Source organism: Mauremys reevesii, unplaced genomic scaffold (assembly GCF_016161935.1).
Source record: "Mauremys reevesii isolate NIE-2019 unplaced genomic scaffold, ASM1616193v1 Contig14, whole genome shotgun sequence".
In the NCBI taxonomy this organism is placed as follows: domain Eukaryota; kingdom Metazoa; phylum Chordata; order Testudines; family Geoemydidae; genus Mauremys; species Mauremys reevesii.
In genome coordinates this window covers 483,692-555,551 of record NW_024100760.1, presented here as the reverse complement: position 1 = coordinate 555,551, position 71,860 = coordinate 483,692, and the positions used below count along the sequence as shown (strand labels likewise).

At 48.8% G+C, this 71,860-nt stretch overlaps 1 protein-coding gene across 1 annotated transcript; it reads right to left on the bottom strand.

Moving 5' to 3' along the window:
* Positions 1-16,203: 16,203 nt before the first annotated feature.
* Positions 16,204-61,091, bottom strand: LOC120393048 (butyrophilin-like protein 1). The gene is made up of 13 exons (XM_039517679.1): positions 60,845-61,091; positions 59,252-59,536; positions 54,213-54,314; positions 53,929-53,985; positions 52,578-52,604; positions 50,139-50,165; positions 49,351-49,377; positions 42,781-42,807; positions 42,025-42,051; positions 40,361-40,387; positions 39,563-39,589; positions 38,028-38,054; positions 16,204-16,235 (listed from the first exon to the last, which is right to left on the bottom strand). Exons 1-13 carry the CDS (start codon positions 61,089-61,091, stop codon positions 16,204-16,206), a joined length of 939 nt encoding a protein of 312 aa, XP_039373613.1.
* Positions 61,092-71,860: the final 10,769 nt, after the last annotated feature.

Sequence of the window (71,860 nt, the reverse complement as noted above, 5' to 3'; positions counted from 1 at the left end):
GATGATGGCACAGTGAGCACAGAGGTCGAGGTCCAGTGGGACCCTGCAGATCACAGCAGTTTCAGAAGCCCCTTAGGCTCATGCAGACAGTGGAAAACCTCAAGTCTTTAGTGTCCCTGATAGTCCTTTGAAAGGCTCCTCTGACAGAGACGCTGAGTCTTTGAATGTCAGGGACAGGGTATAGCAAATCTGTGTTGGTCTCTCTTGTTCCTGGTCCAGCTCTTCAGTGGTGCTGGATGGCTTCAGGGAAAATCTGCAGCTTTGTATGGCCTGTGTCTCATTGAGGAAAGATTTCATAGTCTCAGAGACTGTGAAGTTCATAGATTTTGATATGGGGTGAGGGAGCTTCTTCCTTTGGTCCTTGGCCTCCATTTCTGCTACATCCTTTCACTATCTTGTGCCTGCTGCCTCTTGACACTTTTGTCCTGGTGTCCTACCAACCTTCTAGAGAACTCCTGCCCTGAAACCCTGATATATGAGCCATTGCCCTTTCCCCATCCACAGCTCTGCTTCTTTGACCCCCAACAGCAGTGCTGACTCTCCTCCCCTTTCCCTGATAAAGGATCCTGTCTCTTTCAAATGTATCAGTGTGTTCATGCATGAGAGGGGAGTGTTCCTTATTGCTGGGCTCACGGTTTTCAGGGTGCACAGACTATAGATCAGCCTACAAAGTGCTGCTGCATTTGCCCCCTAGACTGCACAGTGATGGAACACAGCCCTGTAATCACACCCTACACACTATTGTAATATTAATAAAAGACAGGCCTTGTAAGGTATTATTTTAAAAAAATCAGAATTTGATGTCAGTATTGTCCTGTTCAAATATGAGTGAAAACATTTTACGTAAGGTTATATAAGTTTCTCCTATATGATGTTATTAACACAAGTTCCACACCCCACAGCGCTGCCCAAACAAAAGTCAGCAAACAGGTATGTTGGAAACACAGGAACGTGTGCTTGTCTTAATGTTCATTTAAGCACTAAATAGAGTCATCAGGCAGGAAGGGGGCAAAAAGGAAACTCAAAGGCCGGGGGAAAAAATCCAGGGAACATCCTTCCCATAAAATCCTTCTCTGCTACTTCCCAGTTGAAAATGTTTTTCAAGTGGGACTGAAATTGAAATAAAAAGGTGCAAACACCGCAAGACACTCCCCCTGCCCTCATCTGTCTCTGGCATTGCACTTAAGAAGGCAAAGGGAAAGAAACATTGGACTCAGAGAGCTCCTGATCTGAAGAATTTGGTCAGTAACCTTGATGGAAACATGTGGCGAGAAAGTTTCCTTATATGTAATACGGTTTGCTAAATTAGGCACCAGTAAGTGTTTTATCTTTATTTTTCTTGTAACCATTTCCAAATGTTATGCCTCATTACTTGTACTCACCTAAAATCTATTCCTCTGTAATTAATAAACTTGATTTACAGTTTTATCTAATTCAGCGGATTTAAGTGGAAGTGTCTGGGTAACTCTATTTTAAGGTAACAAGCTGACATATTGTTCCCTTACAGGAATAATGGACTTGATATAGTTGTACTGCCAGGAGAGGGCTGGACAGTACAGGACATACATTTCTGGGGGGAAATCTGGGACTGGGGGTGTTAGGATATAGATATTCAGGCCTGTCTGTAAAGGCCTATACTTTAAGAATTTAGGTGCATTCTTATCACTTAACTAGTTATAGAGATATAAAAGAAAGAATCGGTGACAGTCTGAGGCCCTGTTCTTAAGCTAAGGCCCTTGGCTAAGCAGTGGGAGCAGCCATAAACTGGGAAGCTTATGGTCACCTTCTCACATTACAAACCAGTCATGTTGAAATAAGGCAATCTGGAGCTGTTAGAAAGGTGGTCCGATCTAGCATCTCCAGATAAAGGGAAGAGCCTAGAAGATGTAAAAGGAAATTTAGTCTGACAGCATCCTGTCTGGTAAGAACTCACTTATTAATAGAAAAAGCTGGGAAACCCTTATGTCTTTATAGACGTAGTTGTGAAATCCTCATTCCGTATTGTTCTGTCATTATAGTTCCCACTTTGCTATTGTTTATTTGCATGGACTCTGTCTGGTTCTGTGATTGTTTCTGTATGCTGTATAATTAATTTTGCTGGGCAAAAACTAATTCAGGTGGTGGGAGATAATTGGTTAGCTAACCATGTTACAATATGTTAGGATTGGTTAGGTAAATTTCAGTAGAATGATTGGGTTAAGGTATAGCTGAGAATATTACTATATAAATTAGGGGCAAACAGGAAGTAAGTTGGGATTCAAAAATAAGGAAAAAAAGAACTTGAATTTAAGCTTGCTGGAAGTTCACCCCAATAAACACTGAATTGTTTGCGCCTTTGGACTTCGGGTATTGTTGCTCTCTGTTCATGCAAGAACAATCAGGAAGTGGGAGAATGAGGTAATACACTCTCTAACAGGGTGTGTGTTGGGGTCAACTTGCAGTACAAACAAGTCTGGTGAGAGCCAGCAGGTACACACAGACACGCAGGGTGTGGCTTCCATGCTGCAGGGCAGTTATGACACAGCCTCCCCACCACTGGTCTGATTTGTGCCCTGATATGTCACAAGAACCTCCTGGTTTTAGCTCTGTGTCTGAGGAGGGAGCCCAGTACTTCTGCATGATCATCTCCTCCTCCTCCTCCCTCCTGCCAGTGGGCAACTCCTGAGTCTGCAGGACACCACCTGACTGTACAATGTAGCACAAAGATGCTGGCCAGGGTACAATATGGAGTGTATGCACAATCTTGTACAGTTGTGAGCTCTGAGCCAAAGTTCTGCACTCCGTAGTGAATCTCACTGAACCCTCTGGCATGGTGCAGAGGAAAATGAGGGCACCATTTGGCCCCCAGAGTGTAACTAAGTAATATAAATGAAAACTTACCCTTTTTCTTGTCAAGTTCATCTGCCAAATAAAAAGTTATTTCACTTTGTGCATAGTTTTCAGACTGGACACAGATCTGTCATTTCTATTGTGGATTCTTGTGAGAAGTTGAACTCAATGGCTGCATGTTCTATTTTCTCGGTGAACGTTTCAGATTACAACATTGTTGGTGTGTGATTCCTGCAATGTATGTTATGGATGAACTATATTTCCTAGAGAGGACGGACATAGGAAAGGAGCAACTCAGCAACACTGAACCACTAAAACTATGACACTACATACGTCCTGATACACAGATAAGAGTTTGGACTGTCTCTACCATACAATGGATGGCAGCCTTCAGTGTCTCCTGGCTGAATTGCTGGGCAGCCCCTTTATTAAAGTCTACTGGCTCACTTATTGCACGAGGCTCCAAATCCCCACACCCTTCCTTGTTTGTGGAATCTCATTCAGTGGAGCTCCAGTTAGCAGCAAGGGTCTGACTGCACAGCTGTTTGCTGGGTCAATCATTAGGATGTTTCAAAACCAAAATGCTTCCAATTTTTTCTGAGGGTAGTACAATATATGCAATTTTGAAAAATACAATTAATATATTTATGTGGTTTTAATTTGTATTTTACTTACATTGTTTCAATATCCAGGTAAACTTACCTATTTTTTCCATAAATGATTCTAAAGGAGACAAAGAGAGAGAGAATGATTTAAATGTGTACATCTTGTTTACTCAATACTGTATATTCTCTAAATCTAGGTAACTGTATTAATTAAAGGAGCTCCTAAATTAAAAGGTGTAAAACAACTAGGAAAATCTGAACACTTCCTAGTTTTTGTCTTATCAGAGACTGATTATAACTTATAGAGCACAACATGTCACTGGCAGAGCCGAAATAGAAAAGACGGTTACTCACCATTGTAACTGTTGTTCTTCGAGATGTGTTGCTCATATCCATTCCATGTAGGTGTGCGCGCACCGCGTGCATGTTCATCGGAAGACTTTTACCCTAGCAACTCAGTGGGTCGGCTGGGCGCCCCCTGGAGTGGCACCACCATGGCCATGGATATATACCCCAGCCGACCCACCCACTCCTCAGTTCCTTCTTGCCGGCTACTCCGACAGTGGGGAAGGAGGGTGGGTGTGGAATGGATATGAGCAACACATCTCGAAGAACAACAGTTACAACGGTGAGTAACCGTCTTTTCTTCTTCGAGTGATTGCTCATATCCATTCCATGTAGGTGATTCCCAAGCCTTACCTAGGCGGTGGGGTAGGAGTGAGACGTGGCGGAATGCAAAACTGCCGAGCCAAAGGCCGCATCGTCTCTAGACTGCTGCACCAGAGCGTAGTGCGAAGCAAACGTATGGACCGATGACCAGGTCGCTGCACAGCATATCTCCTCGACCGGTACATGTGCCAGAAAGGCTGCTGAAGAAGCCTAAGCCCTGGTAGAATGGGCAGTGAGGTGGCCTGCTGGAACATGGGCCAAGTCGTAGCATGTGCGGATGCATGCTGTCAGCCACGAGGAGATCCCTTGAGTGGAGATGGGGAGGCCTTTCATGCGGTCCTCTATGGCCACAAAGAACTGGGGGGACTCACGAAAGGGTCTTGTGCGGTCAATGTAAAATGCAGGCGCCCTGCGGACATCCAGGGAGTGTAATCGCTGCTCCTGTGGGGATGAATGAGGTTTGGGGTAGGAAACCGGGAGGAAGATGTCCTGACTGTTGTGGAAGGCCGAGACCACCTTAGGGAGAAAAGCGGGATGTGGTCACAATTGAACTTTGTCCTTGTAAAAGACAGTGTAAGGAGGGTCTACAGTGAGAGCTTGGATCTCAGAGACCCTTCGAGCCGAAGTAATGGTCACCAGAAAAACTGTCTTCCATGACAGGTATAGGAGAGAACAGGTTGCCATCGGCTCAAAAGGCGGACCCGTGAGCCTGTTGAGTACTAGGTTCAGGTCCCAGGTAGGGGTGGGGTGACGGATCTGAGGGTAGAGACGCTCCAGCCCCTTACGGAACCTAGCAACCACCGGGTGAGAAAACACTGAGTGTCCACCTTCGCCAGGATGAAAAGCGGATATGGCCGCTAAGTGGACCTTCAGGGAAGATACGGCCAGGCCCTGCTGTTTAAGATGCCATAGGTAGTCCAGGGTGACTGGCACGGGGGCCGCCGTGGGCACAAGGGCCCGTGAGCCGCACCATAGCAAAAAACGCTTCCACTTGGCTAGGTATGCGGAGAAAGTCAAGGAAAGTGTGGGCCCCTTGCTGAATGAGGGAGGGAACCTAGTGACAGAGGATGTGGAGAAAGCTAGTGTACTCAATGCTTTTTTTGCCTCTGTCTTCACAGACAAGGTCAGCTCCCAGACAGCTGCACTCTGCAGCACGGTATGGGGAGGAGGTGACCAGCTCTCTGTGGGGAAAGAAGTAGTTCGGGACTATTTAGAAAAGCTGGACGAGCACAAGTCCATGGGGCCGGATGCGCTGCATCCGAGGGTGCTAAAGGAGTTGGCCGATGAGATTGCAGAGCCATTGGCCATTATCTTTGAAAAATCATGGCGATTGGGGGAGGTCCCGGATGACTGGAAAAAGGCTAATGTAGTGCCCATCTTTAAAAAAGGGAAGAAGGAAGATCCAGGGAACTACAGGCCAGTCAGTCTCACCTCAGTCCCTGGAAAAATCATGGAACAGGTCCTCAAGGAATCAATTCTGAACCACTTAAAGGAGGGGAAAGTGATCAGGAACAGTCAGCATGGATTCACCAAGGGCAAGTCATGCCTGAGTAACCTAATTGCCTTCTATGATGAGATAACCGGCTCTGTGGATAAGGGGAAAGCAGTGGATGTGCTATTTCTGGACTTTAGCAAAGCTTTTGATACAGTCTCCCACAGTATTCTTGCCAGCAAGTTAAAGAAGTCTGGGCTGGATGAATGGATGGTAAGGTGGATAGAAAACTGGCTAGATGGTCGGGCTCAACGGGTAGTGATCAATGGTTCCATCTCTAGTTGGCAGCCGGTATCAAGTGGGGTGCCCCAAGGGTCGGTGCTGGGGCCGGTTTTGTTCAATATCTTCATTAACGATCTGGAGGATGGTGTGGACTGCACCCTTAGCAAGTTTGCAGATGACACTAAACTGGGAGGAGTGGTTGATACGCTGGAGGGTAGGGATAGGATACAGAGGGACCTAGACAAATTAGAGGATTGGGCCAAAAGAAATATGATGAGGTTCAACAAGGACAAGTGCAGAGTCCTGCACTTAGGACGGAAGAATCCCATGCACTGCTACAGACTAGGGACCGAATGGCTGGGCAGCAGTTCTGCAGAAAAGGACCTAAGGGTTATGGTGGACGAAAAGCTGAATATGAGTCAACAGTGTGCCCTTGTTGCCAAGAAGGCTAATGGCATTTTGGGTTTTATAAGTAGGGGCATTTCCAGCAGATCGAGGGATGTGATCATTCCCCTCTACTCAGCACTGGTGAGGCCTCATTTGGAGTACTGTGTCCAGTTTTGAGCCCCACACCACAAGAAGGATGTGGATAAATTGGAGAGAGTCCAGCGGAGGGCAACAAAAATGATTAGGGGGCTGGAGCACATGACGTATGAGGAGAGGATGAGGGAACTGGGATTGTTTAGTCTGCAGAAGAGAAGGATTAGGGGGGATTTGATAACTGCTTTCAACTACCTGAAAGGGGGTTCCAAAGAGGATGGATCTAGACTGTTCTCAGTGGTAGAAGATGACAGAACAAGGAGTAATGGTCTCAAGTTGCAGAGGGGGAGGTTTAGGTTGGATATTAGGAAAAACTTTTTCACTCATAGGGTGGTGAAGAACTGGAATGGGTTACCTAGGGAGGTGGTGGAATCTCCTTCCTTAGAGGTTTTCAAGGTCAGGCTTGACAAAGCCCTGGCTGGGATGATTTAGTTGGGTTGGTCCTGCTTTGTGCAGGGGGTTGGACTAGATGACCTCCTGAGGTCCCTTCCAACCCTGAGATTCTATGATTCTATGCTGAGCAGGATGTGTTGCACAGGTGCGGAGCAGCGTAGCTCTGAGGCATCTAGCCACGCAGGAGCCACGCCATGAGGTGGAGAGCCGGGAGGTCCGGATGGCGGAGACTGCTGTGCTCCTGAGTTATAAGGTCCGGGCAGAGGGGGAGGGTGATTGGCGGGGACACAGAGAGGCTGAGCAGCGTGGTGTACCAGGGTTGCCTGGGCTATGCCGGAGCAATCAGGATCAGATGAGCCCTGTCCTGACGGAGCTTCAACAGAACCTTGTGGACTAATGGGAACAGGGGAAACGCATAGCACAGTTGGTGAGTCCATGGAATGAGAAATGCATCCAAGATCGATCCTGGTGAGTGCCCTTGGAACGAGCAGAACGTTTGGCACTTCCTGTTCGCACGCGTCGCGAAGAGGTCTACCTGGGGAAAGCCCCGCCTGCGGAAAATTGTGTGGATGATGTCCGATCTTATGGACCACTCGTGGCACAGGAAGGATCTGCTCAACCTATCCGCGAGAGTGTTCCAAACTCCCGGGAGAAAGGATGCCACCAGGTCGATCGTATGTGCTATACAGAAGTCCCATAACTCGATGGCTTCTCGGTAAAGGGGGGAAGAGCGGGCCCTGCCCTGTTTGTTGATGTAGTACATGGCCGTTGTGTTGTCTGTGAAGATGGAGACACAACGGCCGGAGAGAGACCTGCGGAACGCCTGGCATGCGAGGCGGACTGCTCTGAGTTCCCGAACATTTATGTGGAGCGAGAGCTCCTCTGATGACCACAGGCCCTGTGTGCGCAGGTGGTCCAGGTGGGCTCCCCAGCCGAGGGAAGACGCGTCTGTCGTCAGAGACAACATGGGCTGGGGCGGGTGAAAGGGCAACCCTGCACACACCACGGAGGGGTTCAGCCACCAATCGAGGGAGTGAAGCACATTGGGCGGTACGGTGACCAAGGTGTCTATTGAGTCTCTGGCCGGACGGTACACCGAGTGGAGCCACATCTGAAAGGGGCGGAGCCGGAGCCTGGCGTACTTGGTGACATACGTACATGTGCCCCAGCAGAACGAGGCCCGTGCGGACCGAGGTCGTGGGGAAGGTCTGAAGGCTGTGGATGACGGTTGTCAATGCCAGGAATCTTGGCTGAGGAAGACAGGCCGTGGCCAGAGAAGAATCCAAGGTTGCTCCTATAAAGTCCAGCCTCTGCGTGGGAACCAGGGTGGATTTGTCCACGTTGAGCAGCAGGCCGAGGGTCGTGAACAGGTCCTGCGCGACTCGCACATGCTTCCTGACTTGTTCCCTGGAGGCCCCTTTCAGGAGCCAGTCGTCCAGGTAGGGAAACACGTGGAGCTCTTGGCGATGGAGGTGGGCGGCTACCACTGCCATGCACTTCGTGAATATTCGAGGTGCTGTAGAGAGGCCGAAGGGAAGGACCGCGAATTGGAAGTGTCGACAGCCCACCACAAAGCGGAGGAATTGTCTGTGCGGAGGGAATATGGCTATATGAAAGTAAGTGTCTTTCATGTCGAGGGCAGCATACCAATCTCCGGGATCCAAGGATGGGATAATGGTCCCTAGGAAGACCATCCGGAACTTTAACTTTAATAGGAATTTGTTGAGGCCACGCAGGTCTAGGATCGGCCTGAGACCTCCTTTTGACTTCGGAATCAGGAAGTAACGGGAGTAAAATCCTCTGCCCCAATCTTTCTTTGGTACCTCCTCCACTGCTCTGATGCTGAGGAGCGGCTGTACCTCTTGCAAGAGGAATTGCTTGTGAGAGGGGTCCCTGAAGAGGGACTGGGAGGGAGGACAGTAAGGCGGGGTGGAAGCAAACTGGAGGTGGTATCCGTGCTTCACGGTGCGCAGGACCCAGACATCTGAGGTCAGGAGGGACCACGCAGGGAAAAATTAAGAAAGGCGCTTGGAGAAAAGGGGGGAAGGATCCCGAACTGAGAAAGGTATGCAGCCCCCGGGTGTGCCTTCAAAAGGACGATTTTGGGTCCGGCTGTGGCTTTGAGGCACCGCGATTTTGGCCTGATTGAGGGCCGGAAGAGCGCCTGCGGCCTCCTCGTCCTCAGCGTCCGTTAAAGTCTTGTCCACGCCTAGAGACAGAGTAGGGACGGTAGTGCTGAGGGCGGTAAGTCCGGCACTGGGTTACAGGTGTATGCATACCGAGGTTGCGCATAGTAACCCGATTGTCCTTTAGGCTCTGAAGCCTAGAGTCAGTCTTCTCCAAAAATAGGTCTCTTCCCTCGAAGGGCAAGTCCTGTATGGTGTACTGGAGTTCAGGCGGAAGGTTGGAAGCCTGTAACCAGGAGATGCGCCTCATGGTAACACCTGCTGCCAAGGTTCGGGCTGCAGAGTCAGCCACATCTGGGGAGGCCTGCAAGGACGTTCTAGCCACCTTCTTTCCTTCCTCCAGGAAGGCTTTGTACTCCAGGCGGGAATCTGGGGGAAGCAACTCCTGGAACTTCGCCATCTCCGTCCAGGTGTTATAGTCATATGGACTCAGCAGAGCATGTTGATTCGCAACGCGGAGTTTCAGGGCACCCGCCGAGTATACTTTGCGGCCCAGTAGGTCCATCCTTCTGGCATCCTTGGACTTTGGCATGGGGGCCGGTTGACCATGGCGCTCTTTGTCATTAACCGACTGGACGACTAGGGAGGCGGGAGGAGGGTGCATGTAAAGGTAGTCATACCCCCTGGACGGCACCATATATTTTCGCTCGACTCCCTTAGCCGTCGGTGGAATTGAAGCCGGCGATTGCCAAAGGTTATCAGCCTTGGCCTGGATCGTCTTAATGAACGTCAGGGCCACTCTCGTGGGTGTGTCTGCCGCCAGGATGCTGCACACAGGGTCTTCGACCTCTGGGACCTCCTCCACCTGCAGGTTGATATTCAGGTCAATCCGTCTAAGGAGGTCCTGATGAGAAGCAAGGTCTACTGGAGGTGGACTTGTGGATGACGCGCCCGCCACTGCCTCGTCAGGTGAAGAGGAGGACGAGACCCCGGGGGCCAGGATGTCCGGCATCTGCTCCTCTAGCTGAGGTTCCTACTCCGGAGGCACCGGGGAGGTGACCGGAGGAGGTAACTGCGTGTCCACGCCCGCTGGTGGAGGGCGACTAATTGTGGCTTCCGGGGCCCAATGGTCTGAAGTGGCGGCCTGTGATGGAGCAAGGGGAGCACCTTGGGCTTGATGGTATGCCCAAGGTGTCCAAAAAGGCCACTGCTGGTTACCCTGCGTTTCAGGATGCGGTTCCTGAAACAGGACCTCTGGTACGTCCGTTTCTGGGTCTTGGGAATAGTAGCTTCCCATGTGCAAGGAAGCCGAGGGATGCCTGGAAGGCCATGGTGGAGCGGATAGGTCTTGAGCCGACGTCCCCACCGATCTGGTACTCTTCCACACCGGGGAACGGTGCCGCGAGAAACTGCGGTGCCGAGAGCAGGACCGGGACCTGCGACCAGCTCGGTGCCGGGAGGTCGACCTGGACCTGGTGTATCGGCGTCGGGAGCGGCTTCTAGAAGAACGGTGCCATGATCGGTGCCGTGACCTCGAGCAGTGCCGGGAGAAGTACGACGGCGACCGGGATCTAGAGCAGTGCCGCGAGTCCGACCGGCGCCGTGCCGAGGAGCGGTGCTGGGACTACGAGCGGCGGGAGGAGCGAGAATGGTGCCGGGACCTGGAACGTCGGTAGGATCGTGACCGGGAGCGGTGCCGGGCGCTGGAGGAAGCAGGACGGATCAACGCTGGCTTCCCCATCGATTGGATAGCCCACACTGGCGGTGCCGGGGGCGGCGGCGGTGCCGCATCTGAGAGTGCTATCAGGTCCTTTGCCACCTCGCAGACCTCCGGCGTAGAAGGCACCATTAACTCAACCACGGCAGGTGCCAGGGAGACAGGAGCCGGACTCAACGGGCCCTGGGGGGCCGGAGTCGACGGCAACGTCTCAGGCGGTAGCACAGTGGCTGTTGGCACCGCGCGGTGCGGTGGAGCCGTGCCCTCATGCCGCACCGCGGGCGGTGCCGGGGCGGCAGGGGTCTTAGGAATCTTCGCTCTAGGAGAGAGCGAGCGCCTCAGGCTTGACTTGGGGACCAACAATGTTCGGTGCCGAGAAGGAGCTGGTGCACCGGTGCGGCCCGGTGCCGAAGACGAACTTTTTGTGTCCGACGAAGGTGCACTGGGTGCCGAGGACGGAGGGGTTAGAGCCGCCTCCATGAGGAGCTGTTTCAGTCTAATGTCCCTCTCCTTCTTTGTGCGAGGCTTGAAAGACTTGCAAATCACGCACTTAGAGGATAAGTGCGACTCCCCGAGGCATTTTAAACAGGAGTCATGCGGCTCTCCTGTAGGCATTGGGCGATGGCAAGCCGAACACGGCTTGAATCCCAGGGAACCGGGCATGAGCGCCGGCCCCGGTGCGGGGAGGGCCAGAGTCTTGAACCCGACTAAACGTACTAAACTCTAATTTAACTACTTAATAAACAACTACTACTAACTTTAAACTGATTTTTGAACTATATACACGAAAGCTATGAGAGTGCTAGGGAGGTGAAGGTCAGCTAAGCTGCACTCCACTATTCCAACGACCGACACGGGCGGTAAGAAGGAACTGAGGAGTGGGTGAGTCGGCTGGGGTATATATCCGCGGCCATGGTGGCGCCACTCCAGGGGGCGCCTAGCCGACCCACTGAGTTGCTAGGGTAAAAGTCTTCCGACGAACATGCATGCGGCACATGCACACCTACATGGAATGGATATGAGCAATCACTCGAAGAAGAACCTAGTTATCCAGGACTGTAGCTGGGTATATATCACTACTCTCAAAGGAGCTCCTAAATGAGAAAGTATAAAACAACCAGGAAACCACTTCCTAGTTTTTGTCTTAGCAGCGAATGAAAATAACTCATAGAGCACAGCATGTCACTGGCAGAGCCAGAAATAGAACCTAGTTTTCCTGATTGTAGCTGGGTAAATCTGCACAAAGCTACTCTCAAATCTTCTTTTTAGTTCATAAACACATTCACTGTAACTATAACCCTGCCCCTTGCATTGAATTTTCACTGACTATTCCAGCAAATATGTTTACATTCTTCTGAGCACTGATATGTAAATGAAGAATGAAGAATATTCATGACAAGTGAGCTTATAATTATAAATATCTGGGTCATCCTGTTTACCATTTTAAAAAAAATTGGAACATTAGTTTTCCCCAGTCTCCTGGAACTTCCCCAGTGCTCCAAAACTTATTGAAAATCAGCACTAACTGTCCAATGAGCTTCTCAATGAGCTCTTTTAAAACTCTTCGATGCAAGTTACCTCGATCTACTGACTGAAATTGTATAACGTTAGTAGCTTCTGTTTAACTTCCTACCAAGAAACTAATGGAATGAAAAATGATGTGACATGTAAACTGTCCTTTCACAGTCTCACCAAAGTTGTGCCTTAGCCCTGTCCTGGGGGACACCTGTGTCATAAACAGTTAGTTAAGGGTTAAGGTCTCTTTTACCTGTACTGGGTTAACAAGCAGTACCTGATGACCACCTGACCAGAGGACCAATCAGGGACAAGATAATTTCAAATCTCTGTGGAGGGAAGTTTTTTTTCTGTGTTCTTTGTTTTGAGAGAGTCTCTCTTGGGAGTTAAGGGAGTCCAGACATCTTAATCGAGTCCTCCCAGGTTTCTGCAGTATTGTTCTTCTACTGAGTCTAGTGAGTATTAGAAAGGCGAACTAGTATTTTTTTACTTTTATTTCTGCATTGGCAATTGTGTGTTTTGCTGAAGTAATCTCTTTATTTCTATTGCTGTACTTTGCTTTTACTGAAAAAGAAAGGGGGAGGGGGAGTTCTCTCCAGGTTTATAATTTAGACTCTGTGTATTGTTCCATCCTGGTATGACAGAGATAGTGTACTTTCTTTTTTTGTTCTTTTTAATAAATTCTTTTCTTTTCTTTGGACTTGGTTAATTCCTTCTCTTGTGGAGATTCAAGGGAAGGGGAGAGGGGAAGAGTGAGTTCCTCCTGAGGTTGATTCACAGAGTTGAATCAGTGTGTATCTCTCCAGAGTGGCTAGGAGAGAGGGAGGGGGGAAGTGGGCTGCTTCCCTGTGTGTAGAGAGTCAGGGAGATTGAATCTGTGTTCCCCAGGGAAAGTTGGGGGAACAGGCAGCGTGTCAGACACTTAGAAAACTGACTGGTGGCAGCGTATCAGATCTAAACTAGGATTTTAGTTTAGGGGAGTCCATGCAGGTCCCCATCTTGTAAACCCAAAAGCTCCAAGTGGGGGAGAAACCTATGAGAGGAATGGAAAAATGATGAGACATGTAAACTGTCCTTTCACAGTCTCACCAAAGTTGTGCCTTAGCCCTGTCCTGGGGGACACCTGCAACAAGTTTGAGGGGAAAACAGAATCCATGGCTCATTCACCCCCTGGACTTTCTTGTGAGTCTATGCGTAATTGACTATCTTTACATGTAATGTATATGTATAGATACATATATGACCATGGCCAGCTGTAGTGGTGGTCTGGGGTCTAATGTGAGAGGTCAATACTTTTCTGCATGAACTGGACTCTTCCCATGAACTCCACTCTCTATAGACCACCAAATTATCATCAGATGGCAACATTTTATGCCAACAATTGGTACTGAATTTGAATATTGAGTATTCACATGTCATGGCTACTCATCTGAAATCGATTTAGAATCTGCCAATCTTCTGGTCTCCTTTGTTCATCAGGTTGAAAGCCACCTTTCAGTTATTAATAGAAACTCACTCTTTTCTTCCTTAGGAATATCTGGAAAATAAATACATAGAGTCAAACTTTCTACAAACTCTCTTTGCATGGGAAAAAAATGTTCAGCTGTGCACTTCCAGGATAGTGCAAGGTTTTTCCAAAAGCAGGTTTCTCCAAGTCTCCTGAGCACTCTCCATCCTGTGCAGTCCCCGAGGATGAGACTAGGGCATGTGAAAAGTGATAGATCCTCCTGAATCAGAGGCTTCCAGTCTTGACAGTTACCACTGTGCCTGGGCACAATGCCATAGACACAGCATGGTGCGAGAATGGACATTTCTGGATTAGAAAACACTGCATCTGCAGACCAGGATTCTATGCAGACAGGAAAAGGTTAACTAACAAGGCCACAAGATTCTGTAGCCCAGTGGTTAGAGCCCTCCTCTAGGAGGGGGAAACCCAGGTTCCAGTCCCTTTGATCCAGTGACTCTGATTACCCAATAATTTTCAAAGTGTGGGATAGAATATATTACATATGAAATTGTGCTAAGCTATCAGCCTCATAGTGTTCAGTGGGTTGTGTTAAACCTACTGTAAACTGTGTGACCTCCATCCCCAATTTTAAAATGGCCATGAGAGACAGCTAAACAGCCCCACCTAAAACAAAGGGAGTATGCGAGCCTACCCAGTAACTGGGATTTTGTGGGTGGAGAGCTCGAAGGGGCATTCACTGTCTTTGGGCCTGTCTACACTACAATCCTAAAACAACCTACGTGAGGTTGACTTACAGCCACTGCAGTAATTACTGTGTAGGCTGATGTCCACATTACTCTCCTTCTGTCAGTGGTGCATGTCCTTACCAGAAGCACTTGCACCTACCGATGATGGGCAGTGTGGGGCACTGAGAGCCAGCGCTATCAGCTCCACCCAGTTCCCCACTGGTAGCCCTGCTGCCCCCCGGGGCTTTTCACCTATGCACTCACAGCTGAGTATGTGTGAGGGAAAGTTGGCTGGGGTTTCTCATCTCCAGTGGGTAGATCTGCGCCCAGTGTCTGGTCAGTTGCCGTGCTCCTTGTGGGGAGTGGGGAGCTGGGACCCCAGGGAGAAGCAGGATTTCCAGGAGGAAGTGGGGAGCCTGTGGGGCAGCACAAGCTGGGAGCCGGAGTGGCAACCAAGCTTGGAGTGGAGACCCGGCAGCAGCCCACTTGATGAGTTAGGAGCCAGTTTTCTTCTCCATCAGAGTCATTAAATTGACAAGACAGCCAGCATCTGTGGTAAGGAATACAGTGTCCACACAGACACTGCCTCACCCTAACTACACTGACATAAGCTGTTTGCCTCTTGTGCAGGTGGAGTTATTAGTTGGTATAGTAGGGCACTTACATGGGCAGGAGGAAGGCTGTAGTGTAGACACTGACATAGTTAGCTCAACATAAGCTGCCTTATGTCGACCTAACTCTGTAATGTAGACCAAGTCTCAGTGAGACAGAGGCTTGTCTACATTACCGACCTTATAGCAGCACAGGTGTGCTGCTACAGCCATGAAGCTGTAAGGTCTCCCATGTAAGCCACTCTTTGGCGGCAGGAGAGAGCTCTTTTCCCAGCAAAATAAAACCACCACGAATGAGCATAGCACTGTCCACACTGGTGCTTTTTTGTTGGTAAAACTTTTGTTGGTCAGGGGTGGGAAAAAAATATCACTGACCAACAAAATTGTAGTGTAGACATAGCCAGAGACAACACAAGCAGAGGCAGAGTCACAGAAAGCAAGACAAAAGCAGAGAGAGAAAGCCAAGGAAAACAGCCTGGAAGCACAGTAATGTGGCCCTGAAATAAAGCTTTTTTTCCATACAGAGTGCTGGGTGGACAGGCAGGCTGGCAACAGAGAACAAAGGGAACTGTCTCCTCTTTTTGTTTCTTACTGCATTTGGAGAAGCAAGACTTTGTGCATTCCTTGTAAATGAACAAGATATCACCAAGGAAAATATCAGACTCCATTGTCAATTTCTATTCCCATCTGGAACATCCCCAGAGCCCAAAGCTTTGGTGGACCACTCAGGTTAAAATGGAAAGTAATCATAACAAAAAATAAAGTCCAACAAGGTTTGTGTTTGTCTTAGTAGCAAAAATAACCCACGTAAAAAATCATCTACTTTCATGAACTCTAGATTCTGATTACGGTATGGAGTGTGGCTTCTCCATTGTCTGACCCTTTGCAAAGATTGAGAAATACACCTTCTAACTCTTCTTGCAGTCAAATTATGCATCAGTTATTCCATTGTAAATTTAGAAACAATCCTGGTGTATCTGGGCACCATGTGAAAAAAGGGGTGGGTGGTGAAATGAAATAGTATAGGGCTTATACATCACAGTGTATAATGTTTAAAAATATCAGTGTAGACTTACCCTTTCTCTTGCTCACTTCCTCTGCAAAAAGAAGGAAACATTTCAGTGTGTGAATATTTTTGTCTATACAGGGTTTAGCTAAGGTTTTCTATGGAAGTAGGAGTTAGATATGGAATGAGCTAGTTAGAAAATCAAAGGAAGGGAGTATTGAAAGCAATCTGCTATGAGCTATCAAGTACAGATAAAATACTGGGCTATCTCATTATAAACATGATCTAGGTCTTCTTTCTCTGCATGGAGCTTTTTCCTGAAAAGAAAGGAGCATAAAGATCCCGATAAAGGGAAAATCCTGATGTATTTGTATCTTTGTATTTGCTATGTCACTTCCACAGTTAAAGTTAACAGGGATGAGGCGAGATACTACACTACTTACACTCCTCCACTGGGACCAGTGAGCAACAACAAGACAACAGGCAGAAAACAGGAGAGGAGAAAAAACTTTCTTGCTCATCTGGTTGCATCCTGATTGGCCTTGGGCCCCATGAAGTCTGTCCTAGGGTGTGAAGAACCTTTTCACTGATCATTTGTCTATGGAGAGAGCATAACCTCAGATAAGGGTGGATGCTGGGGCATGGAACAGGGGATGGGCTCTTCACTTGCTGCTAATGCCCTCCTCATCCTACTCTAACAAGTTTTATTTGGCTCTTCAACCGCCCCATGAGAGCATTAAGGGGCAGCCTTGATGCGCTTTCAGAGATCTGGCCCTGAGGGGGCTGGATAAGTTGGTGAGTCTTTCAGGCCAGTGTGGGATTCTGGGGGACTTTTACAGGGAACTTGGTCTAATTGAAAAACCTTCTTTAGGGGCTGGGGAGTCTTAACTTGATTTCACACAGGGTGGGAGGCGCTACAATTCACACCCATAATCCTCTCCAGTGAGGCCTGGGAGAAGCAAGTGGTGGGGAGCAACCAGCCAGAGCAGAGAAATGGTTTTACATTCCCTGGAACAATGTGCCTGAGGGTTTAAGTATTCACATGAGGGAGCACTGGCAGTCGCCTGCAGCCTTCACTCTATCTTGATAGAGTTTTTGGATGGGAATTGCATCATGTGAATGGTTCATTCCTGCTATTTCAAGGAACAGCTAATATCAGACAGCTGTCAGAGGTAGATGGAGGGGCAGAGTTTAGGAAACATTTTTTTTTCTTTCCTACAAAAAAATTGACAACACTCAGGCTGCTGGTGAGCTGACATCGTTACTCATCATGCTATCCAGTATTGCTTCATTGTGTCACTGTGCTCCCTGTCTCTCTGTATCCCTCTCTTGTCTCTTGGTAATCATTTTTATCAGCTACAAAATGTACTAAATAATGAAATGTGTAATAAATATGAAATGCCAAATCTTATGTTTTGGCTAATTTTAAGCAAGTGCAAGTGTAACACACACACCTTCTGGATGTGATGTTCTGTGCCATCTAGTGGCACGACGACCAGTTAGAGAGAGAGACTTAAATGTGTTTTCTCTACAGACTAAGCTAACAGGCAGATAGCTTTTAGCTCATGCAATAGATGATCATGCTCTAAGCTCCAAAGGTTGCCAATTCAATCCTGCCCACCTGCGACCAGGGTCTGTTGGTGTTACATTTACTCTTCAAAAATTGGACAGAAAGGTCCAAGTCTGTGAAACACCCCAGGCATGTTTGGATTTTCTAGGAAAGGCAGATCAGAGTGAAGTTTCATGGCATTTCACTCTCCCGTTCCCCTCTCCCCGCCTCAGTTCCAAGCAGGCTCCCTTAGAGAAAATGTCACCCTGGGAGAACTTGTATTTTGGCGCCCCTGGCACTTGCTGCCTCCTTGGGCTCCCCTCCTACCCTCTATTGCCCCCGTCTCCCCGCTGCCTCCCTGGGGCCCCCAGATCCCACCATTACATCTGACCTCCACTGCCTCCATCACCACTGGTCCCCATGGCCTCCCACCTCCACATCACCCCTGGGCCTCCTGCCTTTGTGGGTTCCCAACCAACCCCTCTATTACTGCTGGCCTTCACTGCATCCCCTGGCCCCCATCCAATCCCCGATTGCCCCTGATGCCCACTACCTCCGCATCCCCCGTGGTACTGCTGCCTCTCTGGGCTCCCAACCCACCTCCATCAGTCCTGGCCTCCATCCATCCATCCTCTCCATCCATCCCACCATCATCCCTGCCCTTTGCTGAAACCCCAGGCTCCCCACTCCCCCATCATCCCGAAGCCCCACTACCTACCCTCCCCCCACCACATTGACTGGAGCTTCCTTCTGTGGCCTTGCACCCAAGGCCTGCCCTTCTTCTGGCCTCTTGACGATCTCACCCCACCCCCAACCACAGTTAACTAGGCAGTGGCCCACATCGCCCAACTGTAAGGCTGGCCCTCGTTCAGAGTAAAGGTGGATGTCATGGGGAAGAGCGGGAGGGACTGCACTCCAGCTATTCCTGGGAACATGGGCAACTGACTGTAGGTAAGAGCAGTTCTGAGGGAGCTGTTGTCAGTGTCAGGGACTGGATCCAGAGCACCAGGAAGTACAAAGATGGCTTTGTAGAAGCAGCAAAGAAGCAGCACCTTATAGACTAACAGACGTTTTGCAGCATGAGCTTTCGTGGGTGAATACCCACTTCTTTGGATGCAAGTAGTGGAAATTTCCAGGGGCAGGTTTATATATGCAAGCAAGAAGCAAGCTAGAGATAACGAGGTTAGTTCAATCAGGGAGGATGAGGCCCTGTTCTAGCAGTTGAGTGAAAACCAAGGGAGGAGAAACTGGTTCTGTCGTTGGCAAGCCATTCACAGTCTTTGTTTAATCCTGAGCTGATGGTGTCAAATTTGCAGATGAACTGGAGCTCAGCAGTTTCTCTTTGAAGTCTGGTCCTGAAGTTTTTTTGCTGCAGGATGGCCACCTTAAGATCTGCTATTGTGTGGCCAGGGAGGTTGAAGTGTTCTCCTACAGGTTTTTGTATATTGCCATTCCTAATATCTGATTTGTGTCCATTTATCCTTTTCCTTAGAGACTGTCCCCTATCTCGAGGACTCTCTTTCTGCCCTGCCACCCCCACCAACATGATACAGTTCTGCAGCGATCTGGAAGCCTACCTTCGCCGTCTCTGACTTAAAGAATACTTTCAGGACAACACTAAACAGCACACTGATACACAGTTACCCTCCCACCAACAGCACAAAAAGAAGAACTCCACATGGACTCCTCCTGAGGGTCGAAATGACAGTCTGGACCTATACATTGAATGCTTCCGCTGACGTGAACAGGCAGAAATTGTGGAAAAACAACATCGCTTGCCTCATAACCTAAATCGTGCAGAACGCAATGCCATCCACAGCCTCAGAAACCAAAGAGGCTGATAAAGGAGGTGCTCTTATCATCATGAACAGGTCTGACTACCAAAAGGAGGCCGCCAGACAACTCTCCAACACCAAATTCTACAGGCCACTTCCCTCAGATCCCACTGAGGAATACACTAAGAAACTGCACCATCTACTCAGGACACTCCCTACACCAACACCGGAACAAATCAACATACCCTTAGAGCCCCGACCAGGGCTATTCTATCTACTGCCCAAAATCCACAAACCTGGAAATCCTGGACGCCCCATCATCTTGGGCATTGGAACTCTCACTGAAGGACTGTCTGGATATGTGGACTCTCTACTCAGACCCTATGCCACCAGCACTCCCAGCTATCTCCGTGACACCACTGACTTCCTGAGGAAACTCCAATGCATTGGTGACCTTCCAGAAAGCACCATCCTGGCCACCATGGATGTAGAGGCTCTCTACACAAGCATCCCACACACTGATGGAATACAAGCTGTCAGGAACAGTATCCCTGATGATACCACAGCACAACTGGTTGCTGAGCTCTGTGCCTTTATCCTCACACACAACTATTTCAAATTTGATGACAATATATATCTCCAGATCAGTGGCACCGCAATGGGCACCCGCATGGCCCCACAATATGCCAATATTTTTATGGCTGACCTGGAACAACGCTTCCTCAGCTCTCGTCCACTCACGCCCCTTCTCTACCTATGCTACATTGATGACATCTTCATCATCTGGACCCATGGGAAGGAGACTCTGGAAAAATTCCACCACGATTTCAACAGCTTCCACCCCACAATCAACCTCAGCCTGGACCAATCTACACGGGAGGTCCACTTCCTAGACACTACGATGCAAATAATCGATGGTCACATTAACACCACCCTATACCGAAAACCTACCGACCGCTATGCCTACCTTCATGCCTCCAGCTTCCATCCTGGGCACACCACAAGATCCATTGTCTATAGCCAAGCACTGAGGTACAACCGCATCTGCTCTAACTCTACAGACAGAGACCAACACCTACAAAATCTCCACCAAGCATTCTCAAATCTACAGTACCCGCACGAGGAAATAAGGAAACAGATCAACAGAGCCAGACGTGTACCCAGAAGCCTCCTACTGCAAGACAAACCCAAGAAAGACACCAACAGGACTCCACTGGCCATCACATACAGTCCCCAGCTAAAACCCCTCCAGCGCATCATCAGGGAACTACAACCCATCCTGGACAATGATCCCACACTTTCACAGGCCTTGGGTGGCAGGCCAGTCCTCGCCCACAGACAACCTGCCAACCTGAAGCATATTCTCACCAGTAACTGCACACCACACCATAGTAACTCTAGCTCAGGAACCAATCCATGCAACAAACCTCGATGCCAACTCTGCCCACATATCTACACCAGTGACACCATCACAGGACCTAACCAGATCAGCCACACCATCACCGGTTCATTCACCTGCACGTCCACCAATGTAATATATGCCATCATATGCCAGCAATGCCCCTCTGCTATGTACATCGGCCAAACTGGACAGTCTCTAAGGAAAAGGATAAATGGACACAAATCAGATATTAGGAATGGCAATATACAAAAACCTGTAGGAGAACACTTCAACCTCCCTGGCCACACAATAGCAGATCTTAAGGTGGCCATCCTCCAGCAAAAAAACTTCAGGACCAGACTTCAAAGAGAAACTGCTGAGCTCCAGTTCATCTGCAAATTTGACACCATCAGCTCAGGATTAAACAAAGACTGTGAATTGCTTGCCAACTACAGAACCAGTTTCTCCTCCCTTGATTTTCACTCAACTGCTAGAACAGGGCCTCATCCTCCCTGATTGAACTAACCTCGTTATCTCTAGCTTGCTTCTTGCTTGCATATATAAACCTGCCCCTGGAAATTTCCACTACTTGCATCTGAAGAAGTGGGTATTCACCCACCAAAGCTCATGCTGCAGAACGTCTGTTAGTCTATAAGGTGCCACAGGACTCTTTGCTGCTTCTACAGAACCAGACTAACACGGCTACCCCTCTGATGAAAGATGGTTTTAAGTCACCATTTCCTCCCGTCCCACCCACAGTGAGTCCTGGCCAGGACACACTGTGTGCCAGAACGGAGGCCTGAGTGTGGATGATTTTGCAAGTTTGGTCCTTAAGCTGCTTCAGAATCAAGCTGCTTCTACACACTTCAGAGGGCATGATGTAAGGATTCCAGAAAATACAGTTAATGTTTGCACTGCCCATGTCCTCTGTGTGTGAGTGAGAGAGAAAGAGAGAGACAGAGAGTGAACCTGTTGAAATTTCCAGGCAGACTTACCCTTTAATTTCTTGAGAGATTCTGGAAAAGAAAAACAGCTCTTTAAATACCTGCACATTATTTTATGTAAGTTACATAGTTACAAAATGTAACTCATTTTTATTACAATCCATATGTCCTGAGAAATAAGTTCCAGCCCAATCAGTTGTTATAACACACTGTCAATTGTTCAGCTTACAGCATTTCTTCATTAAATTGTAGCATTTTTGGAACTAAAATCAATAGCTTGATATATCCCTGTGATTCACCAGCAGTTTATGGCTAGTTTGTAAAAGCATTAAACTGATTTCAATGGGAGTTAGGTATCTAAATGCCTTTAAAAACTGACCCTTAGTCCTCTAAGCAAAATTCACAGTTATTGATTTTAAAACCCAATGTTGAGCTGTATTCAATGGGACTACGTTGGATAAAGGCATATGTGGTTCTGTTCATAGGATCAGACCTAAGCTGCTACAGATCTTTACGTGGACAGGATCAAGTAAAGATTAAAAAAAAGAAAGCCAATAAACATGTGTATGTCCTGTTGATTGTCACTTAGTTGAACTGCTGTAAAATCCATGCAGACTTACTCCTTTCCTTCATGAGAGATACTGAAAAAAAAAAAGAAACACATTGAAAGGTCAGCACATTGCTTTATCCAAACTATGTCATTATAAAATCTAACCTGATTTTTGTCAACTAGAAATGGTCCTAAGTGATTAGCTGCAGAAGAACAATACTTTGGGGATTTTAACTAGATAATAATAAAACATTATCACCATACACTCCTATTATGGAGGCACACTAGTTCCAAAACAGTTAAGGGTTGAGATAGGCTCACTTTTTAAAAAAGGTGATTTTTCAAGAGCTCTAAAATCCATATATGATGCTGATGGTGTTTCTGTACCTTATCTCTATTTCCTGCTTTTCATATGTTTAAGTATAATTTGCACGACAATGGTATGGAACGTAATGGCGTGAAACACTCTCTGCATTCACAAAGATTTTGGTCAGTGAATAGGGCTCTTCCAGCAGTAGTGTTACAGTGTTTTATAAAGGTGAGTAAGAAATTGTATCCTCATTTTACAGAGGTGTAAACTGAGGCACAGACAGCAGAAGAGACTTGACTGTGGTGACATAAAAAGTGTGTGTCAGAGTCAGGAATAGTTTTCTTGTCACGTCACATGAGCTGGGTAAATACTGCAAACTGTGAACAATATGTTCTTGCCTGTCAATCTATCCTCTTACGACAATGAATTCTTTAACTGGCACTGACAATTGTGTTGACCAGGATTCACACATCCCCATGCAGCAGATGTTTTGTCTGTGGGTTTAATATGAGCTCTTAGGGAGGGAAACACATTATAAATTTAAGCCCACATGAAACTCTGTACAACCACCATCTTTTTTCTCACCATCCAAACTATTAACCATTGTATACACTTCCAGTCTTCAATAAAGAGGACTGGTCCTTTAATGAGCCTGCAAACAATTGCATTTTCCCAAAACAGAGAGGCATTTTTAATCGTTTTTCCCCCAATGAGCAGTTTCGTGCCCGGTAGTTCCAGTTTCCTTTTATTTCTACTTTCACTAGGCCTCTGCAGTCACTCTCTGTTTCACTGTGTTGCTGGATGAGAAGCCCAGCCTCATTGCCATTTATTGTATCTATGGCTCTTGGCACAGCTGAGTCCCAAATAACTCTGTTTATGAAATATAAACATGCAGGCAATATCTAGATGCCTACATAATGCTGCCCTGAGTGGTTTGTGGTTGCTTCAAAATTATAGAACATGGCAAGACCCTCCAGAGGGCTCACAGAGAATTTAAAGGGACACTACCTTATTACTACACAGAGTAATATAAGCATATGAAAGTAAGCAGGGCTGGCTCCAGACCCCAGCGCGCCAAGCGCACGCTTGGGGCGGCGTCCCGCGGGAGGGCGACAGGCGGCTCCGGTGGACCTCCCGCAGGCATGCCTGCGGATGCTCCACTGGAGCTGTGGGATCAGCGGACCCTCCGCAGGCACGTCTGCAGAAGGTCCACTGGAGCCGTGGGACCGGCGACCGCCAGAGCGCCCCCCCCCCGCGGCGTGCCGCCCTGCTTGGGGCAGCGGAATTCCTAGAGCCGCCCCTGAAAGTAAGATGGCATTGCCAACCCAAAAGCTTAAAAAAATGACAAATAACCCATCTCACCCCTCCCCCGCACCCAAACAAAACCCTTCCAGGATTAAAAAAATACATTTTTTGTTCTGTCTTCTGGTTTTTGGACTCCTCCCACCATCACCCATGTGGGTGACAATCAGTGTTGTTAACTCTCATATATTTATAGTGAATTAGATGATTTTGTCCCCTGCTGCAGGAGCGCTTGCCAGAATACCCAGTAGTCACTTCACTGGAGCTCGGTAAATACTGCAAACTGTGAACAACATTTTCTTGCCTGTTAATCTATCCTCTTACAGCAATGAATTCTTTAGCTGGAACTAACAATTTGGTCGACCACTCTCCACACTCAGAGAGGCAGCTTCCTAGTGAAAACTAAGTTGTGTCACCAAATAGTTCTCCCCAAATAACCTCAGTATCTGTCATAAGCCCCATAGAAAATTTCCAGTAATTTCAATCCCAACAATTATTAAAGTAAATTCGAAAAGTGGTTGAAATCTAGACTTATGTCTTCCTTGTTCTCTGAAAACAAAGTAGCAAGTACGAAGAGAGTTGCCTATTTTGATACAGTGAATCCAGGAGTACAGACGAGTACTGGGAATGAACAAGCAGTCCAAATCCAAAGAATAAGGAGCTGGAGAGAGTATGAAAGAATCAAAGGAATGCAGCAGGCTGCAAGGCCAAGCAACTAAATGCAGCATCTCAAGAGGAGGAGGCATCTACATTGGTGGGGGGAAAAAAGTAGAGGTTTGTTTTATTTTTTTTAACTGATAATGCTTTCCATTTATTGAGCCTTCTGCTAAAACTGATTGCCACAAGAAAAGTCACTGTAAATAAAGGAAACACTTTGATACAGAAACCACTGGTTCAGATGCCTGCTCCTTCAATAGTTCCAGGACCAAGTTATTTCTGCCAATATAGAAGCAAACTATTGGCTTGTGTGCAGTTATCTGGGAGGAGCCAGTCAGTGTCAAACTCCTCACCTTTGGACTGTCTCAGTAAATGCTGATAGGCCTAATCAGCCAACAGTCCATTGCAGACAAATGGAATAACAATGCATGAGGATAATTACCAAAAAATTGAGATTGTACATGAGTTTATTGTGACTATTTTGTCTCATGTGCACACGTTCTGTGAATATTCCAGCAAACAGATTTATTTGGTGCCTGTTCAGTTCAACTGTAAATTTTCAGTTACCGTCACAGAAAGTCATTTTCAGACCCAAGATTTTTCCTGATTCAGGAAGGTACATAAGCACAATGTTCTATATGAATAGCTCAGTTAGCCCTATCATTGAATCCCAGCCCACAGCTCAGCCACTAGAATGATCTTACTGCATTCATCAAGACAACAGTAACAATCAGATTTTCAATCTGGATCACCAAAAATTGATTTAACTTTAAAGATTCTGAGAAAAATTTTCTGCTAATTAACACTCTTCCTGTGAACTAATTTACAACAATGTCAAGAATTTCAATACTAGTTTTTGGAAAAGGAACCAGTAAACAATGATTTAGTTGAATGGATAGGTTACAACATTGACAGTAATAGATGAAATCCTGCCCCACTGAAATAAATGGGAGATTTGCTATTGACTTCAATAGGGCATAATTTCATCCAATAAATCACTCCCAGATCAATTACAGATACAGAATTCCCATAAACAAACTGCCTCTTGGCCTAGAGGTGAAGAATGGGCCCTGCCCTGCTTGTTGATGTACTACGCAGCTGACATATTGTCCATGAGAACTCAGACTGTTGTGTTCATAATGTGGGGCAAGAATGCCTGGCAAGCCACTGGACTGCCCTGAGCAAGATGATGTTGCTATGGAAAGAAAGCTCCTCCCTGAACCACAGATCTTGAGTCCTGAGGTGCCCCGCATGGGCTCCCCAACCCAGAGCTGAGACATTGGAGACCAAGTGAGAGGATGGTTGGGTTTTTTTGAAGGGAACCCCTTTGCAAACCATCCAATGGTCCAACCACGTCAAGGAGTGGAGGATGTGACGTGGCACCATGATTGCCCTGTTCAAGTGGTGTCTGGAAGGGCAGTATACCATGCCAGCCAGGCTTGGAGAGGTCTGAGTGTCAGCCTGGCATGTGGCACTACATAAGTACATGAAGCCATGTGACCGAGAAGGCTCAAGCAAAGCCAGACGGTCACAATCGACTTCGTACTAGCATCTAGATAGCCCAAAAACATTCCTTCAGGAAGAAGGCTCTTGCCAACTGGGAGTTGAGCACCACCCTGATAAATTCTATTTTCTGGATAGGTGTCAAGGTCAACTTCTGCACATTGATGAGAAGACCTACTGCTTGGGGGGAGGAATCACTCAGTGGTTTCAGCATTAGCCTGTTAAACTCAGGCTTGTAAGTTCAATCCTTGAGGGGGTCACTTAGGGATCTGGGGCAGAAATCAGTACTTGGTCCTGCTAGTGAAAGCATGGGGCTGGCCTCAACAACCTTCCAAGGTCCCTTCCAGTTCTAGGAGATAGGATATCTCCATTAATTTAATTTTGGAAGGTCAATGTCAGACTTCACTAGTGCTCGAGACTGGCCCTTCATGAGCCAGTCATTGAGATACAGGAACACGTGGACTCCTCTTTACCTCAGAAATGCTGCCACCACTGTCATGCACTTGTGAAGACTCATGGGTAGGCTGAAAGACTGAATGGCAGGGCAGTGGATTGATAATGATTCTGGTTCACCACAAACCTCAGAAACCTTCTGTGGCAGTGGAAAACTGAGATGTGGAAGTATGTGTATTTTAATTTGAGGGTGGCATACCAATCCCCTGAATCCAGTGATGGGTGATGGAATGATGGATGACAAGGAGAACCATGCAGAACTTCAGGCTCCTGAGATAGCGATTGAGCTGACACAGGTCTAGAATGGGTCTGAAACCTCCCTTGGCCTTGGGTACCAGAAATAGATCCTTTTTCCCCTTAACAGCAGCAGAACCTCTTCTACAGCTCCCATCTGGAGGAGAGATAGCACTTCCTGGTCTAGCAGTAGCTCATGAGATGAGTCCCTGAAGAGGGATGGGGAAGGTGGGTGGGAAATTGGGTTAGAAATAAACTGAAAGATGTAACCAAACTCAAATGGGATCAAAATCCAGCAGTCACAGAATGTCAGGTTTGAAAGGGACCTCAGGAGGTCATCTAGTCCAACCCCCTGCTCAAAGCAGGACCAATGAATCCCCAGGCAGATTATTATCCCAGTTCTCTCAATGGCCACTTTGAGGATTAAACTCACAACCTTGGGTTTAGCAGGGGAATGTTAAAACCACTGAGCTATCCCTACCCTACCCACTGAAAAAGCATGAAAGGTGATTTGAAAAGATAGGGGTGACCTGCTCCTGGATAGTAATTGGTAGGTTGTCCTCAATCAACTTGTCAAAATAAGTGATTTCAGGAGACAGAGTGTCGTGGGGATGACTGAGGATCCTATGGAGGAGGAAGATGGCAGAGGTGGCCTATGGCCGAACCCCTTTTTTGTCCTTCGCCACTGCCAGCTGGACATAGAAATGCCCGTAATGCCGTGGCCTATATGGTCTCCTGGATTGTGCTGGAGAATGCAGGCCCAGGGACTTTAGTGTTACCCTGGAGTCTTTTAGACCATGCAGTCTGGCATCAGTTTGCTCTGAAAAGAACAAGTATCCCTCAAACAGCAGGTCCTGGAAGATTTGATGTACTTTCTGCAGGGACCTTTATGCCTGCAACTATGAGCTCCTGCGCATGGTAACTGCCGTGGCCATAGATCTAGCTGCGGAATCCCTGGCATCCAGGGCTGCCTGCAGAGAGGCCCTGGCCACTGTCTTGCCCTCCTCCATGATGGTTGAGAACTCCTACTGGGTGTCAGGGGAAGTCTGTCCTTGAACTTGTTCATTGCTCCCCACATGCTAATGTGATAGTGACCTAGCAGTGCCAGCCAGTTTACTATGCAAAGTTGAAGCCCCCCAGTAGAGCTGGCTTTCCTGCCCAGTAGGTCCAGCTTCTGGGGCTTCTTCGCCTTTGGAGCGGACCCTGTTTGGCCTGACGGTCCTTCTTATTAGCAGCCACCGCAACAAGTGAGGCTGAGAAAATAAAAGCTCACATCCCTTGGCTGGCCCAGAGTACTTCTACTCTGTCTTCTTGGCAGTAGGAGGGAGGGAGGCTGGGTTCTGCCAGAGAGTCTTAATAGGTCCCATAATGAAAGGCTGAAAGAATTGAGTTTGTTTAGTTTGGAAAAGAGAAGACTGAGAGGGGACTTGATAGCAGTTTTCAGGTATCTAAAAGGGTGTCATCAGGAGGAGGGAGAAAATGTGTTCACCATAGCCTCTAAGGATAGAACAAGAAGCAATGGGCTTAAACTGCAGCAAGGGAGGTTTAGGTTGGACATTAGGAAAAAGTTCCTAACTGTCAGGGTGGTTAAACACTGGAATAAATTGCCTAGGGGGGTTGTGGAATCTCCATCTCTGGAGATATTTAAGAGTAGGTTAAATAAATGTCTATCCGGGATGGTCTAGACAGTATTTGGTCCTGCCACGAGGGCAGGGGACTGGACTTGATGACCTCTTGAGGTCTCTTCCAGTCCTAGAGTTTATAAATCTATAATGGCCTCATACAAGGGGAGAGTGACCTTTGCAGGAGCCGCCACCAATAAAATGGCCAAGAAGCTGTCAGAAGGCTCTTGATAACTTCAGCCTGCAGGCTCAGATTGGACGCCACCCACTTTAATAAATCCTGATGGGCCCTCAGGTCATTCTGTGGCAGGGATGTCTCTTTCACCATTAACTCATCATCTGGTGAAAATGAGGAGGAGGCAAATGTGACAGAGCGGGGCGGATTTGACCTGGGAATGTTGCAGGGAGGTTACATTGGGGATGAGAAGAAATCTACCTGTGCTGTAACCTGAGCCAGGAGGGGGGTTGGGAAAATTTACACCATCTGCCTAGGGAGACTGAACAAATGGAGGAGGAGCAGAGGGGAGGGGGAAGAGAGCTGCTGCAGGGATTTTTTGTTTCAATTTGGGCTGGTGGTACACTGCAGGGAACCCCAAGCTGGGGGTCTAAGCTCCCTGAAACAGAGAAGGACTTGATTGAGGGGTCCTAGTTGTGCCTACAAGCTATGCTGTAGACTGGGTTCCCATTGTCCAAGAAACCTTCAGTCTTACTGGCTGGCTGAAAGTCACTGTGACTCCCAGGAAGAGGGGTGCAGGGCCCTGACTCCCCGACACTCCGTGACAGCAGGCACCTCCAAAGCTCCACTGTGCCCTCCCTGCTGGCACTCGTTGGTACTGGCTTCAGTACCAGTTTTGGTACCAGGATGCCCCCCAGGCTTGGCACTGAGCACACACCCCACTACTGTGGGGTGTGTGCCGGTGTCTGACTCCAGTGTCTCACAGTGCAGTACTGGTGGTACCCTACTCTCAGGCCTGGTCTACACTAGGACCTTAAATCGAATTTAGCAGCGTTAATTCGAACTAATCGCTCAACTGTCCACACCAGGAAGCCATTTAATTCGAACTAGGGGGCTCCTTAGTTCGAATTTGGTACTCCACCCTGACAGGTGGAGTAACGCTAAATTCGCACTTGCTAGCTCGAATTAGGCTAGGTGTGGATGCAAATCGAACTTAGTAGCTCCGGGAGCTATCCCACACTGCACCACTCTGTTGACGCTCTGGACAGCAGTCCGAGCTTGGATTCTCTGGACAGCCACACAGGAAACGACCTGGGAAAATTTGAATTCCTTTTCCTGTCTGGACAGTTAGAATCTCATTTCTTGCTTTGACATCGGGGCGAGCTCCGCGGCACCTGCAACGATGCAGAGCTCTCCAGCAGAGGAGTCAGCCCAATGGAAGAATAGAAAGAGATCCCCAGCATGGGGGAAGACCGGGAAGTCCAGGATCTGATCGTTGTGTGGGGCGAGGAGTCTGTGCTGTCGGAGCTGCGCTCCAACAAGCATAATGCAAAGACCTTCGAGAAGGTCTCCCAAGCCATGACACAGAAAGGATACAGCCGGGATGCAATGCAGTGCCGCGTGAAAGTCAAGGACCTGAGGCAAGGCTATCAAAAAGTCAGAGCGGCAAACGGACGCTCCGGAGCACAGCCCCAGACATGCCGCTTCTACGAGGCACTGCATGCCATTCTCGGTGGGTCTGCCACCACTGTCCCACCAGTGACCGTGGACTCAGTGGATGGCATAGTGAACCAGGACAGTTCCAACTCGATGTTCGCCGATGGGGAAGACGAGGAAGGGTCCGTGGAGGAAGGCGCAGGCGACAGCGAACACAATGCCGCTTTCCCTGACAGCCAGGATCTCTTCCTCACCCTCACAGAGATCCCCTACCAACCCTCCCCGGCCGTTAACCCGGACTCAGAGTCAGGGGAAGGATCAGGCGGTAAGTCGTATAAACAAGAAAACATTTATTTGTACGAAAACATGTATACAAAAAATAGAAATTCTATATCTAAATACTATATCTAAAAGTTTTTAACGGGAAACTATACGAACAGTAGGTCCACACAGATTGGGATGGAACAATAGTCCTCCAGGGACAATTCCACAAATGCGTCAAAAAGTTCCTCAAATACCCTCCGCAGGAGGTTTCTAGGAAGAGGTGCCTTATTTGGTCCTCCGGTGAAGCACACTCTTCCACGCCACGACATCCGTAGATACAGGGGAACCATCGCCTCAACCAGCATGGCCGCGTAGGGTCCCGGTCGGTGAAGTGCTTCCCTTAACATCCTGTCTTTCTGTACTTGAGAGACCCGCCTCAGGGTAATCTCGTTCTTGAAGTGCTGCATCTAATTAGGGCAATTAGCGAATAGTTACTGTTCTTAATGGTTTACTTATACTTTGCATAACAAAGCCCCTCGCTTAGCAGCCATGTGCTGTAGGCCACAGAGGAAAAGCATACATTGATCTTTCCCCTGCAGTGTCGGGAGTGGCTGGAAAAGGGTCATAGTATCTGATTTCCAGATTGCCTTTAGCAGGAGGGCACATCTATCCGTTAACTGGTAAGCATAATCTACTGTAAGGCTTACCAGGACTGTCTGCTAGACGGATTCAGCTATCTCTCCCGACTTCTCCGCTCTCCTGTGCAATGCCGCAGCCAATCAGAGCGTAGCCCAAAATGTCGTGCTTGTCTTGAGACCACGTGAGACTTGTTGCCCGGTATGGTCTTGCTCATAGAAATTGACTAGATGGTGTTCACTGTTCGCAAAAATGTATCTGTTCAAGGAAATCACTAACTTTCCCCATCACACAGCTTCGGCTCTTTCCCGGACTGCCCCGGCATCCCCCTCGCAGAGACTGGCAATGATTAGACGGCGAAAGAAGAAGACTAGGGACGAGATGTTCGCTGAACTGATGGCCTGCTCCCGAGCAGAGGCTGCAGAGCAGAAACACTGGAGGGAGACCCTATGTGAGCATCATCGCACACTCATGGAACGTGAGGATAGGTGGAGGCAGGAAGACCAGCAGACCACCCAAACGCTGCTTGGTCTCATGAAGGAACAAACGGACACGCTTCGTCGCCTTGTTGATGTCCTGCAGGACCGCAGGCTGGAGGACAGGGCCCCCCTGCAGTGTCTCTGCAATCGCCCTCCCCCGCCAAGAAGTCCTGGCCCCCCCTCACCCAAAAGTACAAGACGGAGGGGCGGTAGGGGCCGTGAGAACTGTCACTGAACCAGAACAGAGCGACCGTGTACCCCGCACTTCTCACGTTAGAAATTTGTAGAAGTGCTTCCCTTATAGGCTCAGCCAGTCCCAAATCCAAGTTTCATCCCCCCACTGTTTATTAGATTAATAAAAGATGTTTGCTGTTAATCACTGTTTCGGTCATGTCAGAGGATTTTTCGGTGTATGGGGTGGACAGGGGTTTCATACTTGCACGGTATAGCCTACAGTACAAGGGTACAGACTTGGGGAAAGGATCAACTGCAGGGCACACACACACTGCAGTCAGTAGGCACCAGGGTCATTCTGTGTTGTGTATGCTGCCCCTGGTCATTCCGTAATGTGTATGCTTGTCCAGGGTCCTAGCGCCTGCCACGCCATTAATGTAAAGGCAGGCTGCCCTTTCCATGCACTTCCAACGGATCAACGAGCCTATCCGCTGCCCTGAGCCCCAACAAGAGCCCTCATCCACGGACAGATACTCACCCTTCTCCCACACCCATCACCCCTTCCTACGCACAAACCCGCAGCCCACTGCCGTCATCCAAACCCCTATGCAAAGAAGGCACCACTCGCCCCTTCCTGCAAACCCTCCCCTTCATGCAGAACCACTTTCAGCCGTCCCCCACCCCAGAGACCTATGTAGGACCAGGAGGATGTCAGTCCTCTATGGAGGAAGCGGTCTGTACGTCAGTGCACACCGTGCCCAGCACAGTATGCGTCCATGTTTCAACACCAGAACAGAAATGCAAAGTAAAACAAAGATTTATTAATAATTAGTGTAACAATTACTTTGCTTTAAAACGTGCTTTGGAAGTGGGGGAAACTTGGAGAACGCGGCATGTAGCCGCAGATCGAAATCGACACAAACAGACACAGGCCCAGGGTCAGTTTCTCTTGAAAGCAAGTGGAGAGTCATAGGTTACCCTGATCTCCGAGGAAACTTGCTTTCAAAGCCTCCCGGATACACAGCGCTTCCCGCTGGGATATTCTCTCGGCACGGGTGTCTGGCTGAGCATAAACTGCAGCCAGGCGATTTGCCTCAACCTCCCATCCGGACAAAAAGGCCTCGCCCTTGCTCTCACACAGATTGTGCAGCACACAGCAAGCAGCAATAACTACGGGGATATTCTTTTCGCTGATGTCCGAGTGAGTCAGTAAGCTCCGCCATCTCCCCTTGAGACGTCCGAAAGCACACTCCACCACCATTCTGCACTTGCTCAGCCGGTAGTTGAAGAGTTCCTTCTCTCTGTCCAGGGCGCCTGTATAGGGCTTCATGAGCCAGGGCATTAGCGGGTAGGCTGGGTCCCGAGGATCACTGTAGGCATCTGCACATCCCCAACCGTGATTTTGTGGTCCGGGAAGAAAGTACCTGCCTGGAGGAGTCTAAAGAGACCAGATCTCCTGAACACACGCGCGTCATGAACCTTGCCCGCCCACCCGACGTTGATGTTGGTAAAACGTCCCCTATGGTCCACCAGTCCTTGCAGCACCATTGAAAAGTAGCCCTTTCGGTTAATGTACTCGCTGGCCTGGTGGGCTGGTGCCAGGATAGGGATGTGAGTCCCATCTATAGCCCCACCGCAGTTTGGGAATCCCATCGCGGCGAAGCCGTCTATGATGACCTGAACGTTTCCCAGGGTCACTACCTTTGAGAGCAGTTGCTCAACGATTGCGTGGGCTACTTGAATCACAGCAACCCCCACGGTAGATTTGCCCACGCCAAAGTGGTTCGCTACTGACCGGTAGCTGTCTGGCGTGGCAAGTTTCCAGAGGGCTATGCCCACTCGCTTCTGCACAGTCAGGGCTGCTCGCATCCGTGTGTCCTGGCGCTTCAGGGCAGGGGCCAGCAAGTCACAGAGTTCAAGGAAAGTGCCCTTACGCATCCTGAAGTTTCGCAGCCACTGTGATTCGTCCCAGACCTGCAGCACTATGCGGTCCCACCAGTCCGTGCTTGTTTCCCGGGCCCAGAATCGCCGTTCCACACCATGAACTTGACCCATTGCCACCATGATCTCCACTGCGCGGCGTACCCTGCTTTCTGAGAGGTCTGCGCCACTCTCCTCAACGCGCTGCCGGAGCCTCCTCACCCGATTTCTCAGCAGCTGACTGTGGAAGAGGTGGACGATAAGGTGCGAGGAGTTGACAACGGCCATAAGTGCAGTGATGATCGCAGCGGGCTCCATGCTCGCAGTGCTGTGGCGTACGCGCTGAAACTGACCAGACAAGGGCGCGAACAGATTTCCCGCCGGCGCTTTCAGGGAGGGAGGGCGGTTGTGAGTGCCGGTTGAATGATGACAGTTACCCAAAACCACCCTCGACACATTTTTCCCCCAGCAGGCATTGCGAGCTCTACCCAGCATTCCAATGGGCAGCGGGGACTGCGGGAACTGTGGGATAGGTTCCCACAGTGCCCCGCTTCCAAAGTCGACGCTGGCCCCGTTACTGTGGACTCAGAAATTCGAATTAGTGTATTTACTGTGGATACACAAATTCGACTTCGTAAGGTCGAATCCACAAATTCGACTTAATTGGATTTGAAATAGTCTGGTAGTGTAGACAAGGCCTCAGAGAATACTGAGTAGGAACATCTAGGGCTGGTGCCTTGACCCAGGGAAACCCCCACAGATTCCAAAAGACCACTGGACCAGAACCGGCCACCTTGGGACAATGGACCAAGTGTTCTGGGGCATCATGGCTTGCAGTGCATCAGACGACACTGATGGGACCGGGGAACGACGTCATGGCGATGCCTCAGATGATTAGGGGATTCCCCGGAGAGCAGCCTCAGTACTGGCCTGAAGCTGGTGGACATCTCAGAGCTGGCAGGCGGTGCCTGCAGTGCTGCTTCTTGTGCCCCCAGAGAACCCGGTACTGGCAGAGTTAGTATGTTTCTAGCTGCTGCATAAGCTTCCGGGGTGGATGGTACCACAAACTGGTCAGCACGCTGGCGGGAAGAGGGTCACACCTCCCTTCACAGGGTTTGTGTTGCCGGTGCAGATGACTGTGCCAGCGGCTGCCACAATGTCAGAGAGGGAGAGTGGCCCAGTGTAGGTATTGCCTGTCCCTGTCCACGGGTCTTGCCTTGTCTCTGTCCACTCTTTTATCTCCCTTTGGTGCAGGAGAGCAGCTCTTCTCACGGTGCCCCTGATGTTACTTCTTGGGCACCGGTGACAAGGACTAGTGCCATGAGCTTCTGGCAGTGGGAGATGCGCTGCGCACTGAAGTTCATGCGCTCAATATTGAGTCAGATCTCAGCTCAGAGGCGGGTCTCAATACTGCCTCCATCAGGTTATGGCACGGTCTTTCTGAGTACTTGGTTTAAACTCACAACAAATCTCGCAGTGATCTTTTCTGTGGCCTTCTCCCAAATACTTGAAAAAGCTCAAGGAAGGGTCACTGTTGAATATAAGTTTTAGAGAGGTAGCCATAATAGTCTGTATCAGCAAAAACAACGAGGAGTCCTTAGAGACTAGCAAATTTATTTGGGCATAAGCTTTCGTGGGCTAAAACCCACTTCATCAGATGCATGGAGTGGAAAATACAATGGAAATGTATAAATACACAGCATATGAAAAGATGGGAGTTGCCTTTACCAAGGGTGCATGGTCAGTGCTAATGAGCCAATTCAATTAAGGTGGAAGTGGGCTATTCTCAACAGTTGACAAGAAGGGAGGAAAATTCGCTTTTGTAGTGCTAATGCGTTCAATGTAATCAAGGTGGCCCATTTCAAACAGTTGATGAGAAGGTGGGAGTATCAGCAGGGGAGGAATTATTTTTTGTAGTCACCCATCCATTCCCAGTCTTTATTCAGGCCTAATTTGACGGTGTCCAGTTTACAAATTAATTCCAGTTTTGCAGTTTCTCGTTGGAGTCTGTTTTTGAAGTTTTTTTTGCTGAAGAATTGCCGCTTTTAAGTCTGTTTTTGAGTGTCAAGGGAGACTGAAGTGTTCTCCTGCTGGTTTTTGAATGTTATAATTTCTGATGTCAGATTTGTGTCCATTTATTCTTTTGCATAGAGACTGCCTGGTTTGGCCCTCTGCTATGTACATTGTCGAGCCCTCTGCCATGTCCTGTGGAGCTAGTGGCAGCTGTTATAACTAGAGTAACCCTCATGGAGGGGGCACTGGACTGACTCAGCATATGGGAATGAAAGAACTGGGAAAATGCAAAGCTGAGACTCACATCACCTCATTTGTACATCATATTTGGTGTTCAGTCTCGTACTCCTTCGCTGTACCCAAAAAACAGGTGCATAAACTGGAATTTCCCCAGATCCCTAGAGACCTTAATGCTCCTGAAAGTTGGATTCTGTCACATAGCAGGCCATGCTAATGCCATGTTTTATCATTGAATCATAGAAATTTAGAGCTGAAAGGGACCTCAAGAGGTCATCTAGTCCAGCTCCCTGAGCTGAGGCAGGGCCAAGTAAACCTAGGACATTCCACCGAGGGGAATATGAAAGGAGGCTGAGGCCTGTTTTGGGACACAGATTTGAGAGAGAATTTCTTGCAGACCCGAAATGAAAATGGATTGCTGGTCATTTGCTGAATGTTTTGGACAGAACAGAAAATAGTAAAAAAAAGAGAAACAACAATGGCAAAATATATTGAGGAGTTCAGGGTTCCTTTTTTTTTCTGCCATGATGTTAATTTCTTATTGTAGCCTCTTTGTATGGCACAAGGGGACTGGCTCCTCGGTCTCCAATTTTCCTAACCACCGAGTTACAGAATGTGTCTTATTTTCTCTCTCTCTGTGGTCCAGAGGCTGTTTAATTAGTTATCCAAATTTATGGTGACCAGACAACAAATGTGAAAAATTGGGATGAGGAAGGCTTGAGGAGAATATCCTCACCTATTGGTACAGGTGAACACAGACCCAAAGCCTTGGATCTTAAGAACAATGAAAAAACAATTGGTTCTTAAAAGAAGAATTTATTTAAAAAAAGATAAAAGAATCACCTCTGTAAAATCAGAGTATTTCTGATTTCTGCAGTATTAGATGCTTAGTTCAGATATGGCTTAGGGAGATGTATTTTCCCTGCCATGGTTCCTTGCTGACTCAGAGAACAAAGGAACTCGAAAACAAAAACCTTCCCCCACAGATCTGAAAGTGTCTTCTCCCCTTATTGGTCCTTTTGGTAAGGTGCCAACCAGGTTATCTGAGCTTCTTAACCCTTTACAGTTAAGGAGAGATTTTATGCTACCCTTAGCTGTATGTTTATGACAGGCCTGCACTGCTGCAGCCTGTCACGCGGCCTCAGACCTCCTATTTCTGTGCCGGGCAATCCCTTTGTGGTCCTCATTTGCAAACGTGTGTAACTCTAGGGTCAGTGGTTGGCAGGAGTTTAGCTAGAGAACAGCTCCATGGCGCTGGGTGCCCCTGGAGTTACTCTCCACCCTTAGAGATGTCGGGTCGGGTTCTGTCTCCACTCCTAGTAGAACAAGGTATGTGGTAGCTGCCATCAGAGTGCACCACACAAAACCCATATAGAGCATAGCAGGGTTTGGAGGCTCTGTTCATTCGAGACCCAAGCCTAGACTAGGATGGGGGAAAACAGGACAGGACTAAGGAGCCGAGGGCTGGGATAGCAGGGAAGCTGTGGGACTGAGGGATGCCAACAGAGCTGGGGTTGGGGAAGGAACACCAAGCCTGGGATAGCAGGGGGTGGTGTTTGCCCCATGGGGAGCCCCTTCACAGATCAGTTCTGGGGCCCCTAACAGTGACCTGGCATGTGTGGTGTGTGCGAGGTCACGCTGTGCAGAGGACACAATTCAGAGTCCTGGGCAGCACGGAGCAAGATGGAGCTGCTGACACCTGGCGAGTGAGATCTGGCTTTCAGGGGGGCCCTCGCTGCCTCAAGGTTCCCTGAAATTGTACATCTTGCATATGACTTATTCCACCACTAGCTGCAAGTCAGGATTGAGGGTAACTGGCAGAGCTGTGGGGCTGGAGAGCCCAGGGCTGGGATAGCAGGGGGCTGCAGGTTGGGATTGAGAGGCCCTGGAAGACCTGTGTGGACGTGGGAAACCACCACTGGGATAGTAGAATTTTGCATATCAGAATTGAGATCTATCCATAGAATTGCCTGGATGAAATTTGTCAAGACCCTCATCACATCCCCCTAAAGCGTATTCACTACATTCACTCTGTCATTAAGGATGATACTGAAATGTGAGATGCAAAGACTCCTGGTGTAACTAGGGGATGGACGTGCAGATGATTGGAGCTCACATCTGAGATCTGGCTTTGGCACAAAGCATGGAAACATGAGCCACGTTGTGGGAGGTGGTCCAGAAGAAACCTGCACTGCTGCAGTCATCTGTACAAAGCGGCTAGTCCCTTTCTGGTGTGTTAAAAAAATGTGATTGGCATTGGATTTGTCAAAGGCCAGGTGACACCTGTCTGTCTATCGAGACATAAGAGCAAGTGACCCTGTGTCTGCTGCACAGAGCTCACGGTGCTGCAGTGGATCTGGGGTGACTGTAATGTGATTTGTATGTTTGCCCAAACTTCACTCAGCCCTGTCATGCAGTGTCTGTGTCTGCTCAGAACCATGTGTTGCTGGGAGCTTCTGCCCAGGGGCTCTGTGAGGGAGGTGGATGAACTTACCAATCATCTCATGCAGCTTGTCACACTCTGGGGAGAAAAGAGAAGGAGACCATCATGGGTACAGCAGGGGTCGTTCTGAGCAGAGTGTCATGAGGCTGGAGTGACGGAAGCTCCCTAAAGTGGGGGGCCACATGTAGCCGTACTGTGGACCCAACCCACTGAACCATCCCTCCCCCTGAAGCCCTGCACTTGTCCTGCCCCTTTCCCTGAGCCCTCCCTCCGTGTGCTACCCAAGCCTCCTGAAGAAACACCCTCATGCTGCTACTTCTCCCCGAGCCAGTGCTCTCACACCAACCCTTCCCCTGAGATCCCATTCCCATGCCATTTCTTCCCCCCAAAACACACCCCTGAGCTAGTATGAGCATTCCATAAGAATTATCCCACAATGCCTGGTGCAGCATTGACCAGAGGGCTTCACTTGCAAGTGACTGATGCCAGATGTCTTGAAGCCTGACCACAGGCTCTTCTCACCCAGGAAGTTCAACCCCCCCCCCCCCGACCTGCTGACAGTTACCAGAACTACAACCTCAACTTTCTATTTAAACAAAGCACAGGACCAGGATGTTGTCCATGCAAATAGGCTTTTCCTTACCCAGTTCTGCTTCCTTTCTGTTACCTGCTCCTACCCCCTGACTCTGATCTCCTGGCAACCTAACCTTGCTGCTTCCTCACATCTGACTCCTGTTGCAACCACTGGGCATGACCGCCCATGCCCTGGTCATGACACTCAAGCAGAGCTAGCATGAATCAGCTACCTGAGCTGAGACACTCGCTCCTACCTACAGTGTACATGTACCTGATGAGCCAGGAGTGTCAGAACTGACAAGACGTGTCAGACAAAACTGTTGTTAATGAACAACAGACAAGGTCCCAGATCAGCCCTTAAACAAAGCCCAGAAATTGACACTGGGGGCAGCTCCTCCAGCAGATGGCACTGCCAGGAACGAGGGGAGGGAGCATCACACGGAACGTGTCACATAGCGAGAGGCCTGCACTGCGGCAGCCTGTCACCTGGCCTCAATCCTCCTATTTCTAGGCTGTGCAATTCCTTTGTGGTGCTGATTTGCAAAAGTGTGTAACTCTAGGGTTAGTTGGGGCTTTGTGGTACTAGATTTACTCTCCACTAGTAAAGATGTGGAGTCACACACAGTCTCAGCTCCCAGTGGAACACGCTAGGTCATGGGTCCCATCACAGTGAACCTCATAGACCCCACACAAAGCATAGAAGGTTTTGGATGCTCTGTTCATTCGAGGCCCAGACCTAAACTAGGATGGGGGGAAACAGGACAGGACTGAGAAGCTGAGGGCTGAAATAGCAGGAAAGCTGTCGGTTGGGGGACTGAGGGATGCAAACAGAGCTGTGGCTGGGGGAGGAAGCCCAGGGATACCACAAATTCTGCTGCATTTGTTACGCCCAAGGGCAGGGAGGGATGATCATGAACGAGACTCAAGTCCATACATTGTACAGGGGATTTTTCTTTCTGTAAAAGTGTGAAAGCACAGGCACACATTAAGTAGGGGGTTTAGTGAAGTACCTGCTTCAAAGGCCTTCCTCTGAGCATCTGAAATAGGGATCAGAAAAGAGTTATTAGAGACAGAGACAGGTGCTGTGTGCCCCATAATGACTGGGGTTAGTTACAGACACTGCACAACCTCACTCCCAGACCCAGCACAGGAGCCCTCAGCTTTGATAGGAGTGAGGCTGGTGGTTAGTGATACGCACCAACACACAGGAGCCCTGGGATTTACAAATCATCTAACCTTGATGGAAGATGTGGGTCTGGATCCTGATACAGCTCTGACATTCTCAACCTTCCGTCTCAGGGGAATTCCTTTTCTGTGTTACTAACAGCCGTTTGGAGCAAAAAAGCTATGCACTCCAGGTACAACTAGGGGATGGACATGCTGATTATTGAAGCTCACAGCTGGGGTCTGGCCTTAGCAACAAAGCATGGAAACATGAGTCTGTTTCTGGTCTTTTGCTCATCTCCACATTCTCGGAAATGGCCCAGAAGAGTCTGCACTTCTGCAGTCATCTATAGAAAGCATCTGACCCCCTCCTGCTCCATCAGAAGAATGTGATTGGCATTGGATTCTGAAAGGCAAAGTGACACTTGTCTGTCTATCCAGGCATGAGAGCAGGTAACCCTGTGTCTGCTGCATAGAGCTCATGGCGCTGCAGTGGATCTGGGGTGATTGTAATGTGATTTGTATTTTTGCCCAAACTTCACTCAGCCCTGCCCTACAGTATTGTTGCTTCTGTGTTTGCTCAGCACCATGTGTTGCTGGGAACTTCTGCTCAGGGGCTCTTCCGGGGAGGTGGATGAACTTACCAGTCGTCTCACGCAGCTTGGCACACTCTGGGGAGAAAAGAGAAGGAGACCATCATGGGTACAGCAGGGGTCGTTCTCAGCAGTGTCATGGGGCTGGAGCGACGGAAGCTCCCTAAAGTGGGGGGCCACATGTAGCCGTACTGTGGACCCAACCCACTGAGCCACCCATCCCCCTGAAGCCCTGAACTTGTCCTGCCCCTTTCCCTGAGCCCTCCCCCCCATGTGCTACCCAATCCACCTGAAGACACACCCTCATGCTGCGACTTCTCCCCGAGCCAGTGCTCTTGCACCAACCCTTCCCCCAAGATCCCATTCCTGCACCACCTCTTCCCCTGAAAACACACCCCTGCACTAGTATGAGCATTCCATAAGAATTATCCCACAATGCCCAGTCCAGCATTGACCAGAGGGATTCACTTGGCAAGGGACTGATGCCAGATGTCTTGAAGCCAGGCCCACAGGGCTCTTCTCACCCAGGAAGTTCCAACCCACCTTCCACTGACCTGCTGACAGCTACCAGAACTACAGTCTCAACTTTCTATTTAAACCAAGCACAGGACCTGGATGTTGTCCATGCAAATAGGCTTTTCCTTGCCTAATACTGCTTCCCTTGTGTTACCTGCTCCTACCCGCTGACTCCAATCTCCTGGCAACCTGACTCTGCTGCTTCCTCACATCTGACTCCTGTTCCAACTACTGGGAATGACTGCCCTGGTCATGACACTCGAGCAGAGCTAGCATGAATCAGCTACCTGGGCTGAGATGCTCGCTCCTACCTACAGTGTACATGTACCTGATAAGCTAAGAGCGTCAGAACTGACACGACGTGTCAGACAAAACTGTTGTTGATGAACAAAAACACAGGGTCCCAGATCAGTCCTGAAACACAGCCTACAAATTGATACTGGGGACAGCACCTCCAGCTGACGGCACTGCTGGGGCTGGGGGAGGAAGCCTCAAACCTCCTATTTCTAGGCTGTGCAATTCCTTTGTGGTGCTGATTTGCAGAAGTGTGTAACTAGGATTAGTGCTGGCAGGAGCTTAGCTGGGGAAGGGCTTGGTGGTGCTTTGTGGTACTGGATTTACTCTCCACCACTAAAGACGTGGGGTCACATAAAGTCTCAGCTCCCAGTGGAACAGGCTTGTTGGTGGGTCACATCAGAGTGCACCTCACAAAGCCCACACGGAGCATAGAAGGGTTTGGAGGCTCTGTTCATTCGAGGCCCAGACCTAGACTAGGATTGGGGAAAACAGGACAGGACTGAAAAGCTGAGGGCTGGAATAGCAGGAAAGCCAGGGTGAGTAGGGGGACTGAGGGATGCAAACAGCTGGGGCTGGGGGAGGAAGCCCAGGGATACCACAAATTCTGCCACATGTGTTACTTTGAAGGGCAGGATCATGAAGGAGACTCAAGTCCACACATTGTACAGGTGAGGGCTGAAATTGCAGGAAAGCTGTGGGTTGGGGGACTGAGGGATGCAAACAGAGCTGGGCTGGGGGAAGAAGCCCAGGGTTACCACAAATTCTGCCGCATTTGTTACTTCCAAGGGCAGGGAGGGATGATCATGAAGGAGACTCAAGTCCATACATTATACAGAGGATTTTTCTTTCTTGTGACAGTGTGAAAGCAGAGACACACATCAAGTAGGGGGTTAGTGAAGTACCTGCTTCAAAAGCCTTCCTCTCATCATCTGAAATAGAAAGCAGAAAAGAGTTAGAGACTGAGACAGGTGCCAAGTGATGCTGTGTGCCCCATAACGACTGGGGTAGTTACAGAAACTGCACAATCTCACTCCTAGCCCCAGCACAGGAGCCCTCGGCTTTGATAGGCGTGAGGCTGGTGGTTAGTGATACGGACCAACACACAGGAGCCCTGGGATTTACAAATCATCTAACCTTGATGGAAGACGTGGGTCTGGATCCCAACACAGCTCTGCCATTCTCATCCCTTCCGTCTCAGGGGAATTCCTTTTCTGTGTTACTAACAGCCCTTGGTAGGAACAAAGCTACGCACTCCGGGTATAATTAGGGGTTGGACGTGCTGATTATTGGAGTTCACATCTGGGATCTGGTCTTGGCAACAAAGCATGGAAACATGAGTCTGGTCTCTTGCTCATCTCCACATTTTCAGAAGGGCCTGTACAACGGCAGTTATCTATAGAAAGTGGCTGGCCTTCTCCTGATTGGTATTGGATTCTGAAAGGCAAGGTGACACCTGTCTATCCAGACAAGAAAGCAGGTAACCCTGTGTCTGTTGCGGAGAGTTCACAGTGCTGTGATGGGACTGGGGTGACTAATGTGATTTGTATTTTTGTCCAAACTTCACTCAACCCTGCTGTGCAGTGTCTGTGTATGCTCAGCACTGTGTGTGGCTGGAGGCCTCTGCCCAGGAGCTCTGCCGAGGAGGTGGATGAACTTACCCAACTTCTCACGCAGCTTGTCACACTCTGGGGAGAGAAGAAAAGGAGACAATCATGGGTACAGCAGGGGTTGTTCTGAGCAGAGTGTCATGGGGCTGGAGTAACAGAAGCTCCCTAAAAGTTGGGGCCCATCTGCAGCCTTACCATAGACACAACCCACTTTGCTGCTCCTCCCCCTGAAGTCCGGCTGTTGTCCTGCCTCTTTTCCTGAGGCCTCTCCGTGACCTACCCAATCCCCTTGAAGACTCACCCTCACGCTGCCCCTTCTCACCCAGCTAGTCATCTCACATAACCCCTTCCCTGGAGGTGCCATTCCTGCACCACCTCTTCCCCTGAAAACACACCCCTGAGCTAGTATGAGCATTCCATAAGAATTATTCCACAATGCCCAGCGCACCACTGACTGGATGTATTCACTTGGCAAGAGACTGATGCCAGATGTCTTGAAGCCTGACCTACAGGGTTCTTCTCACCCAGGAAGTTCCAACCCACCTCCCACTGACCTGCTCTCAGCTACCAGAACTACATGCTCAACTTTCTATTTAAATCAAGCACAGGACTAGGATGTTGTCCATGCAAATAGACTTTTCCTTGCCCAGTTCTGCTTCCTTTGTGTTATCTGCTCCTACCATAGAATCAGAGAATCAGAGAATCTCAGGGTTGGAAGGGACCTCAGGAGGTCATCTAGTCCAACCCCCTGCTCAAAGCAGGACCAAACCCAACTAAATCATCCCAGCCAGGACTTTGTCAAGCCGGACCTTAAAAACCTCTAAGGAAGGAGATTCCACCACCTCCCTAGGTAACCCATTCCAGTGCTTCACCACCCTACTAGTGAAAAAGTTTTTCCTAATATCCAACCTAAACCTCCCCCTCTGCAACTTGAGACCATTACTCCTTGTTCTGTCATCTTCTACCACTGAGAACAGTCTAGATCCATCCTCTTTGGAACCCCCTTTCAGATAGTTGAAAGCAGCTATCAAATCCCCCCTCATTCTTCTCTTCTGCAGGCTAAACAATCCCAGTTCCCTCAGCCTCTCCTCATAAGTCATGTGTTCCAGCCCCCTAATCATTTTTGTTGCCCTCCGCTGGACTCTCTCCAATTTATCCACATCCTTCTTGTAGTGTGGGGCCCAAAACTGGACACAGTACTCCAGATGAGGCCTCCCCAGTGCTGAATAGAGGGGAATGATCACATCCCTCGATCTGCTGGAAATGCCCCTACTTATACAACCCAAAATGCCATTAGCCTTCTTGGCAACAAGGGCACACTGTTGACTCATAGTCAGCTTTTCGTCCACCGTAACCCCTAGGTCTTTTCTGCAGAACTGCTGCCCAGCCATTCGGTCCCTAGTCTGTAGCAGTGCATGGGATTCTTCCGTCCCAAGTGCAGGACTCTGCACTTCTCCTTGTTGAACCTCATCATATTTCTTTTGGCCCAATCCTCTAATTTGTCTAGGTCCCTCTGTATCCTATCCCTACCCTCCAGCGTATCAACCACTCCTCCCAGTTTACTGTCATCTGCAAAATTGCTAAGGGTGCAGTCCACACCATCCTCCAGATCGTTAATGAAGATATTGAATAAAACCGGCCCCAGCACCGACCCTTGGGGCACCCCACTTGATACCGGCTGCCAACTAGACATGGAACCACTGATCACTACCCGTTGAGCCCGATCATCTAGCCAGTTTTCTATCCACCTTACCGTCCATTCATCCAGCCCAGACTTCTTTAACTTGCTGGCAAGAATACTGTGGGAGACTGTATCAAAAGCTTTGCTAAAGTCCAGAAATAGCACATCCACTGCTTTCCCCTCATCCACAGAGCCGGTTATCTCATCATAGAAGGCAATTAGGTTAGTCAGGCATGACTTGCCCTTGGTGAATCCATGCTGACTGTTCCTGATCACTTTCCCCTCCTTTAAGTGGTTCAGAATTGATTCCTTGGGGACCTGTTCCATGATTTTTCCAGGGACTGAGGTGAGACTGACTGGCCTGTAGTTCCCTGGACCTTCCTTCTTCCCTTTTTTAAAGATGGGCACTACATTAGCCTTTTTCCAGTCATCCGGGACCTCCCCCGATCGCAATGATTTTTCAAAGATAATGGCCAATGGCTCTGCAATCTCATCGGCCAACTCCTTTAGCACCCTCGGATGCAGCGCATCTGGCCCCATGGACTTGTGCTCGTCCAGCTTTTCTAAATAGTCCCGAACTACTTCTTTCCCCACAGAGAGCTGGTCACCTCCTCCCCATACCATGCTGCAGAGTGCAGCTGTCTGGGAGCTGACCTTGTCTGTGAAGACAGAGGCAAAAAAAGCATTGAGTACACTAGCTTTCTCCACATCCTCTGTCACTAGGTTCCCTCCCTCATTCAGCAAGGGGCCCACACTTTCTTTGACTTTCTTCTTGTTGCTAACATATCTGAAGAAACCCTTCTTGTTACTCCTAACATCTCCGGCTAGCTGCAACTCCAAGTGTGATTTGGCCTTCCTAATTTCACTCCTGCATGCCTGAGCAATACTTTTATACTCCTCCCTGGTTATTTGTCCAGTCTTCCACTTCTTGTAAGCTGTTTTTTTGTGTTTAAGACGTGCAAGGATGTCACTGTTAAGCCAAGCTGGTCACCGACCATATTTACTTTTCTTCCTGCACATACGGATGGTTTGTTCCTGCAACCTCAATAAGGTTTCTTTAAAATACAGCCAGCTTCCCTCGACTCCTTTCCCCGTCATGTTATTCTCCCAGGGGACCTTGCCCATCAGTTCCCTGAGGGAGTCAAAGTCTGCTTTTCTGAAGTCCAGGGTCTCTGTTCTACTGCTCTCCTTTCTTCCTTGTGTCAGGAACCTGAACTCGACCATCTCATGGTCACTGCCTCCCAGGTTCCCATCCACTATTGCTTCCTCTACTATTTCTTCCCTGTTTGTGAGCAACAGGTCAAGAAGAGCTTTTCCCCTAGTTGGTTCCTCCAGCATTTGCACCAGGAAATTGTCCCCTACACTTTCCAGAAACTTCCTGGATTGCCTGTGCACTGCTGTATTGCTCTCCCAGCAGATATCGGGGTGATTAAAGTCACCCATGAGAACCAGGGCCTGTGATCTAGCAACTTCTGTTAGTTGCTGGAAGAAAGCCTCGTCCACCTCATCCCCCTGGTCCGGTGGTCTGTAGCAGACTCCCACCATGACATCACCCTGGTTGTTCATACTTCTAAATTTAATCCAGAGACTATCATGTTTTCCTGCAGTTTCATACTGGAGCTCTGAGCAGTCATACTGCTCTTACATACAACGCAACTCCCCCACCTTTTCTGCCCTGCCTATCCTTTCTGAACAGTTTATATCCATCCATGACAGTACTCCAATCATGTGAGTTATCCCACCAAGTCTCTGTTATTCCAATTACATCATAATTCCTTGACTGTGCCAGGACTTCTAGTTCTCCCTGCTTGTTCCCCAGGCTTCTTGCATTTGTGTATAGGCACTTAAGATAACTCGCTGATTGTCCCGCTTTCTTGGTCTGAGACAGGAGTCCTCCCCTCTTGCAGTCTCCTGCTTGTGCTTCCTCCCAGAATCCCACTTCCCCACTTACCTCGGGGCTTTGGTCTCCTTTCCCCGGTGAACCTAGTTTAAATACCTCCTCACTAGGTTAGCCAGCCTGCTTGCAAAGTTGCTCTTCCCTCTCTTCGTGAGGTGGAACCCGTCTCTGCCTAGCAATCCTTCTTCTTGGAAGACCATCCCATGGTCAAAGAATCCAAACCCTTCTCTCTGACACCATCTGCGTAGCCATTTGTTTATTTCCACGATTCGACGGTCTCTACCCTGGCCTTTTCCTGCCACAGGGAGGATAGACGAGAACACCACTTGCGCCTCAAACTCCTTTATCCTTCTTCCCAGAGCCACGTAGTCTGCAGTGATGCGCTCAAGGTCATTCTTCGCAGTATCATTGGTGGAGAAGCAGGAAGGGGTAGCGATCCGAGGGCTTGATGAGTCTCGGCAGTCTCTCCATCACATCGTGAATCCTAGCCCCTGGCAAGCAGCACACCTCTCGGTTTTCCCGGTCAGGGCGGCAGATAGATGACTCAGTCCCCCTGAGGAGAGAGTCCCCGACCATCACCACCCTCCTCCTCCTCCTCTTGGGAGTGGTGGTCGTGGAACCCCCATCCCTAGGACGGTGCATCTCATGCCTTCCAATCAGTGGAGTCTCCTTCTGCTCTGTTCCCTCAGGTGTATCATCCACTCCACTCTCTGCACTAGTACCTGTGCAGAGAACATGAAAACGGTTGCTCACCTGTATCTGTGTTTCTGGTACATGGATGTTTCTGGTACTCTTTCCCCTTCTGGAAGTCACATGCCGCCAATTATCCTCGCTGGCCTTTTGTACCCGCTGCATAGCCTGCTCTGAATCTTCAGAACATTGTGCCTGCTGAAGCTGATCCTGATGTCTATCCAGGAAATCCTCATTTTCTTTTATGGAACGCAGGGTTGTTATTCGTTTCTCCAGACCTTGAATCTTCTCTTCCAAGATGGAGATCAGCTTGCACTTTGTACAGACAAAGTCGCTTCTATTCTGTGGAAGGAAGACAAACATGGCGCATCCTGTGCAGGTCACAACGGCGGATTGCTCAGCATCCATGGTCTCTAAGAGCTCTCTCCAGGCACACTCCCAGGCAAACTCCTTCTGTTTGCCTCTCTGCTGTTCGCTGACTGCCTTTTTATAACAGTCAGGCCCAGCTGGAACAAAGCACTCCCAAATCAAACTGGTCAAACAAGCAATCAAACAATCAAGCACACAGTCAAACTACCCCGTGACTCCGATCTGGCAACCTGACTCTGCTGCTTTCTCACACCTGACTCCTGTTCCAACCACTAGGCCTGACCTCCCACACCCTGGTCATGACACTCAAGCAGAGCTAGCACGAATCGGCTACCTGAGATGAGACGCTCACTCCCAGCTACAGGGTAGATGTACCTGATGGGACGAGTGTCAGAACTAACATGTTAGACAAAACTGTTGTTAATGAACAGACAAAGTCCCAGATCAGCCCTTAAACAGAGCCCACAAATTGACACTGGAGAAGCACCTCCAGGAGGCAGCACTGCCAGGAATGAGGGGAGGGAGCATCACATCAGAACACATGTCGCATGGAGAGAGGCCTGCACTGCAGCAGCCTGTCATCCGGCCTCAATCCCCCAATTTCTAGGCTGTGCAATCCCTTTGTGGTCCTGATCTGTAAAAGTGTGTAACTCTAGGGTTAGTGCTGGCAGGAGCTTAGCTGGGGAAGGGCTCGGTGGAGCTTTGTGGTACTGGATTTACTCTTCACCACTAAAGATGTGGGGTCACAAACAGTCTCAGCTCCCAGTGGAACAAGCTGGGTGATGGGTCCCATCAGAGTGAACCTCACAAAGCCCATAGAAGGTTTCGGAGGGTCTGTTTATTTGAGGCCCAGACCTAGACTACGATGAGAGTTGGGGAGAACATGACAGGAACTGAGAAGCTGAGGGCTGGGATAGCAGAGAAGCCAGGGTGGGAGGGGGACTGAGGGATGCAAACAGAGCTGGGGCTGGGGGAGGAAGCCCAGAGATACCACAAATTCTGTAGCATTTGTTACTTACAAGGGCCTACAGGAATGATCATGAAGGAGTCTCAAGTCCATACATTGTAGAGGGGATTTTTCTTTCTTGTGACAGTGTCATAAACAGATAGTTAAGGGTTAAGGTCTCTTTTACCTGTAAAGGGTTAACAAGCAGTAACCTGACGAACACCTGACCAGAGGACCAATCAAGGGATAATTTGAAATTGAAATTTGATAATTTCAAATCTCTGTGGAGGGAAGTCTTTGTCTGTGTTCTTTGTTTGGGTCTTTGTTCTCTTTTTGGATCTAAGAGAGGCCAGACATATCTCCAAGTTCTCCAAGTTTTCCTGAAGTATTTCCTACTATCCAGTATAGTAAGTATTAAAAAGGCAAATTAGTCTTATAATTAATTTCTGCATTTGCAATTGTGTGTTGCTGGAAAAATATCTTTATTTCTGTTTGCTGTTACTTTAATTATTCTAAGAAAGGGTGGGGGGGGAAGCCTCTCCAGGTTTATAAGCTAGACCCCGTATATTTTTCATCCTGGTGTTAGAAAGAAAGTACACTATTTTTGTTTCTTTTAATTAAAATCCTTTTCTTTTTTAAAACCTAATTAATGTCTTCCCTTGTTTGGATTTTCAGGGGAAGGGGACGGGGGGAAAGTAAATCCCTCTTTGTTTGATTCAAGAAGTTTGAATCAAGGTATCTCTCCCAAGGACTAGGGGAGGGGGAAGAAGGTGGGGGGAATGAATTATTTCCCTTTGTGTTAAGATTCAAGCAGTTTAAATCTGTGTTCCCCAGGAAAAGTTTGGGGAAACAAGGAGTGTGCCAGATACTAAAAACCTGGCTGGTGGTAGCTTTACCAGATCTAAACTAAAATTTAAGTTTAGAGGAGTTCATGCAGGTCCCCATCTTGTGGACGCTAAAGTTCAAAGTGGGAAATAAACCTATAACAGACAGTGTGAAAGCAGAGACACAAGTTAAGTAGGGGGTTTAGTGAAGTACCTGATTCAAGGGCCTTCCTCTCAGCATCTGAAATAGGGAGGAGAAAAGTGTTAGAGACAGTGAGACAGGTGCTGTGTGCCCCATAACCACTGGGGTTTGTTACAGACACTCCACAGCCTCACTCCTAGCCCCAGAACAGGATCAAGCAGCTTTGATAGGAGTGGGGCTGGTGGTTAGTGATATGGACCAACGCACAGGAGCCCTGGGATTTGCAAAGCATCTAACCTTGATGGAAGATGCAGGTCTGGATCCTGATACAGCTCTGACATTCTCTGCCCTTCTGTCTCAGGGGAATTCCTTTTCTGAGTTACTAACAGCCCTTTGGAGAATCGAAGTTACGCTCTCCAGGTACAGCCAGGGGATGGACGTGCTGATTATTGGAGCTCAAATCTGCGATCTGGTCTTGGCAATACAGCATGGAAATGGGAGTCTGGTCTCTTGCTCATCTCCACATTTTCGGAAGTGTCCCAGAAGACCCTGAACTGCTGCAGTCATCTACAGAAAGCAACTGGCCCCCTCCTGCTCCATCAGAACAACATGATTGGCATTGGATTGTCCAAGCCAAGGTGACACCTGTCTATCTATCCAGACATGAGAGAGGTAACCCTGTGTCTGCAGAGAGCTCACAGTGCTGCCGTGGGACTGGGGTCACTGTAACGTGATTTATGTTTTTGCCCAAACTTCACTCAGCCCTGCCCTGTGGTGTTGGTGCTTCTGTATTTGTTCAGTACTGTGTGTGGCTGGGAGCCTCTGCCCAGGGGCTCTAATGGGGAGGTGGATGAACTTACCAATTCTCTCACACAGCTCCTGGTACCCTGAGGAGAGAACAGAAGGAGACTATGGTGGTTCAATGTGGGTTGTTCGAAGCACAGTGACATGAGTTTTTCCAAACTCTGGATACATCGCCACTGCAGATGGAAGCAAGCTTCCCAGTTTGGGCAGCAGACACATGTTAGCTCTGCTCAAGCCAGTGAGCTAAAAGCAGCAGGGCAGCCAGTGGCAGACCTACTGGTGAGGGGTGGGGGGCAATGGGCGCAATTTCCCAGGGGCCCGGGCAGCAGCAAAGGCAGTCTGGCTGGCATGTGGACGTCCTGACCATGCCAGAAGAGCCCCCATTGACTGTTCTGCCCTGGGGCCTGGAAGTTCTGTCTGCGGGCCTGGCCAGGGGTAGCACATGCAGCAGCTTGGGCTAGCTGCTCAAATATGGACCCGCTCAGAGCCCCTTGGTATGGACTCAAGCGGCTACACTGAGCCACTGCCCCTGCCATCCCAGACACACTGCTACTCTCAGTGCACTAGGTCAAGTGGAGCTAGTTTGTGTCGGACTACTGAGCTGGGAAGCTCAGTCCCAGCTCCTGTGTAGACATACCCACTGAGCCAAGGGTCTCAGAACTGACAGGACATGTCACACAAAACTCTTGTTAATGAACAACAGACAAGATGCCAGATTGTAACCGGGTCCTTTCCTGGCCTGCCTTCCCGCTGCTCTGGGCTCCTTTAATAAAGCACCTTCAGGCTTCTCTTTTGCAGCACCCATGGTTTTTATTTATATATAGTACCCACCACCAGCAACATTATAGACAAAGTTCACAAGGCTTTGGTCTCCTCTTTACAGGGGTTCTCCCTTTTCTCTGGAGACTACCCCTTCCCTGGCCAATCCCCCCTTTGCACTGGCTGCCAGCCAGCCTTTATAGCTCGCCTCTGAGCAGGCCCACAGGTGCAGCCAGTTCCTGAGGCCAGGCACCAGCTTTCTCCCCAGCCCCAATCTATTTCCCCTGATTGAGGCTGGCTGAGCAGGGGCTAATTAGGTGCTTGTGCACCAGCACCCTGCTACACAGATCAATCCCTAAACAGATCCCACAAATTGTCACTGGGGGCAGCTTATGGGACTGCAGGGAAGAAGGGGAGGGAGCATCACACCAGAACTTGTATCACATAGAGAGAGGCCTGTACTGCTGCAGCCTGTCACCCGGCCTCAGACCTCCTATTTCTGAGCTGTGCAGTCCCTTTGTGGTACTGATTTGCAAAAGTGGGTAACTCTAGGGTCAGTGGTTCGCAGGAGCTTAGCTGGGGAAGGGCTCTGTGGGGCTGTGGGACTGCATTTTCCATCCATACCTAGAGATGTGGGGTCAGGTCCTGCCCCAGCTCTTGTGAGAACAATGTGGATGGTGGGGCCCATCACAGTGCACCTCACAGAGCCCATATAGCCCATACAGAGCATACTAGTGTTTGGGGGTTCTGTTTCTTTGAGGCCCAGGACTAGATTAGGATATGGGAAAACAGGACAGGACTGAAGCTGAGGGCTGGGATCGCAGGGAAGCTGTGGGTGAGGACTGAGAGATGCCAACAGAGCAGGGTTGTGGGATGCAGCCCAGGGCTAGGATGTGTGTGTGTGAGGGGGGAGGTGGTGGTGGTGGTGCAGGCAGTAGCACAGTTTCTCCTATGGGGACCCCTTCCAAAATTCAATTCCAGCACCCTTTCCAATGACTTCTCACATATGCTGTGTGCAAGGGTGGTGGTGGGAGTAACAGAACTGTACAGGACTGAGGAGCTCGGGGCTGATGTAGCAGGGAGGCAGTGGGTGGGGATTGAGGGGCACTGGTGCTGTGGGGAGGCAGTGGGTGAGCATTATGGGGCACTGGCAGAGCTGTGTGCAAGTGGGGAGCCCAGCATTGGGCTAGCAGGAATTTGGCAGGTCAGAACTGAGATGTAACCACACACCTGCATGGAGGAAGTTTGCCTAGACCCTGAGTCAGGGCTTGTCTATACAGCCCTGTAGTTCGGCCTATGAGGGTGTGATTTGCAGCACACACCAAAGTGCTGCACTGTAATTGAACACTAAACGGTACCTAGTTGGTCCTCTTCAGATATGATTATGGAAATGTAAGTTAGGGACCTTTCAGTGCACACCTACAGCATCCACATGGGATTGTTAGTTACCATGCAGCACTTTGGTGTGTGTTGCTATTCACACCCCCATAATCTAAACTGTTGGGCATTGTAGACATAGCCTGAGTCCTGCCATCCTATATGCATTAAATTCACTCTTTCATGTTGAAGATGATACTGAAATGTGATCTGCAAATGCTGCAGTGTTTGTTTATTTCCATGGCAGGGGGAAATGATCATGAAGGTGACTAAGGTCCATACAAAGCGTGTTGTGATATTTCTATCTCATTATAGCATGAAAGCACAGATACACTTTTAAAGGGGTTTTTGCCAATTACCTGTGTCCAAGGTCTTCTTTTCAGTCTCTGAAACCAGGAAGAGAAAAGTGTTAGACCCAGAGACACACACTGTACACGCCCTAATGACTGAGGTTTTTCCACAGACATCCCACACCTGCATTCCGAGCCCCAGAGCTGGAGCCGGCAAGTTTGACAGGAGCAGGGCTGGTGGTCAGTGATATGCACCCACATGCAGGAGATCTGGGGAGTCTTTCACTCCTTAGCTCTTGTCTACACACATACTAGAACCAGTTTAACTAATTAGGTTTGAAAACACACCTTGAGTTAAAACTGGTGCAGGGCTGCATAGAGCTAGCCTTGGGCTGGTGCAGCATGGCTGATAGACCCATGGGGCAGGGTCAGTTACTCCACAGCGACCCCTCTGGCTAGTTACAGAACAGCACTGATTGCTAGGGGAGTCCCATCCAGCCCTCCCTAGCTGGAGGAATGGTGGCCACAAGAGGGCATGGAAAAAGGCAAAGGAGATGAGAGGGGTGTGACTCTCAGGGCTCTTCTGGGTTGTGGTTGCCATGAGAACCCCAGTCTCCATGCTGGCATGATATATCTGTTCTCTCCACCTGTCATCTGTATTTCTCTGCATGTGTGTGCAGTGCCCAGCAGAACGAGTCAGCACTACTCAGCACCATCATAATGCAAACCAATATTGTTACTAAATATTGAAAAGTTCCCAGTGGAATAAATTAAACATGAACTTTCTAAAATACCACTGCTGTGTCTATTAGCACAGCTCAAGAGAGTGAATGTCACAGATTCGTAGAGTTTAAGGTCAGATGGGACCATTAGAATATCTACTCCAACCTTCTGTGTGACACAAACCACAATCTCATCCACTTCCCCCTGCACCAAGCCCAATAACTCAGATTTGGCTACAGCAGCTTCCAGAAAGTTGCCCAGTCTGGATCTGACACCATCAAGAGATGGAGAGTTCACCACTGCCCTGGGAGCTTGTGCTAGGGGTTAATCACCCTCCCTGTGTCCTGTGCATTTGACAGTCACAGGTATGGAATCATCTGAAAAAGAGTCATTGACCTTGCAGTGTCATTTCCTTTGAGGAGAATAGAGTCACTGAGCAATTGTCCAGGGTTGGTGGGACAGAATCTGACACAGTTTGTCACTGCAAACCCATCTCCCTGCTGGGAATCTCACAAGCACTGACCATTAGGTATCTGCTGCAAAATACACATTTGCCGACTATTATCATCAGTGTGTGTGAGAATGTGGGAGAAATGAGGAATCACTAGACAGAGACCTCACAGCTCCATCCCTTTCATTGCACTGAGGCTACAGGTAACACCAAGCAGTCACAGAGCTCACAGAGCAACAGACCTACCAAGATTTAGTAGAGTCTCAGATTTAGAGTATTTCTTCTGAGAGGCCTTTCGCTTCACTGTAAGACAGAGAATCAAGACATTGCAGTGAGACAGGGAAGGAAGGGGAAACACTGAGCAATACACTAATACAAATGAGGCCGGGGAGTCCTGTGTGTTTGTTAGTTTGGTTTATTTCCTTAAAACCAACACAAGGTAAATATCTGAACAATAAGATGGTCCCATGACCCAGCCCAGTGCCCTCTAGGGCTGGGCTCTAAACATGCAAATAGCACATTCCCATTACCTGCATAACCAAGATATGCACAAGCTCCAGCAGCAATGAGAAACAGGGTGAACAATACCCAGAATGCAGCCAGCCAGGGAGAAACCCGGGGGAAGACGTCACCTGGCAAACAGAGAGCGAAGAGTGTGAGGAGCACAGACCCATCCTGGAGCTGGAGAATGGGGTTTGCCACTAGGTTTGGCAGTTGAGTCCCAGCTCGGGGCTCCCAGAAAATCACGGGAATAAAGAGAACATCCCCTCCATTCTCAAATCACAGTCACAAATGGGAGCCACTGAAACTGGAGAAGCCAGCGCAGCATCAGTTACAAGAACCAGGACTCTGCTCTGCCCAAATCTCTTCTGTTGCTACAAGCCAACAGCCAGAGGCTCCATGTCCAGCCTGCCCAGCCCTGCCCGCACCAGCTGGCTGTTTGGATGGTCACTGTCACACAGCTCCCAGTTCACAGTCACCACCTCCAGTCCAGATAAGTTCAGCAGAGAACAATTGTTTTCTTAGCTGGCCCCAGTGTGTTATGAGTTTATGGATTCATAGGTGTTAAGGCCAGAAAGGGACATTATGGCCATCTAGTTTGACCTTTTGTATAACCCAGGCCAGAGACCCTCCTCCATTGATACCTGCATCCAGCCTGGAACTTCTGGTCCAGACGGAGCGAATCTTAGAGAAAGAGACACCCAGTTTGGATTGAAAGATTCCAAGTGATGGAGAATCCACCACATCCCTAGGGCAGTTCTTCCAATGGTTAATTCCCCTCAGTGTTAAAATCTGCACCTTATTTCCAGTCTGAATTTGTCTAGCTTCAACTTCTAGCCATCAGATCTTGTTCTGCCTTTGTCTGCTAGATTAGAGACCTATCGACAGTCGGAAATCTCCCCCATGTGTAGGTACTTACAGGCTGTGATCAAGTCACCTTTTAACCTTCCCTTGGAGAAGCTCTATAATTTTAGATCCATAAGGGCCTTCTTTTGGATATGCTGAATCAGTGGTTTTCAGTCTATTTACCAGTGTAAGCCACATATGCAGCTCTCTATGTGTTATGTATATACTACCTGTATGACCCTGAGGTGGTCACATGGGCCTCAGCTGTGTGCTGATTGGGCCACAAACGGCCCACGGGCCACAGTTTCAGAGCCACTAAGCTATATAAATTGAAGTCTGACTATGAAGCAAGTTTCCAGATCTCTAATCATTCCTGTATCTATTTCCTGAGCACTTTCCAATTTCTCAACATCCCATTTGAAAGTGTGAACATGAGAACCGCACACAGTACCCAGCAGTGGTCTGGTTAACTGATGTCACCTCCTTTCTCCTGCTAAATATTTTCATTTATACATACAAGTGTTGCATTCACAATCTTGGGTCCAGCATCACTCTAGGAGCTCATGTTCAAGTCCTTTTCAGAGTCACTCCTTTCCAGATTACAGTCTACTGTCATGCAAGTGTGACCTACACTCTTTGTTCATAGCCATGTGACCTGGCATTTGGCCATGTTGAAATGCATGTGTGACAAAGTGGGAATTTTTGTTATATATTTATGAAGGCTTGTAGTGGGGTGGTCACCCGCTCCTGCCTGGAATGGCTTGAAATCAGCCCTGGGAGAGGGCTGTGGCAGAGAAAACTCGGCTGATGGGAAAGCAGACACAGCTGTAGCCAGTGCAATCAGGGCTCAGCAGGGCTTCTGGCCCACTGCCTTATAAGAGGGCAGTGGGCCAGAAGCACAGACAGACTCTCTCTGCCTTCAGAGAGAGAGAGGGGCCTGGCTGCTGGGAAGCTCAGGGTGCCCAGAGTGAGGCAAGGCTGGGAAAAGGCCAGAGGGGCTGGGGAGCTCTAGCCTGACAACTCCCCAGAGTGCAGGGCCTTGTCCAAGGCCCCATAGAGGCACTGGGTTGCAGAGAGAGGCAGCAGGTCCAGTCCCAACCTTGCTGATGACGAGTGGCAGACACTGCAGTCTGCCCCAGGGCACGGGGGTGAGTAGGTGACTGGCAGCAGCCTATGACTGAGGCAAGGTGGGGGTATGGTGTCCCCATTGAGGGGAGACACAGAGGTAGAGTGTGGGGGTGTACTGCCAGGGGGCAGAACCCCAGATAAAAGGGCACTGGGATCCGGGAGGTATGTGGGGCCAGCAGCAAGCAGGACACCAGTCTGTAGAGGGCTCTCTGGAGGCTGGATGAGCTAATTTCCTGAGATGACCAGCAGGAGGTGCTGCAGGAGTGAGTCCCAGTATCGCTACAAGACTATGTGTGCCTCAGTTGGTCCCATAAGCTGTATTGTCACTTTCTAGGGGGAAAGGTTTGTTTGTTTTCTGAGCAGGCTAAAACACAGGTGTGAATGGTGCGTAGCTGTCTGAGCCCTAGGTCCCATAGAATGGAGCATCTGAGGAGATAATGGCGAATTCAGTCCCCGTGACTAGCAATCAATGACCATGGAGGGCCCACCTCTCGGCAGGAAGCCAAGCAGCGTTAGCCCTGCTGGGGAACAAAGGACTGGGGTGTGTGAGGTCGAACCTAAGTGTGGGCTGCAGGAAACAGGTGAGACACACTTGAACTGGAACAGAGAGATCAAAGGTACAGGGCGTTGGGCTCTGTGCTGCCCAGAGTGGACTACATGTGACACTCTGTACCTCAGGGGAGCACCCAGCACCCCTATGTTCATCCTTATAAAATGATTGTGTGATATCCAATGCAAAGTTTGTTATGTTGAGTGTTTTTTGGAAGGCTCATGATGCCTGAGCATTGTTGTTACAGTAATGTTATAGTAATGTTATAGGTTGTAATTTCATGTATATAGTTATGAGGCTGAAAATGTATCCTCACGGCTTAAAATAAACCCAGGCAAAAAACTCTCCAAGAGCAGAAAGGCTGTTCTCACCTCTTCAGGGCATGTATGGGATAAACACAGCCCAGCCTCACAGAAACAAAGGACGCTGGCCTAGGCAGCAAAAAAGGACCTGTTGGACTCGTGAGGGCGTCACCCCCCTTCCGTTGGTCAGTTTGGCACTGCGATGAGGTAATGCTCACCTGACTCTGAATGGGGGGGGGGCAAAAACAAGAGAGAACATGATAAAAGGGAGAGCCATTTTCCATGCTCTTCCTTTCTTCCATCTACAGACACAATCACCAAGCGACTGAAGCGCTGATCAAAGGGGAGAGCCTGGCTGAAGGGCAACCAGCCAGCCTGTGGTGAGAAGCATCTAAGTTTGAAAGTGTTAAGATCAGCTTGGAATGTGTTTTGCTTTTATTTCATTTGACCAAATCTGACTTGTTAGGGTTTGACTTATAATCACTTAAAATCTATCTTTATAGTTAATAAATCTGTTTGTTTGTTCTACCTGAAGCAGTGGGCTTGGTCTGAAGGAGACAGCTTAGTGGTTTGAGCACTGGCCTACTAAACTCAGAGTTGTGAGCTCAATTCTTGAGGGGAGCACTTAGGGATCTGGGGCAAAAATCAGTACTTGGTCCTGCCTAGTGAAGGCAGGGAGCTGGACTCAATGACCTTTCAAGGTCCCTTTCAGCTCTGTGAGATAGGTATATCTCATTATATTAAGTGTGTCAGAGACTCCCCTTAGGATAACAAACCTGGTGTATATCAATTTCTTTGTTAAATTGACAAACTAATATATGCTTTCAGCATCCAGCAGGCAAAACAGGACACTGGAAGACAGAGCTTCCTAGGGTTGTGTATCAGACCAGAGATATTGGCTAATGTCAGTGGTTGTACAATCCAGGGAGCAACTTACATGCCAGAGGCTGTGTGTGAACAGCCCAGGAGTGGGGGTTTTCACAGCAGAGCAGGATAAGGCTGGCCCCCAGAGTCAAGGATTGGAGTGACCTAGCAGATCATCGGTCGGTCCAGATAACACCAGAGGGGAACGTCACACTATGCTGTAACTTTTGTTTGCCCTGTGCTAATCAAGGACTTCCTGTGCTGTGTGTCAGCTGACTAATAAACTCTTCTGTTTTACAATACTGGCTGAGTGTCACTGAAAATGCTGACGGAGAAGATGCTTTGATACCCAAGACTGTGTCAGTTCCCTCAAGGATCTGTCTCAGGACGACTCACTGAATGGCGCTCACTGTGGGAAACAAGGGTGCTGAAGGCCCAGACATCCAGTCTAAGGAGCCGGTGAAACCACATGACTTTCCCTGGAGGAAAACTGGGGCCCCTAAGGGGTCTGGCACACTGAAGAGGGTCTTTCCAAAGCTGGGACTATTGCACTTGTTCTGTGGATCCATTGCAGCATATTGTTAGTGTGAACCCACCTTACCAATTGCTCCATGTCAGCCTGCAATACCGACCTGTTACCATCATTATTTACCATTCCGCTAATTTTTTTAGTCATCTGCTAATTTTAACACCCTAGCCCAGTCCTGCCCCCACCCCTTCATGCTCAGTTCCATCCCCTCCCTCAAGTGCGCTGAGCCCTCACTCCTCCCCCTGCAGTGCCTCCAGGGAGAGGGAGGAGCTGATTGGCAGGGTCACTGGCAGTCAGGCGGTGCTGGGGGGAGGGGGTGGTTGATGGAGCACTCCCTCCTCATCTTCCTGTCTGCTCACTTGTCTGTCCCCTGCCCCAGTTCTGTACCCCACCTCCCCTCCCTCCTCCTCCTCATGAAGCACAGGGCCCCCAAAAGTGATGGCCCAGGGCTGTCACCCCAATTTGCTATATCCTAGGGACAGCTCTGTGTGGAAGAATCCCTTCTGTTGCTGAAGTAAGTGTTTACACTACAGCATTGCAGCTGTAGCATTGCTAGTGTAGACACCCTCTGAGTCTATTACAACAGCCCAGTTACCTTTATCAACCAAATGCATCATCTCTTCAAAGAACGATATCGAGTTCATTTCACAAGACTCAGCCCCGCTCCTGACAGGCAGTTTGTCCAGATCACAGAAACCTCCATCACTAATGGCCCCACAGAAGAGGTTAGAAGGACATTTCCTGTCTCAGTACCAGAAACAGTCCCTAGCCAAGTGCAATTCCCAAGAGACCCAGCCCCCTCTTCCCCATGCATTCCCATAGTGACCCATTCTTCATGGGGGGACTCACCTGAGAGGTGAATGGCAGATTGTCGCTCAGTCTCCAGCAGGCCATTCTGCACTATGCAGCTGATGTCTCCATTCTCTTCCCCTTGTGTGACAGTGACGTGACTCACAACACTATACAGGTTCTCCCTGTCCTGAGTCATGTCGGTCACAATCTCCATTGTCAGGTTCTGCCTGTTCTTTCCAACCCACTGGAGTTCGGGTTTGGGGAACCAGCCTGTGGCTCTACAGGTCAGTCCAATCCCCTGGCCCCGAGGGCCCAGCACATCAATGTACACTGGAGCCACAGCTGCAGGGAAAGACAGAGAATGTGTGTATCAGGAAATCATGTCTTTGGTAGCATCATGTGATTCCCCAGCTACTGCTGGGTATAGGGAACTGTGGCTGGAAAGCTCCATTCCCATATGGGCAAAGCCTCCCTGGGATCTCTCATCTTGATGATTGGGGAAATTAAACAGTTCCATCTTGCATTTCCTTAGAGCACTACATAAGAACATAGGAATGACTATACAGGGTCAGACCAATGGTCCACCTAGCCCAGTATCCTGTCTTTCAACAATGGCCAATGCCAGGTACTTCACAGGGAATAAACACAACAGGAATTAATCAAGTGATCCATCCCCTGTCACCCATTCCCAGCTTCTGGCAAACAGAGGCTGCCCATCCTGGCTAACAGCTATTGATGAACCTACCCTCCACCCTGTCTGCAGCCTCACAGAGGCTTAAACTGCTCACAGAAATGCAACCACTTCTGGGATGGAGCCCAGCAGCTGTCAGAATCACTGCACTTCAGTACAGAGCAGGAAGTGAGGGATAGTGACCCGCCCACATCACGGCTGTGCCACCCTCCTAAATACTGTGCCCTCTGCTGTCCTTTTCTCACACTGGTAACAGTGCCCCAGGCCAACCCACCCCTTGTGCTTGGATTTCCATCTCCCTATGCTGCACACAACCACCCTCCCCTCCTTTAAATCTCTCCCTAAAAGTACACGTCTCCTCCGGAGCCTTTGGACTAGGAGCCTCCAAAGATGGGAAATGATTTAAAAACAACCTCAATGTTCTGCATTATCACAGGAGGGCCCCTCATCTGGGGCTTGATGTTTCTGAATTGTATTGTCTGGGTCTAGGTTACTCAGTGAGCTCAATGGGCAGAGACCCTCCCTTCCACTACCCTTGTGCAGCACTGAACATGGGGTCAGTGCCCAGAGAATAAAAAACAATACCCCAGCCCTTGGAAACTGCAGGGAAGTTTCAGGGAAGCCAAATGTAAATATCACCGGAGCTGGGATTTGAGCAAAACATAGGGGTAAAGGTTCCACTCTCTCAAACAGCACCACAATGAGCATGAGAGCTGAGGACCGTAGCATTACATCTCATTGCAAAGAGGTTGTTTAATGCAGTGCTGACACTGCAAGTACCCCAGTGGGGTCAGCGCTGAGTGTGAGAGGAGAGCACCCACTACTGAGTCCTGCACGCCACTGCCTGCAGCACAGGGACCCTTCTGCCATGCTGGGCTCAGTATGGAGGCACCCCCGCCCCCAGGGTACAGGAGCTCTGGCTGCCCAGACACATAGTGCCCCTTAGTGCTGTGTCTCACCTGCAACGTGTAACTCAGTGATGGCTTCCTGGCTCCATGTTGGGTTCCTCACAAGGCAATGGTATGTCCCAGCATCTGCCACGTGGAGCCGTTTCAGCTTCAGGGAGACATTCCCACTGCTGAACTCCTGTGGGAACAGCTCCGTCCGGGTCTGGTAACTCTTGCCCGGCAGGTCCCGGCTACCCTCATCTGAGTACTCATGAACCGAGATATATCCTGATCCAATTTTCGTCCACAGGACTTCCATGCTGGACAGTCGGGCTGGGGGTGAGAGCTGGCAGGGCAACACCACATCCTGGCCAACTACTCCCACCATGGGGCGCGGGGAGCCAGACAGAGAGAACTCCTCTGGAACAGAAAACCCCAGGAGCAGAGTGAGTGAAAGGAAAAAGGAGAGGGCATCGCTGAGCCAGGGCCTACCAGTTACAGACATACAGTGAGTGAGAGGAGTGGGCGTCACTGAGCTAAGTACAAGATTCCTTCAGTCGTGAGTCACATGTAGCTCAACTGAGTTACTCTCTGGACAAGTCTACCCTACTGTGCTACATCGGCATAGCTGCACTGATGCAGCTGCACCACTGTAGCACATCTGGTGAAGGTGCATTATGCTGATGGGAGGGCAACGTAGGTTATATTAACTTGGGGTGTAGTGTAGACCTTCCCTCAGTGTGGATGCAGGGCAGTGCAGCCATGCCACGGCTGACACAAGCTGGTCCTCCAGTGCTGTCCTACAATCCCTCGGAAACCCCTCCAAAGATGCTAGTCTTGCAACCTACCTACACTCTATTGGCAAAGGCTGTCCCCAGCTGGAAGCCTCCTGCTAGTTCATAGTGCCCTGCACAGCCCCATTGCACCCAGTTATGAGCTCTTTCCACTGCAAACAACATCTTTAATTAACCAGTTTCAGATCCACATAGCCCCACAAAGCCTTCTGAAAGGCCACCTCAGAGCACTTCTGCTGGGCCTGAAGTCTTTGATGGACCTTTGGGCCAATGCATGTCCCTTCTGTGAAAACAACAAGGAGTCTGGTGGTACCTTAAAGACTAACAGATTTATTTGGGCATAAGCTTTCATGGATAAAAAACCCACTTCAGATGCATGGAGTGAATATTACAGATGCAGGCATTGTTATACTGACACATAAAGAGAAGGGAGTTACCTCACAAGTGGAGAACCAGTGTTGGCAGAGCCAATTCAATCAGGGTGGATGTAGTCCACTCCCAATAATTGATGAGGAGGTGTCAATTCCAGGAGAGGCAAAGCTGCTTTTGTAGCGAGCCAGCCACTCCCAGTCCCTGTTCAAGCCCAAATTAATGGTGTTAAATTTGCAAATGGATGTTAGTTCTGCAGTTTCTCTTTGAAGCCTGTTTCTGAAGTTTAGTCTCTTCCATGGATTCAATACCCAAAAGAGAAACTGGCTCAGATGGGAGGTCACCATTCTGGGGATCGGCATCTCGAGGGAATTAAGCAACTGAAGGCGATTTATGTCTGTAACATATCTGTGTCTGAGGGGTCTCCACTGTTCTTTGTCCCACCATGGCATAGGTAGAGCAATTACTGAAGAGCTGCAGCACCTGACACGCACCTTGTGGCTACAGGGGGAGGGATAAGAGTGAGATTTTCAAAGCCACCACCTCAGTTCCCATTCATCCTAAGTGGAACTAGACCTCCCAATCTCTCAGGCAGCTGTGAAGATCTCAGCCTTGCAGGCCATGAGAATCCAGGTTCCCAGTGGGGCAGGTCTAGCAATATGGTGCCTTTGGGTCCTATGGCAGAACAGGAAGGGATCAGTGTCAGGGGTTCTGGGAGCCTCTCTCAGGGGCAGCAGGAGTTGGGTGACTTGCTGCAAGATCCAACAATCCTGCCACCCAGAGCTACGACATGCCACAGTCACCCCAACGTTATCCCCACCCCAGAACCTCCTGGGCCTGACCCCTTTACTCTTCAAGACTGAGGAGGTCCCGGGGGTGGGTGGCTGGGCTTCAGATGCCCCTACCCCAGCCCTGCAGGGGGCAGTGTACATGGGGGACAGGGAGGGAAATAATTGGGATTCGAACATTGTTACCAGAGAGAGAACGTGGCGCCAGGAGAAGGATCCCCAGGCTGCACACACAGAGCCACCACCGCATCGCCATGGGGACACCCCGGGCAGGGACCTATAAGGAGAGAGCAGGGATGGTTAATACTCCCCAGACTGCATGAGGGGCCGGCAGAGCAGGGAACATGCCTCATCCCTCGTCTGACCTGACCCATCCTGCTCCCAGGCAGAGCAGCTCCCCAGGGACAAGACAGGATTTCATCCCACCCAGGATGCTCTGCTGCCTGCCCAGACCTGGCACTAGGAATTTCCACCCCCAGGAAGTGCTGAGTATCCATCCCCATTTCCTCCCCTTGTCGGTTCTCTGACGATCCACTGGTGCAAGTGTCCCCTGACTCCAGTGCAGGTGAACCCTGTAGCAGAACAGGTACACTTCTGAAGTAACTCCATTGGTACCCCCTCCAATGTTCCCCTGCAGAAGGGGTTTGCTCTGTGCCTGCCACCACCATGGACAACACAGCAGATGCTTGATGAGGGGCTTTTTACATCTGACTGCATGTGGCTCTACAGTGTGAGCTAAAGATCCAGGCTGTGCGGCTGGGGCTGTGACAGACTCACCGTGTGGATCAGGCCCAGAGGAGTCCGTCTCACACCCTGGCCAGTGGGTGACATCTGGGCACCTGTTTACAGGGTCAACTTGGCCGGAAGTCACCTGTGTCTGTAAGGGATGCTGCCAAGTGACAGGGCAGTGGCTGTCACAGACACCAGGGGGCGCTGTCAGATACATGCTCCTCCACCCCTGACATCAGTGGGAGACCATCACACCAGTAGACGTTACAGTAAGATAAACAGTGGTCAGGAGGAGCCATGTCAGCTCTGCTCAGAGCCTCAGGCATCCTCCCTCCGTTTCTCCGGCCTGTGTACACAGGGTCAGACTGGATGGACACAATGGGCTCTTCTGGTCTTAACATCTGTGAATCTATTTCTGTTTCACTTCTAGCTCCCTCCAAGCCCGTCCATCATGTGCATGATGCATTGAAAACTGTATTGGAATTGTAACATGTCACTGTAAATGCTATGGGGGTTTTCCTGGGCTTGCTTGCAGGCAGAGGGCTCTGTAAGGAAGTGTGTGATCTGGGTCCAGCAGCAGGCAGTTGTACACAGAGCAGCCTAGAGCAAAGTGGGGTGACCTGGGCCTCTCTATCTTAAGGAGCAGCCTGCTTTTTCCCTCTCTGTTTTGGGTCCTTGTGTGTTATCATTCTGGATTATCTAACTCCTCTGTGTGTGCCGGGAATCATAACAATGGGGACCTGTAACTGTCCGGTGCGGGGGCTCGGCCCTCTCAAGTGCAGCCGGGAGCCAGGCCAACTCACTACACGGCCTCAGTTCGTTATCAGTCTCCGAAGGTCCAGGGGTTCCGCCCCTCAGGCGGGCTGAACAAAAGGCAAGCAATCAATAAGGCCCACGCCCTCAGGCAGGGCGGGGCAGCAAATAACAGTTCTAAGCTCAGACCCTCAGTCTGGGCTGAGCACACAGAGTCACTGAGATAAACCCAGGCCCTCCGTCAGGGTGGGGCAGCAAACAATAGTTCAAGGGGCTCAAGTCCTTGCAGCGGGGACTGAGCAATAACACAGTCAGAAAGCCCAGGCCCTCAGTCAGGGCGGGGCAACAAACAATAGTTCAAGGGGCTCAGGTGCTGTAGCAGGAGCTGAGCAGTAATACCAGTTCAGGGCTCAGGTCCTTGCCTCAGGAACTGAGCAGCGGCATCAGTCTCAGGAGGCCCAGGCCCTTAATCAGGGCGGGGCAACAAACAATAGTTCAAGGGGCTCAGGTCCTTGTAGCAGGAGCTGAGCAGTAATACCAGTTCAGGGCTCAGGTCCTTGCCTCAGGAACTGAGCAGCGGCATCAGTCTCAGGAGTCCCAGGCCCTTAATCAGGGCGGGGCAACAAACAATAGTTCAAGGGGCTCAGGTCCTTGTAGCAGGCGCTGAGCCACAGCAGGTATGTGCAGGCTTCTTTGCCTGAACGCTGGTGGGAGGGGGAGTCTGCCACCCGTGAGTGGGGTGGCAGGGGGGACACAGGCCCACCCACACCACTGTGTCCCAGCCTGGGGCCCTAGTAGCGGCTATTACTGCTGCCGGTCAGTGGGGTCCTGACCGCAACACACTGACATGGGCATGTCAGTGCCCTCAGCCTGACAGGGGTCGGCTACCCCCGGGCTCCACTCCATCTCCCCCTCCTCGGGTACCTGCTCGTCTCTGGGGTCAGGCGCTGGATCCAACACCATGGGCTCCTCGCCGTGCTGAGAGCCGGCTAGCTCAGGCGGCTCCTCCGGACTTGGGTCGGGGAAATGCTCCAACAGCTCCTCGGGGTACCGAGCTCGGGGCAGGCTCAGACAGTCCTCTTCCGGATACCTGGCTCTGGGAAGGCTCGGCCAGTCCTCCTCCGGGTACCTGGCTCGGGGAAGGCTCGGTCTAGCAGGAGCTCGGGCAGGAGCGTCTGTCCTCTCCGGCCGCCGGGCTCCAACTGAGCGTTGGGGCCGGGCCTTTATACTTCCTGTCCCGCCCCTTGACTTCCGGGGGGCGGGGACAGGTGGTGATGGCTCCGCCCACTGAGGTGGCTGTTCTGGTTCCTCTCTCTCAGGTGCGGCCGGGAGCCAGGCCGACTCACTACAGGACCCTACCTGCAAAGAGATCTCTCTTCTTAGCCCATCTGAAGTCACTTGGGAATGACAGGAATCGCTAGAGGGCAGGATTAAGGCCTAGTCATTATAGGCAGGTGCCTGGGGCAGGGTTACGGCCTAGGCACTGTAGGCCCATTCCCAGAGCAGGGGTAAGGCCTAGACACAATAGTCCCATACCCAGGGGTCCAGCAGATTCTTGTCTTTTGAAAGAAAACACACATTTCCTGATTTCATGTAAGAGGAGAAAAGCTCAGAATTGTGCCCTGGGTTTAATGGTCCCGGCAATGCTTTCCTGAATCTGCAGAGAGCCGGTGACCAGAGCTCCGAGAGGGGAACTGCCCCATGCAGCTCAGCCGGAGGTTTACTGCCAGCCCAGCTACTATGCAGGCCCTGCCAATCCCACCCCATCTTGACAGTGTCTGTGATGGGAGAAAAGCTCTAGGGACCCAGCCCTCCTCTCCCCTCCCCCCCCAGCACCATTGTAATGATCTTGGGGTTCATGAAACAACAAACCAGTGAATGAGAAAGGAATATAACTTTTATTATACACAAACTAGAGTATATCTGTGCTGATGTGCTGTGTACTGTCCTCCACCCTGCTTCTGGACATGGCTCAAAATTCCTATATTCATAATGCTAATTCTGGTGAAGGAGCCTCTCTAAATTATAATTTGGTATAAACATATCTCTACATCTTCCCTTTTTAAAAAGACCCATTATCTATTTATATGTGTGTATATATAGGAGCTAACATCTATCTAACAACACTTTCACTAGATTATTGGAGAATTTAATGTATTTCCATAATTCTAATATGTCAACCACCTGGAGAGGAAAGGTTACCAGCATATCACTCTGGAGTGAGTCTTTACCACTCACTTTCCTCAAATACCCCTTCTCCAGGCAGGTTAGCACATCTATCAGTCTTTCAGGGTGTTTAATCTCCCTCTCTGATTTTTTTCAGTATCAGACTATTATTACAGTCTGAGTTGTTCTCTTCATGTTTGCCAGTTTCACCTTTGTCCATTAATGATAATGGATCAGTTGACTGGGAAATGCCAGAGTCCACATCTACTGTCAATGTTTTGGAGCTTTCTGTGGTTTCTCTTAGATCCCTTCAGTTATGCCAAAATGTGTCCCATGGGTCTGTCTGAACTACATAAAACCTTGGATGCAGCTGTTCTTTTATGGTAATCCTTTGGCCCCAAGTAATAGAGATGTGATTCCTCAGGTACATTCCATCAACTGGGTTAAGAGATGGAAGATCACGGGCCAAAATAATGTTTCTGCTTCCACTTCTGATTTTCTGTTGTCTTCCATATCGTTTCATTATGATGAGATTTCAGCAAGTTATCTGATCCTTCTTCCCTTTAACAGCTGAGCTGGAGAAGAGCCATTCTCCAGAGCTGCACTTCAGTAAACAAATAAAGCTTTATGCAAATCACCCCCACCCTTGAAAGTATTTTTCCATAAGGTTCTTTTCCATCTGCATAGACCTTTCCACAAGTCCATTTGACTGGGGGGAGGGAGAAATTAGGACTTCATGTTTTGTGATGAAAATCTCAATCTATGGCAAATTGCTCAAAATCTGCAGTGGGAAAACTGTGTCCCATTATCGCTAAGACTTCATCTGGAATTCTATGTCTGCAAAAGATTCCTTTTATGCTGGCTATCACTGATTACTATTAGTACTGTGCAGTGTGAAAATTTCTGGATACAGAGAATAATAATCTGTGACTATTAAATAATCCTTTAATTGCCAGGGAAATAAATCATGGCCAATCTTCTCATAAGGCATTTGTGGAACTGGGTGAGGTCTGAACAGCTCTGCTTCTTGGCATAGCTTGTACTTCAAGCATGAAAAGCCACTTCCTGCTGCATTAGTAATGTCATGATTAATCCACAGTCAATACAACACTTCTTGTGCTCGCTGTTTGCATTTCTCAATTCCGAAATGACCCACATGGATCTTCTATAGAATTTCCTTCTGGGGGCTCATTGGCATTACAATCTTGATGCCCTTGAATATCACCCCATCTGTCACAGTAAGTTCATGTCTGCAGTTCCAATAGTCTCTCATACTTGGAGAGCAACTGTTTATTTCTCCAGGACACCTTTAATTATCACTTCTTTAAGGATCTCCAATAATTCATCTTTCTCTATTTCTTCTCTTATTTGTTGCAGTTTCCTGTTCAGTACCTGAATCGACTTTTCAAACAGATCTACATAGGCTTGCAACTCTAAAGTCTTCTCTGGCTTTGTAGTGGTAGTCAGGGCTCTGGAAAGTGCATCTTCAGTGAACATGAATTTACTTGGCAAGCAGGTCACAACCAAATCATACTTTCACAGCTTTATCATCATTCTTTGAATCGTTAAGATACAGACATTTAATAGTTTACCAAATAATGCCATCAGGGGCTCATGGTCCATTTCACATCTGCTGTCTGGCCATAACTATATTGATTGAATCTCTCACAGGCAAACCATATTCCTTAAACACTGTCTCAATCTGTGCATATGTAGCTTCTGTCTCAGTCAGTGATTTGGATGTGTATGCCGCTGGTTGCCAACAATCCTCATGTTTCTGTACAATCACTGCACCTAACCCAGACTGTGAAGCATCTGTTGAAATTTTAATAGGGCTGCCTGGTGCCTAGAACTGCAACACTGGCTTTTGTATGAGTTGTTTCAAAACTTCCCATGATTCCTCCTGTTCTTCACCACAGTACCATTCATATTTATTTTCTAGAAGTTGCCTCAAAGCTGCTCTTTTTGTAGATTAGGTATGAATTAGGGCTGTCGATTAATTGCAGTTAACTCACACGATTAACTAAAAAAATTAACATGATTTATCACAGTTTTAATTGCACTGTTAAACAATAGAATACCAAATGAAATGTATTAAGTATTTTTGGATGTTTTTCTACATTTTCCAAACATATTGATTTCAATTACAACACAGAATACAAAGTGTAGTGTGCTCACTTTATATTATTATTCTTGATTACAAATATTTGCACTTTAAATTCACAAACAAAATAAATAGTATTTTTCAATTAATCTAATACAAACACTGTAGTGCAATCTCTTTATTTTGAAAATGGAACTTACAAATGTGGATTTTTTTGTACATAACTGCACTCAAAAACAAAACAATGTAAAACTTTAGAGCCTATAAGTCCACACAGTCCAACTTTTTGTTCAGCCAATAGCTAAGACAAACAAGTTTCTTTATATTTATGGGAGATAAAGCTGTCTGCTTCTTATTAACAATGTCACCTGAAAGTGAGAACATGCGTTCACATGGCACTTTTGTAGCCAGCTTTGTAAGGTATTTACACGCCAGATACACGAAACACATGCATGCCCCTTCATGCTTCGGCCATCATTCCAGAGTCATTCTTCATGCTGATGATGCTCATTTAAAAAAAAAAAAAGTGTTAAATTTCTGACTGAACTCCTTGGGGGAGAATTGTATGTCTCCTGCTCTGTTTTGCCTGCATTCTGACATATTTCATGTTATAGCAGTCTTGGATGATGACCCAGCACATGTTCATTTTAAGAACACTTTCACTGCAGATTTGACAAAACGTAAAGAAGGTACAAATGTGACATTTCTAAAGATAGCTACAGCACTTGAACCAAGGCTTAAGAATCTGAAGTGCCTTCCAAAATCTGAAAGGGATGAGGTTTGGAGCATGCTTTCAGAAGTCTTAAAAAAACAACATTCTGATGCAGAAACTACAGAACCTGAACCACCAAAACATAAATTCAATCTTCTGCTGGTGGCATCTGATTCAGATGATGAAAATGAACATGCATCAGTCCACACTGCTTTGAATCGTTATCAAGCAGATCCCTGTCATCAGCATGGATGTCCTTTGGAATGGTGGTTGAAGCATGAAGGGATATAGGATTCTTTAGCACATCTGGCACAAATCTCCTGCAACACCAGCTACAACAGTACCATGGGAACGCTTGTTCTCACTTTCAGGTGACATTGTAAACAAGAAGTGGGCAGCATTATCGCCTGCAAATGTAAATACACTTGTTTGTCTGAGTGATTGGCTGAACAAGAATCAGGACTGAGTGCATTGGTAGGCTTGAAAGTTTTATATTGTTTTATTTTTGAATACAGTTTTTTGTACATAATTCTACATTTGTAAGTTCAACTTTCATGATAAAGAGATTGCACTACAGTACTTGTATTAGGTGAATAGAAAAATACTATTTATTTTGTTTTTTACAGTGCAAATATCTGTAATAAAAATAAATATAAAGTGAGCACTACGTACCTTGTATTCTGTGTTATAATTGAAATCAATATATTTGAAAATGTAGAAAACATCCAAATTTTGTAAAATAAACTGCATTCTTTTAATAGAGTGATTAATCATGATTATTGTTTTTAATCATGCTATTAACAGTGATTAATTCTTTTTAATCACTTGACAGCCCTAGTATGAATTTCCCCAAGAAAATTAACTATTCCCGGGAACCACTGGACATCTTTCTTTGACTGGGAATGTGGCATCATTTCGATGGCTGAAACCTTCCTCTCATCAGGTTTTACACCTACCTTGGAAAGAATATCTCTAATAAAGGTCAGTTCTGTAACCCTGAAAACACATTTCTCCCTATTTAGTTGCAAAGTTGCTGTTCTAGTTGCATCCAAGTCTTCCTGAAGTCTACAGCTATACCCCTCTTTAGCTGGCCCCCAGATGTTGATGTTATCCATTGAAGTGTCAACACTGTTAATATGTTCATAGATCATATGTATGGTTCTGTGGTATACTTCAGGTGTTGATGCTATGCCGAGAGGTAGGCATAAGAAACTGTATGTTCCCAATAGGGTATTAACTGTGATAGTGTTGAACCTTCTTCAGAAATGCAGGAAAGGGATGGGGGATTGAAGACTTCCCAGGAGGGAAGGGTCAGCCCTCCCCAACACAAAATCCAGGTGCCAGGATGGAGGGATATCCTTAATCCAGGCCGAGTTCTAACTGTGGAAGAAAGGAATTTCTTCCTAGAGATGAAGCACTTGGAGGAGGAAGCAGAGGCAAAGCACTTGGAAGTGGAGGAGAAGTGCTTGGAGGGGGAAGCAAAACACTTGGAAGGGGAGGAAAGGAAAGAGGTGAAGCGCTTGGAGGCGGAAATGGAGCTGCAGTGCTTACAGCTGGAAAAGGCTAAACTGGATCAACCAGGTAATCCTAACAGTCCTGCTCTAGGTACCACTCCCCATTCCAAGAAATCCCCACATACAAGGTAGGCAATGATACAGAGGCCTTCTTAGAAAATTTTGAAAGGGCCTGCCTTGGGTACAAGAGCTCTACAGACCAGTATATGGTGGAGCTGAGGCCACAACTCAGTGGACCCTTAGCAGAGGTGGCAGCTGAAATGCCTAGAGAACACATGAATGAATACAAATGTTTTAAACAAAAGGCCAGAATTGGAATGGGGCTAACACCCGAGCATGCCTGTCAGCAGTTCAGACCCTAAGGTGGAAACCAGATGTGGCATTTTCCCAACATGCTTACCCACATAGTAAAAAAATTGGGATGCCTGGAAGATATGTCTCTCCTAATAAAAATGGAGCAGTTCTTAGAGGGTGTTCCTGAGGAAATAGAAAAGTATATCCTAGATGGGAAGCTCAAAACTGTAATGGAGGTGGGGTAGATCAGAACCAAATGGGTGGAGGTGGCAGTGAAGAAAAAAAACTAGTAGCAGTTGGTGCAGATACCATAAGGGGCAACCCGAGATGACACCCCACCATTGGAGTCAGCCCAAGGCCCCACCTCGCAAGGAGGACCCCTCCACACAACCAGGGAAACCCCAGATACCCACTCATCCCACCACCCCACTCTCCAACCACCCACCTCGCCCCAGCCCATGGTCAGCTGGGCGATGCTTTAAATGTAACGAGCTGAGGCACGTGAAGTCCTATGTGGGGCGTGTGAACTGCAACTCATCATCAGGCCCAGATGCCTCACAAATACTCCCAGAGCAAAGGGAAACTGGGAGTGTGGGTGGGAGGAAGATTACTGTGTGGAGAGAGACTGGAGCACAGGTGTCAGCTATCCATCAATCCCTGGTGGACTCCAAATACATTGATCCAGAGGCCAAAGTGACAATGCAACCCTTTAAGGCCAGCTCTTTTAACTTGCCTACAGCCAAGTTGCTTGTCCAGTACTAGAGCTGGTCAGGAATATGGACATTTGCAGTCTATGATTATCATCCCATTCCCATGCTGCTGGGAGAAGACTTAGCCAACCAAGTGAGGCTAACAAAAAGAGCAG

What these genes read in the sequence shown, in the direction of transcription:
- LOC120393048 (XM_039517679.1), bottom strand. Translation starts at nt 61,091, where the DNA reads ATGGAAGTCCTGTGGACGAAAATTGGATCAGGATATATCTCGGTTCAT. An exon ending in TGCATATCTTGGTTATGCAG is followed by an intron (nt 53,986 to 54,212) that starts GTAATGGGAATG and finishes TCTGTCTTACAG; the next exon opens with TGAAGCGAAAGGCCTCTCAG. An exon ending in AAAGAAGACCTTGGACACAG is followed by an intron (nt 50,166 to 52,577) that starts GTAATTGGCAAA and finishes TTCTCTCCTCAG; the next exon opens with GGTACCAGGAGCTGTGTGAG.